Genomic DNA, 72,089 nt, shown 5'->3' on the forward strand with positions numbered 1-72,089 from the left:
ACATAGGTGTAGATTTTGGCAGGGACGCAGGGGACACGCCCCCCTCAATATGTAGATCATGTGTATTTGTCCCGTCAGTAAAAACATGCCGACACTTTTGACATTTTCACAATAAATGGATGGAGAAAAGTCACACACTGGTGCCCAAAATTCACCAGAATGCAGGAAGTTACGTGTCCGAAGCTTAAAATCGTCTGCCAGAGGATGACTGCACCCCTCAATCTCATGTCTCCCCGACACCCTCACTCCATAATGACAACTTTTATGTTTACACCTACTTTACTGAACTTAAAATGTGAACGGACAACTTGTACTTGTAATGGAGCATTTCTACACTGTGGTATTTCTACTTTTACTTGTGTATCTAAATCATTAATCCACCACTGCATATATATTCAGTAGCAGCTTTTTCCAACTCTGTATAATGTTTAAACTAATATTCAAACCCATCACTCTGCTCTTTAAAAGCTGCAAGATTCCATCAAGTGAAAATATTTCACAAAATGACAACTTACTCCTATTGTAGGGTCTCTTGTGTATTTTTTCACACAGCACTATCTCTCAGAAATCCTAAAATAGCTCTAATATTTGTGTTGTTATTGAAGTTTTGTTAATAAAAGCCCCACAAAGTCAACCTCTTTGGAGAGCTACTGACCTCAAACCAGGGCCGTAATCACCTACTTAACACTGGGGGGCCATGTTCAATTAGGGCCGAACGATTCGGAGAAAATCAAATGTCATGATATTTTTGACCAAATACTTTGATAGCAATATTGCGATGATATTGTAGGGTGGACTGTCCAGGTGTACCCCAGAAAGGCTCCTCCCCACGACCCTTACGCATAACAAATGAATGAATGAGGATCATCAGTAATGTGGATATAATGACAAAGTGGGTAAAGGCAAATAACAGAAAAGAACAGTTTGGTGAGATCAGAAAATTACATCACTCTACTGTGACACAGCCTTTAAAGCCAGGAAAAGACAACACTTACCATGTCACGATATCCAAAATCAAAATCTTTACTTTTTGTCACACAATATATATTTACAAAACCTTCATTATATGGTGTAATCATGCTTTATGTTGATTTATGTGACAAAACAAAGATTCAGCACTTTTCTAAATGTTGGCTTTTAATAAGATCATAAGAAATTAATATACAGAAAAATTAAAGGGAAATGTTGTTAACAACATGAGAAATTCTGATTGTGTTTTATTCTGAAATTGATCCAGTATGAATTACCTATTGCATACATATCAGTATGGATAAACTTTGCCATTTGCTGCTGAGTTAATGTAGCTGCATACATGCACTCCCACACAGAAGAACTCTGTTTCTCATCTTCCTGTCTTTCCCTCTCTCTGCCTCACACAGTCGCAGGCGGGCCTGCAGCCTACCAATGCGTTCAGTGAGGGGATTTGGCCGGGCTCTAATCAATCACTGACAGATTACCTCCAAAGCCACTTCCACAGCCATTAAAGCAGGACAAATGCAGAATTGCAACTGAACAAGTTGGAGTTTTTAAGCCAACACCAGGACTTCCTGGTTATTTGTCAAAGTCACTGCCACTGAGCCGCATGAGTGGCTGCGCGAGTGTGTGGGGCTCAGAGGCAAGCCGGCCAGGCATTCGCAGCGTGTGTGTGTGTGTGTGTGTGTGTGTGTGTGTGTGTGTGTGTGTGTGTGTGTCAGGGAGAATGAGGGAGAGAGCAAGAGACAGTAACAGAGTGAGTGAGTTATTGTTAGTGTACGTGTGTGTGTTTTAAGCTCTCAGGTGTGTGTGTGTGTGTGTGTGTGTGTGTGTGTGTGTGTGTGTGTGTGTGCACGCCGTCGGCTGCGTCGCTCTCGGCCCAGTGGAGCTTACAGTAAATCACATTCCCTTTATTGCCAAATTTAGCAGCTTATGCTCAATAGGCTCTGCTCAAATCTACGCCGTGTCCCATCAGGGCGTTAGTCTGGACTCATAAAAGTGGATTGGCCACACACACTCGCCTCTGAGCGCAGACGACTCATCCCCTCTTCTATTTTCCTACATTATTTCCCCTCTTCTTTATCTGAGCTACTGGAAACACTATCTGGGCTTTTCTAATCTCCCCCTTTTCTCCCTCTGGATTACCTGCTTTGAGATTCCCCACCATTGTCCCCCATTCACTGGGGCTTTGTTTATATCAGGGTATATTTGATAGAAGACACTAAGAAATTGGATATCATCATCTCCATAGCCTGTATTACCAAGGGAACATGCTCTATTCTAAACGTATTGCACAGTTTAGAAAGAATGGACATTTTATCCTATAAGCCTCCTTCTTTATCCAAATTGATTTTGACATTTTTACGTCTTTGCAGACATGGCGGGTTAAGTGCTGATAATTATTTGGAAGAGATGAATAAAAATATGAAATGTGTCTGGAAGAGGTGACATCAAAGCGGCGGGGTTTGTCGCATGTTTTTCCTCTAATACTGCGAATATGGAACATTTGCAGTAGAGGTTTGATTAGTGTGACATTCAATGGGTGCTTTGATTAGGTGCTGATTGTGGAGAAAAAAATGCCTTTTGTTTTTGCCTTGTATTAAAGAAAAATCCTTGTGAAGCAATTATAGCAGTGATTTAATAAATAACTCATGAGGAGTAGGATTAAATCTGGTTTATTTGTCCTGTTTTTATTTTATGGATGAGGGGGAAAAGCTGAAAAAGTGCACTGGTGAAGTGATGAGGGCCGACACTGAAGTCCGCAGGCACTGGAGTTGAAATTTAGCTGGTCATGTGACTATGACTCCCCCCCTTTGTGACCCCGGAGAGAGAAAGGAGGAAAAAAACACCCCATACCAACACAGGAGGTGGGATTGTATTTGTAGGTGTGTGTGTGGATGTGTCTTTGTGTGTAGATCCTTTTGTGCATTTAGGGTTGTGTGGGTGTCCGTGCAGTATATATATGTGTGTGTATGTGTATGTGTGTGTTTGTGTCTCCACCCCCCTCCTATTCAATTAAGAGCTTAAGCTCATTAGTGGCAGACTTACATCATTACCTCTCCAATGGCTAATGAGTTAAAATCTATTTAGATTTATGTTGCCGTTAAATCTCCTCCACCACACACACATATTTGTGTCATCACAAATCAGGAAATATGTCGTAAATCCAATCTGAACGTGTCCTGTGTAAGATTCTCCATATCGGTGTGCGCCTTTTATAGCAACACTGCATATTCAACACACTTGAATTATACCTTTGCCTCCAGTATGTAAATCAGAGAGGAGAAAGCTTGGTAATGCATCCGCACTCTATAACACACCACAAAGCCGTGTTTTCCTCACTTAAACATTAAAGACGCTAATTTAAGGCTTTGTCTAATTACTAACTAATAATTAGTGCTGCATAACAAAAAAAGGCTTCTTTACAAAGCTATTACACAGCGATTAGTCGAGTTTTCAATCAATTTTCATTACGCTAACAAATCCTTTAATGAATTGATGGAATTGTTAAAAAAAAAAAAAAAAAGACAATTAATTATAGACGATGGAGAGTGAAAGGTGGAGCTGTAGCTCTAGGTAATATAGAGCCTGCAGGAGTGTGTGTAATCTGCTGCAGCCGCTGCTCTAATAAACAAAGACTGGGGATAACAGCAGGTGGAGGAAGGAAACTATCCACTTCTCTTACACGTGCTGCTCAGTGGTGACTCCAGGGCCTCAGGTTTGAGTGGAGGGGGCGCGTGCACGTGTGTGAGTTGACCCCAAGCACCCACCTCCCCAACAATATTATCATCTCTTATTGGAGTTATTACAAAGAAGAGCTAACAAGCAATAATAATAAATGCAGTGTGCAAATTTGCAAATTCCAACTTCATTTTTGTTTTGTTTCGCACCTTGGATTTTCATTTTCTCTTACTTTAATGGTCTCCACAACCTCCACCCACACCTCCACCCACCAATTAAATAAAAAAGGAGAGAAAATAAAGAAGAACATGATGTGTATGCAGTGGAGTGTGTGTGGAGAGCATTTAAGTGAGAGAAAAACTAAAATCCAGAGTGCAGTACAAAAAAGAAGTTGTAATTTAGTTGTTTATTTGTGTTGATTTTCTAATTAATTTTTGTTCTTGTTTTTAACACAATAAATATAATTGTTGTCTTGGAGCAAGAGGTGTGGGGGCTCCAGGGGACACTTGCCTAAGGCGCTGCATGTCCTACATCTGGCCCTGGTGTGAGCCATGACTTCTCCTCCTCTTATTATATATTTACACCCTTTTATTAACCCCTTACATTTGACCACATTATTTTTTAGTTGCACGTGCACGCCATCAACTTGTGGGTGTGATTGGGAACAATGAACTGATAGTTATTCCATCTTTGATGTCTTGTTTAAATCTGGTCTCCCTGCTGATGCTTTGATAACTGGATAACTGGGACATTTTCATTCTAATTAGGGCTTCAATTGCTAATTCCATATTGCTGCTATAATTATCACGGGGAGACACGCGGACACTGCAGGCGCGTTTTGCAGTCAGATTTCGGGCAGACGGGGAGGCGGGTGTGCAGATTTGCCCCCATGTGCACTTCGGTGGGTTCCCAAACTGCGGCCAGGGGGCTTGTGGCGGGCCTCCGGTGCGCAGTGGATGGCCTGCACTCAGTAGGCTTTAGAGGTGAGTTTATCCTCACTGTAATCTGATTGGCTCACTAAACTACTTTGCGTCTGATATCATTTACAACAGATTAAATTCCAGTGATTACACACACACATAACTTAAATAAATGACTATTTTAACCAGTCCCACAAATGCTTTTAAAGTTACTGCACACTAGAAGAAGAGTCTCACCTTGAGTGTGTGAAATTCAAATCTACTGACTAGTTAAAGTGCAGCTCTCCTGCAGTGGCAGTCAGTCTTTTGGCTCCTGAACACTTCCCTGTTCATATCACGCTCCGTCTTTCTCACCATGTTGGACTGCCTTTCACCACTTTGCCACACAAACTAGACGCCCATAATAACCTTATGGGCAATAATTGGAATTGAGGATTTTTTTTTCTCCTCTCCCCCCCTCTTTATCCCTTTTCACGCATGCGCAGTGTGAAGCGTACTGGTCAGTCTGAGAAGCAGCTGTTCAGGGCTGGTGAAATTCCAACATGGCAGTGGCTGTGGTCAGTGTTTCCTGCGTTAACTTGGGATGGTTTCAGCTCGCACGCAACCCGGCTTAACCTCGGCACCCCGTTCGTCAGCAGCACCCCTCCCCGGGATCGATGCGACCCTAACCCCCCACGTGAGAGGTCGACCTGTCGCTAAAAAAACAGGTAAGAAGGATAGTCTGGGGATCCGCTGCGTCTGCAATTAGACGGAGTGGTCAGAGCAGACAGGCTCTCCGGGCAGCGCGGCTGTAGAGGAGGCGGCAGCAGTGTGCACGCTTATCTCGGGATCATGCATGTGCAGTTTCTCATTTGACAAGTTTCCCGAATTGCAAACGATACCTGCGCGCGATTTGCCCGTGCGTGTTTTTTTTCCCCCTTAAATGTGATTTGCAAGGAGCGCACCTGCGCCGCGGTGAAATCGCAAAGGCATGGACAGGCAGTCTGCACTATAGGTTGTGTGTTTGTGCGTGTGCGGCACTCACTAAACAGGGGAAATACACAACTTGCATGCACACGGAGGCTCCTCCAGGCTGTGTGAGGCGGCTGCGGCGGTGCGGTTACAACAAGTTGCCCTGTGCAAGCGTGCAGATCGTGGACACAATGTCACCGCTGCGTGTGTTTTTTAAAAGCTTGGACATTTTAGGGCGTTATCACCAGATTTAACTCCGGGCATCATTTCCAAACAATCCCCGAGCTGCACCAGTTGATTTCTCTCCACCTCCCCCTCCTCCCTCCTTCTCTCCCTCCCCACCTCTGCCTGTCATCCCGGGCTCCACTTTCTAATGAGATGCATGTAGGTTAGATGCCTCTCCTATTGAGTTGCTCGCTCCAGTGCTTGAAGGGCCCACCTTTCACACGGCTTGAAATCCGAGCAGTGCCGGACCGCAAAGAAAAAGAAAAAAAAGTGTCTGTCATGTTTTACCTTTTTGGTTGAAGGTGGATTTTTTTCTTCTTCTTCACAAATTAATTCCAATGCTCTCATCTCCTCTTCCTCTCCCTCTTCCTCTCACTGTTCCAGCACGAGATGATCAGCAGCAGCAGCGTCTATGGTAGGTGGATATTTCCATCAACTTATTTTTATTAATGCATCACAGGGTGTGTTGTTATTTATTCCTCTGAATCTGATCACACTGTGTTTACATATTCACACCTTCAGCTTGATTTAAAATTGTGCATTCATTTATTTTATTTTAGGATAAATCTTCAGAATTGTAGCAGTTTATTTTTCATCTTCATCTTTTGCTCATTTCACACTTTTTCAAACACCTAATATTTAAATGACACATGGCTCTACTTGGATTTCTTTAGCTGTTAAAATCAGCTCTTAAATATTGTTTTGAACGTTTTTTTAACAATCAAACCTGCAGATGAATAACACAGATATGAAGCAACACACATTCACACACACTCACACACACTTATTTTCTTTCAGATACAAAAAATATCAAAATGTATTAATCATTTAAAGGAACAATGGGTGTGATTGAAGTCACAAGGCCTCAATCACTGCAAAGCCATGATGCATATTTATAAACAGGATTTATTTATTAGCTACACCTCATTTCATACTTTATTGCAGTAAAGCTGAATTCACCTGTAATTATCAACACTATGGCGTGAGAGAATTGTGCATCAATACCAGGAGTAAGCAGCGTTAATGACACACAGGGAACTTCCTGCAAATATATACATGCAGAAGATGATTCAAATTTTTATGCATTTTAAAAACTGTTTGTGATGCTGCCGGAAACATGTTACACGTCCTTGTGGAACAATGGTGGATTGTTGGAAACAGAAAATAGCCATCCCACCCTGTTGCAAGTGAGAAACGGCAGCGGATAGTTTTCTAATGAATAATCCCGTTTCGAGACCACAATGTGCTTTCTGTACACAACGCCGGCTCCACTTCCGCGATTGCACATTCTTGGTTTTCGTAGCAGTTATTAGTGAGGACTCAACCTTTCACCTTTGATCTCTTTGCTCTCTCTCTCTCTCTCTCACACACACACACACACACTCTCACAGAGTTATTTACTCCACGTCGTGCTGCTTCCTCCTCTCCTGCTGATGCACTTGTGTGTGCTACACATGCGGCATTTACCACCTTGTAAATGTTTGCATCTCTGTGTTTATAGGTGTGTGTCCATATTGTCAAACCTTAATGAAAATACAGAATAATACAGCTTCTATTTGGAGCCCAGGTGATCTAAAATAACACATTACAGATACACAGGTGTGCACGTTTGCAACTGACACTTTAAATTACATATTTGCTGCAGCTTTGTCATCATAGTTTGATCATAATTAACTGTTTACACTCAGATTTGTGGTTTTATGGGAGCTGCTGTTGCTGTTTTTGTTACAGAATTAACTGGCATTCTAGAGGAACATAAAGGAAGTGATGGGGTGCATGACTTTTGAAATGTTTGTGTGTGTGTTAAAGCCGAGTAAACCCAGGCGCAGCAGTGCATGTGTCGGTTCTGTGTGTAATGTAAATAATGTAGATACTCAGCGGTTTGTTTATTCCTCTAAGTCTATTTGTTTGCTACAGTCCCCGGCTTAAGATCCGTCCCTCTGCATCCGCTGTCTGCGCGTGTTGCAGTGACAGTAGCAATAATCCCCCTCATTATACACATAACGTATCGCCTAACATCTCCGGCAGCCCCCCGATACAGCTAATAGGGACAGAGAGAGGGGAGATAATAGGAATAGAAGAAAAACTGCTTTACAAACAGGCAGCCCTTTACTCTGCCTTTATTTATCTAAATACTTTTCCCTCAAATGAATAGAGAGAGCTGGTGTGCTGCAAGGGTGGCTCAGCTACTCCCAGTGGGACCGTATAAATAAATTATCCTGACACTTTCTATCAGTCTGTAATGTTTACCATTAAAAGCTGTTTTACCGTCCCGGAGCCACCGGCGTGCGATCTAGCCCGCCCCGTGGGACTTGTGCCAGATGTAAGGCGATGTGGGGAAATATTGTGCTTTTTATACACACACAGACATTTGTTAGTCTCCTCGGCGTCCGTATCAGTGGATTTCTCCTGTCTGCACGTCCTGACAAAGGGCCTCTTCAAACGAGATCCAGCCAGGGTTGTCATCTTTTAGCAAATATGTTAAGTGTTATCTTTTGTGCTCTCGGCTCGCCGAGCGGAGCTGGACCCCATGGGAGCTCGGCGCATGCAAATAGAACAAATCCCTCTCGGACCTGTCTGTCTGTTTCACTCTCTCCATCTTTCCTTCTCTCTCCGTCTCATCTTTCTCCCCCCCTTCTCTCCTCCACGTTTGCTCGACAGTGCGTCAGCCTGTCTTGTCTCCTTGCTCTCTCATCTATTTCACTCTTTGTCCACTTATTTCCCCTCCTCTCTCCCTCTCTCTCTCTCCGTCTCCATCCCAGAAGACAGTGTTGGGGCTGTGTGTCAGCTAACTGTAGCGAAGGCTGTGTAAGTCTTTGTGTGTTTCCCTGTGTGCTCGCTGACAGCCCCTCCTCGCTGATCTTAAGTTCCTCTCCCAGAGACGGCAGGCAGCTGTCGGTAGCGCCGCTGCCCGAGACACCGTAGATGAGTGGACGCCAATTCCTTAAAATCCTTGACACCATGATCCACTCAGTCCTCCTCCTCTTCCTCTCCCCCTCCTCTCCTCCTTCAGTGTTGGTACACTGGCTGCATTTATTTTCTTTCAAACTGGGGTTTAGGGGTTTTTTTAGGGTTGGGGGGCATGGTTACTGTGACTGACAGTTGTCGGTTGGTGGATTTTTTTTTCCTCCGTGTTGCAATTGAACCCTTTTCTCAAACACACACATACACACACACACACTGTGCACCCTCACACACTCCAAATTATATTCATTCTGCCCTCACGTCTTTCTCCCAGTGCTGACTGGTTATTATCCAGTCAGAATCTGATGGGTGTACTTAAGGCGAGGGGGATCCACACAAGACTGACTCAGGGGTGGAATATTACTTACAGCTCACCTGTTACCTGCTGTAACCTGCCATGCTTAAGATAATGCAATCACAGTAACGTCTGATGGATGAATTCAGGCCAATGCTCAAGAAATTTTAAACGTATTTTAAATGATCTCATAGTTTTCAGGTCAAAAAAATGTATGAAAAGACATACATTTGGAAGTTTTTGTGTAAATAACAGCAGCTCCACAGTCAGTTCAAGTCCCAGTAACATCTGGGAACCTTTTGAGCCAAAAGAATCGAAACTGATCTAACATCACCAAATTTCCAGACTTTTCCCGCCTCTTATTTTCCACCCTCGGAAGAGAAATTCAGCTAAATTCATTTCCATGTTAATTCCGGCATTAAAAGCATTATCTCACTTTCTTTGAACTCCGAATCCCCCAAAATGTTTGAAGTTTCTTTGGTTTATGTAATGCGTCATTTTCACAGGTTTTAATCAAATCAAAGCTGTAGATTTTTTTCTCTCTCTCCCTCCTACCTTCTTTGCAATCCGCTGCCCCCTTTTCTGAATTTTAAGCAGACCCCCGCTCACCTCCCTTTACTCTTTACCAGCAATCTCCACCACCCATGGCCCGGATTCTCTGGCAGATATTAAAACATTCAGCATGTGGAAGCGTTAAATATGCTAAGGACTTATTAAAAAAGGGAAAAAAAAATCTAACTTCCACTTTGGAATATTCCGCACCATTAGACCTCAATAGACATGGCGGCATACAGCTTATCCTTTACATTGTGCCTTCAAATGAGAAGGCGCCGTTTCTAATTAGGTTATTGCCATGGAAGTCTTAAGTTAAATTGTGCATTGATATGCGGAGGAGCTCGCCACTCATTTGGCCTGACGATGGAGGACGCCGACGAGAGCCTTTTTTTCTTTTCTTTTTTTTTTTTTTTTCTCCACAAGGGCCAAAGAAAATGACAGCTAGGAGAGAGGAAGGATCTGACTGTAATCTCTCGCCGCTGCTGCTCTTCTCTCTGGCTCTGACTGGATGATCTGATTTTGGTAACAGCAAGCCTGGGCTAGATAGTGGCCGTCTGCTTGTCTCCCCCCCCCCCCCCCCCGACCCAACACCCCCTCACCCGCCACCCCCACCTCCACCTCCCGTCTGCAGCTCAGCTTGAACGTCTTGATTAGCGAGGCATCTTGCGCGAGCGGCAAGTAAGTCGGACACTTTTGTCTGCGAGGCGGCAAAGGTGTGCGTGCGCGTTAATGAACAATGGCTCATTGGGGGCGAGGGAGAATAAGTGTGTGTGTGTGTGTGTGTGTGTGTGTGTGTGTGTTTGAGCTTGGCAGGCTGCCAGGGGATGGACACAAAGGATGTTGAGTGGCTGGGCGTGTGGCACAGCATCACTGAGCTGCCTGTGGCCTCTGGGAGATGGACACAAACTGGGAGCGAGAGCAAAAACAACTGCTGTTGCTACATGGCTTCAGATTTTTTCTGCGGCGCCCATTGTGGGGCTGCAACTGGCAATTATAGTCATTATCGATTAGGCTGCCAATTCTGTTTCTGATTAATGGTTTGGTGTGTGTCATGTCAAAAAATAGGGGAAAAATAGCAATAACAGCTCCCTAAAGCCCAAAGTGACGTCTTCGCATGTCTCGTTTTGTCTCAACAAAACTCCTAAACCCAAATATTTTCTGCTTATTATCATATATCACATCAAGAAGAGGCAAATCCTCCCATATGAGAAGCTCCCTATTTTTGCGTGATAAGTAACTGTAAGGTTTAATCGACCCCTGAAATAGTCGCTGATTATTTTTGTCTAACTTGTATGTACATTACGAGGTTGTGCCTTGAATTACAGCCTTCGGATTTAATTGTATTATTGATTAATCTGCAGACAATTGATAATTTTCCACCCTAGAGTCCAAGGTGATGTCTTTAAATATCTTGTTTTGTTTAATCACCTGTCCAAAACCCAAATTTAGATAGAGCTAAGTTAATCATATACAGCAGAGAAAAGAAAAACCCAAATATATTCTGTTTGTGATCTAGTTATCCCATTTGAGAAGCTGGAACCTGAGAAATTTTCACCATTTTCGCTTGATGAATAACAGCAAGGATTAATTGATCACTGAAATAGTTGCTGATTATTTTGCTGTCCTTTGACTCATCGTTTCAGCTCTAGTAAAGTGCAAGTGGAGCTTTGAATTAGAGCCACAACTAAGGGTTTAATTCTATTATCAATAAATCTGTGGACAGTCGATAACTGTGCATCCCAGTTTCCCAGAATCTTGTGTTGTCTAACCACCTGTCCAAACCTTAAGTTTAGACAGAGCTGAGTTAACAACCACAAAAAAGCAGCTCATCTTTATGTAAGTGAAGCTGGCACCAGATAATTTTTTGTATTTGTGCTTGAAAAACGTCCTAAAAATGACTTAAAATCTGTTTGTGTACGCGGGCCTGCTTTGGAGGGATGGTGTTTGCATGCTTACCTGTAATCATGTGTGTGCACACTTGTACTGTGTGTGTGCGCACGGGCCAAGTTTCCCCACTGGAAGCAGACGAGAGCATTAGGATGTTGCTTGTATGACTCCGTTGGCAGGATGGACACATGTGGTAGATAGCTAATGATAGCATGCAGCGTATAATGAGATCCTACTCTCCGTCTGTCTCCCCTACCTGGCATCATGCATTAACCATACAAGAGGAAGAGGAGGCACGCATGGTATTGACTTTTGAGTGGGTGTCTGCTTGTCCGTTGTTGGTTTTGTTTAGCACTCAGAGGTCAGCATGGCTGCAAGCGCCGCACATTTATAACAAGTATTTTTTTTTTGTTTTATTTCCATGGCAGGGGCTCATTTTTTTTTTTTTTTTTGCAAGGCGAGGTTCTCTCCTCATCTGCACCTCTTGAGCTCTGTTAAATGGTTGTAAATTGATTTTGGAAGTGTTGCGACGTATACGCTTAACAAGCCAAATGGGTTCAGTTTGCGGGTTAGTTTGTGTGTTCAGAAGATTATTCTATTAATGTATTCCACACACTCATAATCCACAGTATGTTGTGTGAAGGAGGGAGGCGTTGGCAGTGGTCCATCTTCTTGCCCAGTAACATATATTTATCCTCTTCACTACACAATCCTCTAGGCTGCTCAAATCCCCCAGGGGGTCCCAATGACATGCTTACTAATGTGTGCTTTGGAAACGGAGTGCTATTGTATCCCCTAAATCTCACAAAGCACTGTATGATTTGCCCATTGTCGTTAAATCGCTTTGCTTGTGCCAAGTACTTGCATCTCACAGAGGCTTAATGCTTTGAGGGTTTCAGGGACAGCTTCGAGTTCCTCTTTTGTTGATTTCGGGGAAAAGTGCCAAGACTGCTGCGCTGAATATTGTTTTGAGTATGGAGGAGGGAGGGGAAGAAGGGCCATTGCCAAGCGACTCCATTGAGCCCCGTGAATGGGCCATTCATATTTAGGAGAATCACCCAGATGCCATATTGTTGGCTCAACAACGCTAAATATTCTCCAACAAGGATGGGATTGTAACAGGTTTTTGAATTGTGCGAGTGTGGAAAAGGACGTTGGGAAATTGGGGAAAAAACAGTTCAGCCTTCAGTCACTCTGAAAAAGGGCGGACAGAGGAGACCAGTGTGACATGATAGTGTTCCTACTTTGCTGTTTTAATTATGTTGGTTTTCATGCAAGGATAGAAGCATTCGTCAAAATGGTCTGCACAGTGTGTGCATTTTTCTTTTTTCCTCATGCGAGCGTCTCTGCATTGCTCTGCACAGTACAGTCTTGAAAGTGAAGTTAATTTTGCCACTCAAAGGAAGTTAAATCTTGCTAATATACAGCTTTTATAAAACAAATTTTAAACTGTTCTGTTAAACTGAGACTTCATAATACAATATGATCACAATGCTTAGGTCACAATAGAATATTACTGCGATTATAAATGTCAAATATGCGATACATTTTGATTTATTACCTTTTTTCAATGGCAAATTAAGGAAAACGCCATCTGTTTTTCTGTCCCTTGATCTCATTTCAGTCATTTTTATCCAGAAAAATGTTTCTAGTGGACTGAAAAAGCCACTGATTTTATTTTTCTAGTTGGCTACCAGAAGTTTAATTTATATTTGCAACATGAATAATTTCCATAATAAAATATCGATACTTGGCGTCCGTGTTTCAATACAATACTGTCAAGCAAAATATCATGATACTGTGCTGTATTGATTTTTCCCATCCCTACTTATATGTGTTTACAAATTCATCATAGTGTGACATTAACTCTTTGTTAAAAGTCTATAAAATGCTTATGAATGCTAAATAGGAGGAGTTAAAGTGGAGTATAGACTAATATTTGATGTATTTCTTTAAACAACCAGCCTCCAGTCCAACCAGTTTCAAATATGTATTTTAAGCCTGTACCACTAATTTTGAATTTGAATGATTTTAAAATGTGATAAAAATGACATTTAGAGATACTCATGCTAAATTAAGTAGTAACTTTAGAAGGGTACAGTCTAAAGTGCAAATAGAAAAAGGTTGAAAATATCACTTTCACCCTGAGCAGTTTGTGAAGCTCGTCATTGCCATTAGCCTGGCATGCTGGGTGCTATTACGTCCTCAGGACAGCAGGTACTGGTGGGATTGGATCCCAGACCAGGGTTGGACAGCATGTGGCTGCTGAGGTGCGCACACGGAGCTCTCCCAAGGTCCGGCCCCGCTGAACAACCTTGAAACTGGCGCTGTAAGCAGCAGTCAAAGGGTCTGAGACAGGACTTTGCAAAATGTCATTGTGGTCTTTTATGTCATGCATGCACTGAGTATTAATCACGGCTGGATCTGCGCCTGAGAGGCTGATCAAATTTATTGTTTGGCTGCACGGGACAGTAATGGGTGTTTAATTACTCAATAAAAGCCCTTTTATAGATTCCCAGGCCTCCTGTGTGTTGAGCAAATGGTATTGATCCGTCTCCGGGCTGCAACATGATAGCCTGTGAAGGAGAATTAGAGCCGTTAGCCTGCTAGCGCTTTCTCATTCATTAGCTGCATTAGCCAGAGGGGTGGTTAAGACGTAGCATCATTGTTAATACCAAAGTCTCAAAGGTTTTTGTGTCTGCCTTGTGTTGTAAAGCTCTGCGCACCTCATTTACACAAATATGGATTAGATGAGCAATGAATAACATTGACCGGTGCTGGAAAGTGTTTCAGTAACAATCTCCAGGAGAGTCGTTTTTCTTTTAAACATTTCCCTCTAACCACAGTATAATCTACGGGGCCTTCGCTGAGCTGTGAGCTGTATTAGTCGGGCTACCATCTAGACCGCATGTTTAATCCCACCTCTTCCCCACCTTCTAATCTGTAATCTGACGGCTCCTCCTCCTCATCCTCCTCAGAGGCCTAATTCTGGATCTCCGTCCTCCTGCTCACACTGCAGTCTGGAGAACAACTCTCCAAAGGAGGGAAAGGCTGAATGATAATGACAGCGAGCCTTACTGTGCCTCCCTATGGTTCCCCGTGCAGGCATACATGTTTGGTGTTCATGTCCAAGCCGCTGTATTTTTTTCTTTCTCTCTCTCTCTTTTTTTTGCCTAACTGCATCTGCCGTGCGTCCATTGTTCTTTTATGTTCAGAGCATATTGCTGCTTCTGTGAACCAGCCCCACTTCTCTTGATGCACGGCAAAACCACTGCAATATCTCCCTTGATGTGTCTATATCAAATGAATGTGGCCTATTACAGACGTGGTGGAGTCAGTTGGGTGGCTTTGTGGACGAAAAAGGGCCTGCGAGGGACCATAAAAGAGACATTGTCCAATATGGACCGTACAGTTCCTTTGTAGATAAATGGATTTTCATGCTTATCAAGTGGGACACTGACATGAGTGAAAACTGTGGAGAATGTGGAATTATTCTCACTCCTCGGCCGTACACATGGACAACTGTAGTTTCAAGTGTGTGTGTGGTCTTTATTGTCCTGCAGCAAGGTTTTTTATTTGGGTGTAACATTCAATTTGGAACAATGTGCACTGTTAATGCCACAAACTGTATCTCTCTTTGAAAATGTTACTCATGAAACTCCCCAGTCCACATTTTAACATCCTGAATATATACTGTATGTACATATTGTTAGTGTTAGGCGACTTTATGTCTCTCAAACATCAAATTAATCAGAACTGAGGACACAAATTTAGCTTTTAGGTGCATTTTTTTCTTACTTAATCAAATATGCCTGAAACTGATATAAATGATATTAATAGGTAATACTTTTCCATTACCGTATACAGTAAAATTAAAATAATGGAACTGAGTGCAAACAGAAACTTATTTTGTCAGTTTTAAGCACAGCTTATTTGGCTTCTAGGACTTAACAGTTAATTGTTTTTAGATATATACATATATAGAAAATTCAAATTTGATCTGCAAATTTATCATCATTATCAAGTTGAAGTCAGCAGCCGGTGATTTCCCCAGCTGTATGGATGTCTGTTGTAAATATACCCAGCTAACCCGATACATTGATCTTGATTTATATATGGATTCAGTGATAAACGATCCAGTATCATTGAAGCAAATTGAAAGCATCGATAAATAAACTCATCTTTAAGATACGCCTGTATTTTGAAATTCCTATGCTACGTTTGTGTCACCATTTCCATCCAAGCACACCTCCTTCCTAAACATTCAGATGTTGATAGCAGCATAGTGCAGGGCAGACAATGGTAAGCAGCCAAGAAATAGACAATGAGGATATTCACTGATATCGTCTCATATCGATCACAGGCTCCTGATGTAAAGTGAATCAAAATCGTATCGTGGCAGACTTTGTGATATCAGCAAATATCATATCATTGTCCAGACATTTGAGACAATATCATCATGATGAAACTTATGATTTGAACCGCTACTAACTAATAACATAAATATAGTTCTGAGGAAGTGTTTTTCGCCAGCAATCATTGTAGCCATTGTTTCAAGGTTAATTTCAGACCTTTAGCTAGCAGGTAGGTCAGCAGTTGTTGAGTGTAGATCATGAGATCATGGATGTATAAAGAGAAGAGGATACAGCGTTGAAGGCAGGGCCTCGTTCGTTCCTCTGAAAGTTGTTTAGTGGCGCATGAACCCCAAAGAATTCGACTTCCTGGGTACAAAATTACCTGGATTTTCCACATTGCTGGGGCCATAGGACAAGGCCAGTGGAGAGTTTTGCCATCTGAGTGGTCAGCTGCTGGTGTAGCCCTCCACTAACTTGAATTGGGATTAAATATTTTAATTATGTGGCTTTTCTTGACTTTCAGTGTTATTGTTATTTTGACACTTTCAGTGTTATTGGATAAAATGGATCAAATTCTGATCGTAAAATGAGTCATTTGTTGGGTTGTGAAGTATTTTGGGCCCAATGGCATCACATGACAGACCCAAAAGTTGTAATTCCACAGTTTGGCCACTATGCCAAAATTGGCTTAAAAGCCCAGCACTGTTCCTGGTGGCTTGGTGATGACAAGATTGAGTTTTGTCGAACTTAAAGTTCATCACATTGATTGTCTAATACGAGATCTCCAGGAATCAGAGCTGTGAAGTAGCTCGTAGGCATAGTGATGACAGCGCTGCACTTTAGCTTCTTAAGCTGACGGTAGTATCGATAGTCCGATATCAAAACATTTTCAGATGTAACCTACAAGACGTTTGTCATGTTTGCCAGAACTTAAATATAACGTCACTTTTTCCATATTATGTCATTATCAATTTGAAGTATTTTCCAAGGTATTGCATTAGTTTATCTCATTCTGTTAAATCGATAATCACAATTTAAGTCAGAAAATGAATTCAACTGAAATTGTTCAGCCCTATGAGTTTCTCCACAACCCAGATCTTTAGGCAAGTTTGTCCATTTTCCTTTAGGGGTGGGCTAAATATCAATATTATGTTGATATAGTGATATGAGACTAGATATTTTCCTATATTTTGGATATTGTAATATCATGAGTGTTGTCTTTTCCTGGTTTTAAAGGCTCATTGCAGTAAAGTGATGTAATTTTCTTAACTTGTTCTTGCTGTTCTATTATTTGTCTTAACCCATTCAGTCATTATATCCATGTTACTGATGATTATTTATCAAAAATCTCACTGCGTGAATATTTTGTGAAAGCCTCAATAATCTACAATATCATGGCAATATTGATATCAAAGTATGTGGTCAAAAATATCATGATCACGCAGCACCATTTTTAACATTCGGGTCACAGAATCGTGTAACATCACAACTCCACTGAAAGCCGCATCACTACCCAAACCCTTAGAGGAGCATATATCATTGAAAATATTCAATAAATGAGGCCTTCAGGCCACAACATGCAAGGTGAGAAGGAATCCCACGGACACAAACCGGCCCCCTTGTTTCATGTTCTAATCCTAGGGACACGTGTACATATATGCAAGCATGCCCACACAGACACGCATTAAACCCCGTTCACATTCCACTGCCTGTGGGGTGCGAATGAGAAGCGATGTCTACTCGATGCGGAGCCAGTGATCTAGGTAATCTGCCTGTGCTGTGGGACAGGTCTATTGGTCCACAAATCAATTGGCTTCATGTCCGTGCCATTAGGCTAACATGGCGCTGCTGAGGCGCTGAGAGCGGTAAACAGACTGTTTAATTCCCCTGGACACTGGCCAGGTGGACACTCCTCCTCCTGCTGCTTCCTCCTGATCCCTCCGTTTTATTTTTTTCTTCCTCCCCTCATTCTATCGTCCTCTTACATTGACTCCACTTCAGTCAATGTGGTTATTCTCACAGGACGAGTGCTTACAGGAATATTGCTTGGAGGGATTGTGTGTGTGTATGTGTGTGTAAAGAGATTTTGGCCAATGAACCCTTGCTGTGCTCTGTCCTCCAGTACTGTGTCTATACTGAGTAAGTGATCCCTTGGGATGCAGTACACACATCAGCATCCCTCCCAATCTCTCCCTCTATTTCTGTCTGTGTCTCTCTCCCTCTTTCTCTCTCTGTATGTGTTTCAGTCTTTGTTTCTCTCAGTGTATTTCTTTCCCATTCTGTCTCTGTCTCTCTTTATATATCCCCCCCCCCCCTCTTTTCGTTCTATCTCCAGACAGAGGCAGCAAACAAGTGCAGTAATATGAGGGGGCTGCATCAGAAACAAACACACACACTCATGATTAGAAAAATGCAGATTTATGCCCGGGCTGCAAGAAGTTTATCACTTCCTCTTTTGCACAGCTACACCAAATAAAACAACACCTCCGTCCTCTCGTTCCGCCGAGCTTTTGGTTTCCCTATATGGACGCGACTAATGACTTAGCTTGTATAACGTCAGCAATTTAATTTATCCACTTCACCGCTGCGCCGCGCGTCCTGTTTTGTGTGAGTCTTTGTGCTACAGTATGGTAATTGAGCCAGCGTGTCTTGACAGATGAGTGTTGTTGGCAGTATCACTGTTGTGTGTCTCATTTCCTGCACGCTGTTGCCGATTGACTTATAAGATAAGAGGCCCGTAGCCACGACTGAGAGCTTCGGCGCAGCTAACAACCTGATGAACAGCAGCGCTAAAGCCGTGATCCGTGGTGAAGCGGTGTTTGCTCTGGCACTCGCAGGGAAATGTGGGCCCAACGTGGGGTCATGTGTACAGAACGAACACAGAATCAATCTTAAATGTACATAAGCAGCGCTATTTCAAGTTGTGCTGGACAGCAAACCATTAGAAATGACACAGTATTGAAATCCTTGTTGTGGTTTCAGATTTGCCCGTAGGGCCAGAACGTTTTCCTGTTGCTAGGAGACGCTGAAACCCTCTGACACATCTGGTCAGCTGTTAGTACAAGTTGTTGACAAGGGTTGGAGCAGCATATTGTTTACAAAATGAAACCATCTATAGACCAGCGTCAGTTTTTAGTCATGCAGGTGCTGGAGGGCGGCTGTCTGAGTGCATGTCTTCAGAAACAGGCAGGCTTGGAGTTTGGAGTGTAAAAAGAAAAAGTCAAACACAGAAGGGTTCATTTCGCAGGAAATTATGGTCTCATGACAACTTTCCAAAAATGACAGTATCATGGCGCTGTGTTGTTGGCCCTTCATTCCTCGGCCTTGACTCAGATCTCTCTTGGGACCTCAGTGGTGGAATGACATTCCCCCTTCCAACAGGACAGCAGAGTCACTCCTTATCTTATGTCACAGCTCATCTCTTCAATAAATACTGCTCGTCCTTTTCTCACCGCTGAATCGCACCCTTTTCACTGTTCTCCCACCTCTCTACCTGATCATACTCCAGGAGATGTTTATCTCTCTGGCTCTTATACTTTTGTGTTGCACTTCTCTATCAATCACACCCATTTTCATCTTGATTTATGAGAATCTGATGTTCGTGCAGGGAAGCGTCAGAAATATCTGCACAGTCCTGTCCCCGGATCATCATTTGTCTTTTGGAGATACAGTACTGTGCTTTTTGTCCACATGACAAACAAGTAGAGATCCTGTGTTTGCCTCGGGGTTGGAGCTGCGCCCCACAGTAATGAAGCTATAATTATTTATTTAGTTAGGGTTTCTAACTGCGGCTGCTGTGAGAAACATTGCACCGAAAATATGTGAAAGAACATTAAGTTGCCAACACACACACATCCACACTATCAAGTCTGCCTCGCTCCAGATGAGGCAGAACTGTAGGGAAAATGCAGAATAGTGAATAGAGACATATTTCTTTTTCTCCACAGTGTCTGTGACTTTGAATAGGGATGCTAAAGAATACTCTCCTGGAAGGACGTGATGGTTACTGCTGATAATATTTATAAAGGGTGCTGTAGTACTACACTTGCATCTATCATACAAAAATCTTGTCAGTTTAAACACAAATCTGGGGAAGAACCGGAAGTAAATAAGTCACTATTACTGCGGTGGCGTCTCCCAGTACAGTACACACATATAGAAATGCAAGCTAATAAGTGTACAGTTTTCTACTTTCATCCTTTGTCTTCGATGCAACTTTACTTCTGACAACAATCTTGGAGGTCGGGGAAGAACCTGTGCTGTTTTCAGCTGCTCCAACACTAGTGGCAGACTTCAACTTTAGAAAAAAATTATGGTAAAACAAGTAACATCAGCAAAATTAACACCTCTTAGCTGGAAAACGTTAGTGGACGAAGACACAGATAGTCCCACAGAATAAATTAGCCTAACTCGGTCAACTAACTGTGGTGTTATTGAGAAATATAACATTAGTTGCTCTCACTAGGGAAACCTGATGACCACAAAGTAAACATCATTCGGTCAGCATTACAAACAGAAGAGGTACAATGGTGTGTGATGCTGTGGTTTAACAAGTGTTAGCTGGTGACTGGTTGTGGTTACTCATGTAGTGATGGCAGCTGTTGAAAACACGAGCAGAACATGTAGGTGTCCTCATAAAAGCCTTCAGTTTTACTTTCATCAATTTTAAACACGTATTCATCTGTGTTTATTGTCTACGCCAACCATAAGTTACTACAAGCTGACATGGACTCATTTGGCTGAAAGTCACCAGTTGACACGTTCACTTGTTAAACCCAAACACTGGCAGCCCTATGTGTACTTGGAGTGATACTTTTTTTAAACTATGGAAAATTTAACTGTTATTTGGTGGACAGCCCATAATGTTAATATTTCATGCCAAAGTTTGTCATCAGTTAGTAGAGTTAATCCAGAAAATTTACAACCTTTCCTACTTTCCCTGTCAGCAGGCAGCTGCAGACACTGAGTCAGTGGCGGAACACATAAAGCAGTCAATTTCAACACTGACTGGAAAATCAAGAAGAGCTGACAGTTTTGTCACCAGTATTGTAGTGTAAGCATTTGGATGAACTGAATTGGGGCCGGGGTCAAGACAAAAACTTCACTTTGGTGAAATGACGTCCGCTGGTTGCCTGGTCTCAGTGCTGATATCTGAGGATGTTAAACCAATCAAAAGACGAAGTTTAAAATGCTGCTCATCAGAGCTGAAATGACGAGTTGATTGCCGGATTAGTTCACTGACAGAAAATGAATCAGTAGCCATTTGAGCCGTTACCTCAAATAGTTACTGATTTCAGCCATTTTTTGAGGAAAAATGCCCAAAATTCTCAGCTTTCAGTCAACCTGGTGTGGATATTTGCTGTTATTTTGTGTCATATGACAGTTAATTAAGTATCATTCAGTTATGGGTTGTTTTGCTTTTTTTTTTTTTTTTTTTTACTACTTTCTGACCTTTTATTGACTCAACAATTAATAAAAAACGATAGGCATTCTTAGCTACTTTCTAAACACAGGCACTGTTAAAATAAACACATGAATAGGCCACTTACTCTCCAGATCAACATTGTATAAAAATACAATACTACCATAACTGAAATCAGTTCAATCTTGTATTGAACTAAACTCATAAAATAGATCATTTATTTTACATAATGTAAATATTTTGGTGGCGAATAACAAAAAATGAAGGCTCGATCAAAAACTCTTAAGTTTGAACAAATTAAAACTAACATGTAACTTGTCTTAATTAAATTAAAAGCACCCCATGTAGCCCAATGCTAAGCTAATGTTACTGTAATGCAGTTAAGACTTAAACAGTGAGCAAACAGCATTATACACAAATGTATCCATCCATGTTGCCAAATCCAAAATGCTTCCCCACATTAATACTCAGATAATTTGGTCTCATGATTATAGGTTTGGCTCTATCTTGTGTCAGCTAAGAGCACAATAGCGTACATGGGTAACAGTTTGTAGAGTGGGTCAGAGGAACAGTGACGTGGCCTGAAATTCCAAAGTCCTATTAGTCTGAAAAACGTCCCATTGGACCAAAAGCCCATTTCTCTGACAACCCATCACTCCATAAACAAACGCCAATGCTCTAAAGTCCTGTATCTCTGTAAATATACACTCCCTGCAGTTAGTTTGAGTTTCCCAGCGGGGTTAAAGTCAGCTGTCCCAAGTGTTTCTGCTGCCCGTTCCTGGCATTTCCCAGCGGCATTTGAGCCACAGTTCCCAGGTGCTTTTACAGAGCCTTTGTGACTTTTTCCAGCTACGTTTGAGTCACTGAAAGCAGGTGTGTCAAACTGAACCATCTCTGCTTTTCCAGTGACGTTTGTGCCGTCAAACCTGAGTTTTTTTAAGCTAAAATATAATCTTATCCAAACCATAACCATAACCAAACCAAAACCAAACCACACATTCACCACAGCCTTGTTGACAAATGTAACATATCTGTGGTTTACAGAAACCTACAATGCGAACATTTCTTTGGGTGATTGGGTTGTATAACCGCAGTAAGTGTGCATTTTCAGAGAAAAAGTATTTTGGAGCACTGGGTGTTTGCTTTGGGGATCACGGGCTGTTGGAGAAATATGTTTTTGGTCCAATGGGACATTTTTGAAACTAACAGGGCTTCGGAATTTTGAGCCGTCTGAACAATGGGCCGTTCCCTAAGGCACGGCCTGTTGTGCCTATACACAAAGATTTTTTTAACTTAAACACATGATTACATAACAGCAGATCCAAACAGGGACAGATGTTTTGTTTACAGTTTCAGGGTTTCCTCACAATATGTGGGCCTCCTGTCAGATGTAAATTTGTTTGTAACGATGAATATTGAATAAAAGTGAGAGCCCAGTTAGTAAGCTTCAGAAATGTTTTCAACAGAAGAGGTGGTGATGGTGTTTTATTTATAACACACACGTTATTATAGACAGGCTTTTGACATTCTGCCCATATATACAGCAGGCAGCAGAGTACAGAGCTTTGTTTACTTTATAAGTAAATACTGCATGTTTTTTTTATTACCTATTCGATCACAGCTGATAGAATCTTCCAGCGGCGGTTGTCATTTTAGCCTGTGAAATCAGCCGTCGGTGGATAAACCATGACGCCTGTGTTCGCTGTACAGAGCTTACAACCGTGTTCATCGCCTGTGAATGTGATTACAGCTATTGATCGATAGACAATGACACGATGCTGGTGGATGTCACCTGAGGAGAGAGCGTGCACATGAGTGAGATGGCGTGCATGTGTGTGGGTGAGTGAGAAAAACAGAAAGGAAACGTGTGTCCATATGTTGGTGTGAGTTGGTCCATATGCTGGCGTCCGCGCATGTACATCCATACTGTACGCCTGGCTGTGTTGTGCGCGTACGTGCATGCATGTTCAACCCAGATCCAGTGTGGTAATGTGAGATCAGACGTAGCCTGTTAGCCGGAGCCTTACATCTGCTGTCAGCCACTCGCTCTAACTCTGTTAAGGATGTTATTGATTGCTCATTATTACCCCGTTCCCTGAAAGATGAGCGTCCCCTATGATCACATTAAATCTCTCCTCTGTCCAATTCTCCTGAGATGCCTTCTGCTCATCGGTGCCCATCAAATTTCTCCTCCGAGATCTGATATCAAGCAGCCTGACGTTTTTTATTGCCTCTGGTTCTCTTTGCGTCGTGTTTGATTTACTCCAAATAACTGTCTCCTCCTTTTTAGTTTTTTTTTCTCTCCTTTTTTTTTTTTTTGAACAGACGCAGTTTAGCTAATTGATGTCTTTAGTCTGTGTAATGGAAATCAGCAAACACGGATGAGCAACATTTGAAATTATGATTTGTTTTCTTTTTATTAGTGCAAAGAGACGCTTCAGATTTTCATGTTAACTTTGTGATCCGTGTTTATTGACTTGATAGCAAACAAGAGGAGCTGACAAGAGAGTCATAATATGTACTTTATTTGTCAGAGTGGGGCTATTTTAGCTCTGTTCCACTTTATTTAAAAAGCACCTCATTGTGATAGGTTTGTCTTCAAACTAACATGTCAAACTCACAGTCTAATTGAAAAAAATACAAATTTGCTTTTAGAATTTGCTTACAAATTCAAACGCCTCCCAGAGCCTCCCCTGTAAAGTTGCGTGCCCTTTCTCTTGCCTCATGTTGTCATTTTCGCTGACGATAAGCAGTTGTTGAAGGTGTCACGCGTCCGCCAGCCCCTGTAAAGTTTGGAACTGTTGAAATCCAGCCCTCAGTGAGAGGCCATCTCATCGGCCCCCGCCGTCCCCATGAATAATGCAGAGCTATCGACTGTGTCAGTTGAGCGCGAGGAGACGCGGCGGCAGCCAGCTTGATATTCAGCTGCTGAAGCTGACTGGATGCCCTCACTTTGAGACAAACTGCTGGCAGACTGCTCTGACTTGAACAGACAGGACCTGAATCTGCTCATATGAGATGAACGCCATTGTGTTCTTGCTCAAGTATCCCTGGGAAGTTTCTGCCAGAGTGGGTTGAGGAGCAGATATGAGTGGGGGAAGACAAATGTGTGTGTTCACAAATCTTTATACACACGTTCACAAATATTTGTATTGTATACCACGCCACATCCTCAGCTGTCCCGTCTGTAAATGTGTTCTTATACCACTCTTTGTAAAGTGTGTGTACGTGCGTCCTCCAGCCGGCAGCCTGCAGAGAGCTCTAGTGAGAATCTCCTGCCCCCTCGACACGACCAGTTCAGTCTCAATGCCACCGATCGATGGGCGTATTGATCCGCTGTTTGACTGTTTAGACAACCTGTGTGAATTCCAGCATAATGCGAGCCACAGTGGATTTAAAGACGAGCGCAGGCTCCACGTGCACGCGCCGCTGTCATACCTGAGCGCTTGTTCCTCCTAACACCCCGGAGCTGCAGATACACAGCACACGTGAGCTCAGGTGGAGAATAAGCAGCTGTAGGACGAGCCTGACAGCCTGTTGAGGTGTCCTGATGACTCAGTGTGGGCTGGAGCTTGTAGCAGCTATCGCTACAGTTTGAATCCAACTGCATGACCTTAAGCGACACGTCCTCTATTCCCCTCTCACCTATCCTGTCAGTCACCACCACAGCCTGTATATTCTGCTGCCACACAGAGCCAAAGGTGTGGCATTAATATAAATGACGCCAAAGTTTGTTCCCAACTCATTGTTAGCACAGATTATTGTGTAATTAAATTACTTTTTTATACACATAAAACTATGACCTTTAACCTCTCCTCCTGATTATATTCAATGTGGATGTGATCGTGTGATTGTGAGGGACTTCTTCACATTTTCCCTATTTTTTCGGGACAGTGAGATTGCGTGAGTTGGCAGATCTTTCCAGAATCTATAGGAAGTGTGCAGGATTTGACACTTCAAACATGCACCGTGAAGGATCCTGCGAGTTCACAGGCTGGGGGTAGAGGTTATCCCAGCCAGGGCCTCCTCAGTAATCCACACACACACCGCGGGCATGCACGCATGCACGCACACACACCTTCGCACGTGCGCCACTCACGGCGGGCGTTAATCTCCACCAACTGCTGGTTAACTCTAATCTTGCTTGCTTGCCAAGTGTTTCGTGCACTGCAAAAATCCATCTTAACATAAAATCATGCTTTTATTTATTAGCCCTGGTGATGACATGACGGTTTAAAAATTTATTTTCTTATTTTCCTCTCTTATCTTCTCCGTTTTTTAGCACAATTCTTGACTTACTTTGAGGTAAAAACACGATTTTAAGACTGTTTAAAATCTGGAGAGTTGTCATCTTGTTAAAACAGACAGTTTTTGCAGTGTAGTTAGTATTTGGCACCGATTTGCCCTGCTGTTGTCAGAAGTAGCAAACTATGGAGCCGTGGTCCAGTCTACTGTCTGACTGAGTGCACCCCCCTCCCTCCCCCTCTCCAAACCACCCACACACACACACACACACACACTGAGACACACACACAGCCCAGTGCAGACAGACATAAATGCATCCACAGATGGTGACACTCTGGCAGTCACTCCTGGGCTGTCTGTCTACGTGCCAGCGATGATAACACACACACACACACACACACAGACATATGCACACTCATACACACAGCCTGGCGGCAACAAACACGGTGATGCATCATTGAGCATCGGCTGGTTTTTCTCTAACTGCTGAGGGGAAATCAGTGTGGTGTTAAGTAACCATTCATGTGGAGCCGAGACCACACACAAACAAACATCGCACCTACACTTCTTAAAATACATTTACCTCGGCAGAAAAATATAATATGATTGAATAACATGAAAGTTCTCTCGCAGACACGACTTGTATCTGGATATTATTGAAGCTTTTTCCACAAGTGGGATCATTGATATGTTAATACACTCCAGTATCACTATTTAATTCCCGTGACAAATATCTCTTGTGCGCTTTCAAACTCTTACTTGGATTGTGATATATTCATTTGTTGATGCATTGTTAATGTTTCCACTCTGGACCGGAGTATGCTGTGTAGGTAATCGCCCACTCTGGGGCTGCGGCGCCGCTGTTTGTGATGTGGATCTTCCTGAGGATTGTATTTGAATAATGAGGGAGGCTGGAGCGTTCTCTTGTGCAGAGTGTCTCGGAGCTGCTGCAGTAAATGACCTCTGAATAGTTGTTTTGGATTAGCCATCAAAGTCTTCTCTCGAAGTGGCCAATAGATAGGTACTTCCAGAAATGAGTCACTTGAAAATGATCATTGCCGCCGTTGCCGTATAAGATAATGGATAACCATTACACTCCATTTTCCCCAGCTCCTCACCCACACAACGCCTGCTCTTGAAATATGATGCATCCACTGTGCTTAGTGAGCACTTAATGTCCAAAAGCACCGTGTTTGTTGAGATTTACAACTGCGCCGGCAGGAGGGGGGTAGAAGAAAGAGTGCGTCGTCGGCGTATAATGTTGTTCACTCAATAATTATCTCATTTTATTTACGAAGACAGACAGCTTTAGACGAGGTTAGAGGCTTCCTCTCTATTATCTCCACCTGCCACCCCTCCACTGCAGCCCCACTCCCCTCCCCGCCTGGCCCTAAATGACGTCCTTCATGTCGAGGACTTTCCAAAGTTTCCATCGAGGAGGAAGGGGCGAGAGCGTCCTCAACACCGCTTGTATGGAAAGAGTGGGGGGAAAAAAAGTTACACCACAGCTTTCTTGCATTGGGAGCCAGATCGATGTCATTTCTAAAAGGATTAGGCCTCCTCTCAGAAATCTATTTTAATTACTGAACACACAGGTAAACAAAGTGGTGGTGGTTCACAGGTATGGATCCGGGCGTCAGAGAAGTATTGATAGTATGTGGCCCATGTTAACCTCGGGGGCACTCTGAGAGACCCCGCATCTCAGGTAGAAGCACATCAGCAGCAGCCTCGGAGCTGTTTGGAGGGAATGTAGATGTAGAGCTGCTCCTGCTGTCACCTGACAAACACTGCAGATGTGGACAGTGGAGCTTTAATTGACATCAGTGTGGGAGGATGTTAGTCTTACAACTTATTTACTTCTCTTACAAAGCAGGTAGAGTTGGTCCACAGGCGACTTTAGCTGGGCAGTTTATTGTCTTAAATGCTTTTTAAACATCAGTATTCAGTAAATTCATCAGTAAATCTGTAACATATAAATCTTAAAGTATACCTACCATATAAATCTTAAAGTTTTATATGTTGTTATTATCAGCTGTATTGAATTAATAAATTGTTCATCAATGCTTTGTAGATCAGGAGAATTGATTAATTAATATATTTACTTAACAAAGCCATAAGTAACAACATATAAACACTCAATGAAGAATGATTCATTAAGGGTTTATAAGCTGTTACTAAAGGCTTTACTGAGTTGATGAATTATATCTTAATGTTAAAACATCAGAAAAGGATTTATTAATGTGGTAAAGCCTTAAGTAACGAACCCTAAGTAATAGCCCTTAATAAAGCATTCTTATTAAGGCTTTATAAGCGGTTACTTATGGCTTTATTAAGTTGATTAATTATTTCTTAATGTATCAGTAAGAAGAATTAATCAAGTCTGCTAATTAAAGAATTCTAAGTTGTTACTAATGGCTTTATTAAGTTAACAGGTCATTTCTTAATGTTAATAGATCAGTAATAGGAATTAATGTAGTAAAGACTTCAGTAACTAACCCTTTACAGTCACCTTTAAGTATGCTTATTAAGGGTTAACAGGCTGTTGCTCATGACTCATCATAATTTCTTAATCTATCAGTAATAGGAATTAATAGACAACAATAAAGGGATTTATTTACAAAGGAAAGACTTTTGCAACCAGCCCTTAATAAATTAGTCTTGTTAAGGGTTTATAAGCTGTGCTAATGGCTTTGTCAAGATATTAAATTATTTCATGATGTGTCAGGTATTTAGATTTTAGCAACCAGCCCTTAATGATAACCCTTAATACATTATTCTTATTAAGAGTTTATAAGATGTTACCAAGGGCTTTATTAAGTCGATACATTATTTCTTAATGTATCAGTAATAAGAATTAATGGGCATTAATAAAGGATACATTAACAGTAAAGACGTGGGTAACTAACCCTTACTTAATTATGCTTATTAAGGGTTTATAACTTGTTACTAATGGCTTTATGAAGTCATAGTGACCTAATGAATAAATAATCAACTGCATATGTCATTAGCACAATATACTTAATAAAGTACATCTTCATTAGGGTTTTTCTAATGACTTTAAGGCAGTAAATTGTTGATAAATGATTATAGACCAGTATTGTGATTAATAAATGATTTATTAATGTAATTTAGCCAGAAGTAAGAACTTATAAAGCTTTAATTTGACATACTTTATTAAGGATTTACACTGTACATGTTACTGTCCTTATAGAGTTAATAAATTGATTATTAATGTTTAAAAATTGGTAATAAGAATTATTTACTTAATAAAACCATTACTAACATCTTATAAAGGTTTAATAAACAATGTATTAGTAGGGGTTTATCAGTTGTTACAAATGGCTGTATTAAGGTAATAGACTGTTAATGTTGTAAAGATAAAAAAATAAGATTTATTGGCTTGATAAAGACATTATTAATACTTTATAAACCCTTTATAAAGTATGTCATGGGTTGTACACTACATGTAGTGGCTAAGGGCTTCACTGAGTTAATAAATTGTTTGTTAATGCCATACAGATCAGCACTAAGGCATTCAGTTTAAGTGAGGTGTGTCTTTTCCTCCCACTGATGATATATCGGCAGGTTTTCCCCGGCACAGTGATGGTGTGAGTCTTTACAGATGTTTTGTTCCCCAGATAAGAATAATCTGTTTGCCTCAGCGGACCTGATGTTCCTCTGCATGTTTGTGTGTCCTGCATGTGTCTGTCTTCATTCATGCCTGCGTGTGTGACCGCGCGTGTGTGTGCGCAGGGCTGTCTTTGAGGAAGGAACCCCGCGTCGAGCCGGGTGATTAGGCACGCTGCGCTAGTCACAGGAAATGGAGTAGCTGACGGACAGGCCGAGTGCATTATAGATGAATGCCATGCGTTAGCGGCTCTGAGCCCCCGCCGAATATCTCTCAATTTCCTCTCTGAATGACAAAAGAAGCCACGCACAATTTCCTTGATCCGGAGCATTTGTTTAACTGCGCCCTACCCATTTAACCCACCCATTCAATAGTCTGTCTAGTAAAAGGAAATTTAGACAGTGTCAATTTATACAGCTCTAAGGAAGATCTGATACTGGCTGGCAGGGGTGGCGATAATATGTCTCTCGAATTTAGTCAGAGATTTACAGCAGTTAAGACTGATTTCTCCTGTGAGCTAAATTTAGAGGCGTCATTAAATATACCCTAATATTTTTAACATTTACATACCAGAATGAAGCCTATTTCTCAAAGCTGTATTTCTTTCTTTACTCCACAAAGGCATTTCAAAGTTTGATGGTCGGAGCAGCAAAAACTTATCACGAGGTCAAAGATCACGGATTACAATGAATATTTGATTTTTTTTAAAAATGCTGTCATTTGTCAAATATCCTTATATCGCAGCTCCGAGCTGTCATCTTTACAGCGATCTCTCTTCCCCCCCGTACTGTCTTTGAGTTAGTGACAGCTCATCTCTCCCGGTCACTGCTCGCCGTCTAGACTTTGAACTCGCTCTGTTTACTCCCTTATCTGTTGTTGTTGTTGTTGTTATTGTCGTTGCTCTGCGACAGACTAGTTGTCGTAATGGTAAGCCGTGGCTGGGCTTGAATTGCAGGCTTCAAAGACGTGGATTCAGGCTTGTTGGTTATTTTCAGAGGAAAAGTCTGGTTTGGAGAACAGTTGTGTTCAGTCTCACTGGGGATGGAAGAGAAATTTAGTTAAACACATGTCTTTTTTTTACTCATTTTTGACTCTATTCTAAACAAAGGAAGATTGATAATTATTTAATCTTTTAAATTTTTGTCACTTTTCCTGCAACTGTTGCTCTGAAGAGGAACGCAGGAAGAGTTTTGATTGTGGTTTGTGTGTGTGTGTGTGTGTGTGTGTGTGTGTGTGTGTGACACCAGCTCATGACTAATTTCATAATTAATTGCCTTTTGGAGGACCTAATCACATTATTTGACTCTCTACTGTAGGTTGTGTGCCAATACAGCGTAGCCCGTGGCTTAGTCACAGTGTGCTGGACTCATTAACAAGGTGGTCCGGAGGTTGTCAAACACACACAAGGCCTGCGCGCATGAGAATACACACACTCATAAAACAATAGCTACATGCGAGGGTTTTTTGTGCGCACACGTGCAGCGATTTAGAGGTTAAAAGATGCCCTCTGGTGTATTTGATAAGGATTTGAATAACTGGTTAGATTTCCCTGGTGGTGTGTGAAAACAGGTCTCTTTTGATGAAGTTATCGCTTGTCATGCGGCTCCTTCTCCTGCTCCGATGTCGGAGACAGATTTTTAAAAAAATATGACACGGTAGTTTGTTTTTGAAGGTCTTCAGTGTCTGTTTATGTTAGGGAGACAAAGCAGGGCACACATTTGTACGTCTTGTCTCAGGTTGTGTGTGTGGGCATGTCAGCGTCGACATGTGTGCCGGCATCTCTCTTCCACACATACACACATGGCTTAATTATGACGTTACCAAAATGGGCAGTTTGCTCTGACACCCCGCTTGCAGAATCACACAGCGGACGGACTTAAAAGAGCTCATTAGCTCTCTCTAAAGAGCTGTTTACTGCACATACACGCACGCACAGTAATAGGCAGCTCTGTTGATGCAGATGGACGCCGAGTGTAATGAGAATGATTAGGCTTCTCTATGTGGAGGCTGGAGGAGGAGAAGAAAAAAAAGAGCGCTGGCAGACTTCAGAAGGTGGAGAAGATTTCTGTTGGATGTTGTTTCAGCTGAGTGCATGATCTCTCTCTCCCTCCTTTCTCTTTCTCCCTGCAACACAAACACACACTTGCTTTTCTGCTCGCACACTTTGCTGCATGTGTCCATCCAAATGCTTTGCAAATTTCCCCCAGGCCTTAAAAGCCTTGAAAGATTGTGGAGAAAATCAAATAACGGATGTGCTTAAAGTTTGCAGCTCCATGGAGGTGCTATAACCAGGGAAAAAAAAAAACGAATGAATGGAAAGAATTCAGCTACTCTTTAGGAAAATGTGGACAACCCTTTTCACTGCGTGGCCTATACATGTAATCCTGTAACCCTGTCGAAGTCTATGGCAGCAAGAACACACTTATTTGAGTATTAAAGCTCGGTTAAATCGGCTCCACAGAATTCTTTTCATATTTTAAACAAGAAAAGGACCTTGGAAGTTTTTTTTTTTGAAAAGAATAGGTTGCATTCAGGGTAGTTTTTTTTTTAATTACCATCTAAAAATCCAGTATGATTGATATCTGTGTCGATTGTGTTTTTCTCTTTGACAATATATTCAAGGACTTTTCAATGACTTTTAAGGGCTTCCACTGTGAGAAAAGGAGTGTACTAAGTCTGGCTACCTTAAACATTTTCCCAGTCGACCCCGCCCATCCTGCACCACCACATTAAGTGACTTTGCTTTGCTCATTGCCCTTGGTTTACATCACATTGAATTAAAGGATACACACCAAACGATTCCAAAGTCAATCCTCCTCCATCCCTTTCATATGTTTTGGAAAAGGAGCAGCGAGTTCAAAGCGCTCAGTTCAAAGTATCTGTCCTCATTTGAATAACGTAGAGTAATCGCTATTACCTTATTTAAATAGTGCAAGTTATCATTTGGCCTTCATTTGCATTGCTGGGGTAATCACTGCGTCTCTGCATTAACCTCATTATAGAAGAGATGAAAGCCCTGATGGAGCCTGACACACTCTTTTATATATGTTATCTTTATTAATGATGGAATTAGAAAGATTCATGTTTCTTTAAATGGAGGACATATCGCAGTTTGATGGAGTGTCAAACTATGCGGAGGGAAGAGTGTGTGTGAGTCACAAGGCTTGTTTTATTTTGTGATTTTCTGCTCCCTTCCCCCTCCCCCCCATTTTCCTCTAGAGCCTACTTCCCCTCATCCTGGTCCATTCTCCGTCCTCACTTCTTTTTATCTCTGTCCATTTCTCTGTACGCCTCCCTGCACTGAAAAGTTGAACCAGAGCCTGGGACTTAAAATGAAGCCTAAACAGGCCAATTCATCATGACAGTGCAAACACATACATCCATCTTAATACGTTATATTATCTTCACTTGTTTACAATGCAGAGCAGGTTTCAAGAGATGCGTTAAATCAGCTGATTACTGTCTTTAAACAATCTTAAAGCAACATGTAGTCTCTGGCAGTCTCAGTCTCTGTTCATAACAACAGTCTTTTATTATGAGATTAAATGTCAAATTAGCTGGAATTTTTGCTCTCCCATAATGCTTTATTACCATACCACAGAGACAGTGCTATGGCAAATGTGTTAAAATACGTAATGTCATTTTCAAAAAGCTTGTCTCAAAAATAAACTTTTGACATTTTGACAATTTTAAATGAAAATTATAATTAGGGGAGACCGGGGGCAATTGTAACAATTATTGGTTTTGAAGTCATGACTCAAAGGCTTCTTAAACTATGTGGATAATATTTTATACAAATGACTTGTATCTATGTTCTTCTTGTTAACAGTTGAAAAGCAATGTTAGAATCACAATATTGATTGAAACACTGGAAGTCAAATGTTAGATCTGCGCCCACATGCAGGGGCGATAGTAACAGTGAATGGGGGCAAATGTAACAGCACGTGTAACACCTTCAAATAAATATCAAGGACCACAGTAAACTTCCAAGAATATAAATGTAGTTCAAACAATGTAGTATCCATTGAACAATTAGCCCTAGTGTAATTAAAACAGTATAATGAATCATATAATTATACAAATATAAATAGCCTACAAGTATGAGACATCAGTTTGTCTGTTGGCTGGCAGAGAGGGATTATCATATTCTCAGAATGCATCTTAGTTCGTACGATAGCATATGAAAATGCACATACAACGGTGTGTATATGACAAATTAGCTCCTCATGAATGACGTTATGTACTTAAAGTCACGGAGGTTATGTTCAGGCAAGTAAAGTTACTGTAGTCAGGTTTAAGAAAAGAAACATAGTGACGACGTACCTAAAAATGACTCAGAGTTGAAGCGGTTCTAAACACTGGTCTCTTGGGGAAAGTTCTGTGTTTTTTGACCCCACCACAACCCCAACGTTCCTCCTGAAGGGACTGCTTCCTTCTATATTCCCATAAACGTATTGGTCACATGGTCTCAGGCTTCCCAAATACATGGGTTATTCGCGACTTACTAACTCATGAAGACTTGGGATATGTACGAATTTTGTGCATTATTTTTTTGTAGTAAAACTTAAGAACACTGCACAGACCATGTGATTTTGACTGTTCGGTACCATTTCTGATTGGTGCAATTTGAAATGTTACAATTCCCCCCACCTCTCCTAAAAATTTATTATTAATCATACTATATTTATATTATTATTATTTATATTAAATTGATAAATTATGGTGATTTAATGGTAGCCATAACAAATGGATGACATTTACTGCTATTTGTTAAGCTAGGCTACTTCTACAATGACAATGTTAGCTTCTTTTTTCTCAGTAATGACTGGTTTAAGCTGCTAGCTCATTTAAATGGGGTAGCTAACTGAATTAATAAAATGTTACTCCGTCAAAATGTGATTTGTTTTCCAAATACAAATTACTGCTGAAGAAAAAAGTTAGTAAATGTTCCTTTTGCTAAGGCTAGCAGTTGCTAACTCACCAGCTAGGTTTAACCTGACATAGCTATTTTGCGTTAACTATCTCGTAAAATATCTGCTGCGTCACAAAGACAGCACTGAAGTGTAATAGCAGATCCAGAATATACCAATGCCTGGCAGTAACTGCAGTGTAAAGCCAGAATACAGCAATTAGACAGCCAGAGTAAAGGCCAAGGTGAAAGACTTTAATGGCATTGTTGTGATATCTTCATCATATATTTTTATCATTGAATGGAACATTATTTGATGCCCATTAAACCTCATGTGAAGGTAGATGTTTCTGCAGCAGAATCCAGAGTCACATTGTAGACTGACCCCATATCAACAAGGCAGTGTGTCTGCAAACCTAGAGACTGTGAAAAGACGTGCAGTGAAGGCATACATACTGATGTCTGAAAACATGGCTGAATCTGGCTGAGAGCCTTTGCCACGGGTCTCCCAATCTCTCCTTGGATACATATTATCTATTAATGAGCTAATGTAGAAATAATAGAGATTTCATGTGCGCTGCCAAACCAGCATTTTGCTCCTGGCTACAGATCAAACGTGTAGCTTGAGAATACAATCCTGAGAACTTTAAAAGCCCTTAAACATTGTTTGATTTACTCGGCTACCATGAGACAACAGTTCAATAACGATATTATTTTATTTATTGTTAGTTTTTGTTCATTCTGTGTTGGGATTACATGGTACTATTAGGGATAACAGAATGAGCAAAATGTGCCTTCCAGTTATAAGACAGTATTGGTGTATTGATGAAATGACAAACTACGTCCTCTTTTGTATCCTGAATTGATTTTATGTGTATTATTATGAAGTCACATCACAATATAATGGTGTATAGAAACCAGGCTGCTGTAGAAGGGTTGTTGTGAAACCTGTATTTGGCCTAAAGCCTCATTTTCTTTTATTTTGTCCAGTTTTCCTGACTTGTAATTTTCTCCTTGAAATACTGCCCTTTTATAGCACTGCTTCCACTTAATATATTCTCAATATTAAAGGAGCCTCCCAGCTAATACAAAACTTTCCTCCGCTCAGCTCTTTGTCTGAGGCGCTCCCTGCTCGGTACACTGGGAGGGTGACAGGCTTGCCAGCCCCTGCTAGACTCCCCTCGGCTAAAATGTTGTAAATTAACACAATTAGCAGATCGCCATTCTGCTAATTAGCCACTGGCGTCTGCCGAGAGATGGCTAGAGAGGAGAATCAGAGAGGAAATAGGAGTCTGGGGATTCCCCCCTCCCTCTCTGTGTTGTTACCAAACAAACACAGGGCCTCGGAAAAGAGAGCAAGAGAGTGTGAACGTGTATGTGTTTGTGCCTGCTTTTTTTCTGTGTGTGTGTGTCTCTGTGTTTGCAGTAAATGGATGGGAGGAAGGGAAGATTTGCTCCTCCATGAATGGATTTTATTGTGCATGCCTGCTTTACTCACACAAGCACAAAAACACACACATAAACCAATTCCGAGGCAGGCATTGCTCACCAGACCCCCAACTGTGGATCTCTACATGCAACCGCAGCCAGTCAATAAGTCGGAGGAAGCAGCCTAAATGACACCGATATTATCCTTTATTTGTGTGCACTAAGTCAAATCAAACGGGGTTCAATCTGCCGTGCGGCTGCTGTGATTACGCCGCGTCCAGCCTTTGATAGCGCCACGGCTTTGATAGTGAGACAACGATGGAGTCGCTGTGTGACTGTCAGTGTTTGCAGATGGCATTGGCTGGGATTAAAGGAAACAGTGGCTCTCCAGCCTCCTGAGGCAATAAAGGGGAGAGCCAGGTGAGTGTGTCTGAGATGAGATGGAGCAAGGAAGGAGGGAGGGGAGGAGGCAAAGCAAGCGCAGAGGGAGTAAATAAGAGGAGGGGTGGCCATGGAGAGAGAGAGAGAATGAAAAGGAGAGATATATATCGAAATAGATGGAGTCAGAATAAAAGGAGGTAAAGAGAAATAAAGAAGCAGGAGGAGAGGTGGAAAATGGACGACAAAAAAAAAAGCTAAGAGACTGAGAGGGAAGACAAGGCGGCAGGGAGGCATGAAGAAGAGAGGCAGACAGAAAGGTAAAGGGAACGGTGGAGAGAGAGGAGGTCAAGGTGGAGCTGTGCAGACAGGAACTAAGCTTGAGACACAATGTGTTGTAATTCATTGCTCGCTACAGCTCCTGTGTGCGTGCCTGTGTTTGTCCGTCTGGGTCAGTGGATGTAAGCTCGTGTGTGCGCACGTGCACGCCAGCACGCCTGAGTGCAGGCATAGATAGTTTTTTTTAAACGCCTGTGTGTCTGAGCACGAGGCTGTGCGTTTGTGTGTGTGTGTGTGTGTGTTCGATGAAAGCGCTGTGAGCAGAGGGGGGTGGTGTATGGGTGTGTGTGTGTTGCTTTGTGGTACTCGGCGAGGCGCATTTTCAAACCCATCTCCAGCCACCTCAGATGAGCCGGGGATTATAGAGTGACCCTCAATGCCTCTGTCTTATTGGTCTGGCCAGGGTGCATTAGGCTGCAGTAACCAGCTATCCCTCTGTACCGCACTATACCTGCCGACACACTCCCTGTCCTTCTTATGATCTGTAGAAATTAACCATGTATGTGTGGACACAGCCCCTCTCATGATATGTATCAGGAAGAAAAATAAATGAAAATAAAGAGCACCACAGCAAACAAGCCTCCAGATGAATACCACCTTTTTAATTGGCCTGCCTTCATCCCAGGCAATTTGAAGGTGTTGTCATTTTAATTATTGCTAAAATGATTTTAGCATGTCAGTGTGTTCACGTGCCGGTGTCTGTGTCTCCATTTCTCCCAGGCTTAAAGATGCAGTGGACCCCCGAGCACAGCCAGTGGGCCGAACAGCATTTCGACATCTCCTCCACCACGCGCTCGCCAGCCCACAAGGCTGAGGCCTACAGGGCGGTACCTGGGCACCTGCAGCGCTCAGCCACCTACCAGTACGCCTGGGCCAATGACGACATCTCCGCCCTCACCGCCTCCAACCTGCTCAAAAAGTACGCCGAGAAGTATTCCGGCATTCTGGAGATGCCGGGTTCCTATTCGGAGGCCCCGGGAGTGATGAATGGGCGGAAAGGTGAATCAGAGCCCTGGCAGGATGGCGTCTATCCCATGAGCTGCATCCCCGAGGGGGTTTCCGTCAGAAAGGGAGGGGTGGCGGCGGCCTCAGAGGTGGTGTCTGGCATGTGCAGCTCCCCGGGCCTGGCCTCTAGCACCCTGAGCGAGCCCAGCTACTCAAGCAGCAGCTGTGGGAGTCACACTGCCACCGCCCTCCACTCCTCCTCAATGCCCTCTCAGGAATATGGCCCTCCGTACAGCAGCTCCTACCTGCACAGTAGTTACAGCTCCCAGTCTGCCCCCGCCCCAGCACTTCCATCCCCGCTGCACAGCTCTGGGCTCCTGCAGCCACCCCCTCCACCACCCTCCCACCCCACTTTGGTCCCAGCTTACAACGGAGGCTCCCCCAACTTGTCTAGTTATAATTACCCCCCAGCAGGCTACCCAGCTCAGAGCTCGGTCGGGCCAGGATACAGCCCTGGGGGAGCGCCGCCTCCATCCTCATACCTCCCCTCAGGCATTGCTGCACCTACACCCCTTCCCCCCTCTTCTGCTTTACCTGGATACCCATACCAGAGCCACAACCTGACCCCAATCGCCCCCACCCCTCTCAACAGTAGCTCCTCCAACTCACTCAAGAGGAAAGCCTTCTACATGACAGGCCAAGGAGAGATAGACTCCGCTTATGGTAACTTCAGCTATGGCCAGGCTCGGAGCTCGGCTGAGAGCCCCATGTACAGGATAGCAGACAGCAGCAGCGCTAATGGAGGCTCCAACAGTGCCGGTGGTGGATTTGACAGAAGTGCTGAAAAGTCATCTTTACCTTTTAATCCTCAGAAGCAGTCCTCGATGTCCTCAGAGCAGCAGCAGAGGAAGTACAGCAGCCAGGCAACAGGTGGGCCGCTGACTCCACCGGCCTATGTCACCTCCACCCTGGGGGGTTCCCGCTCAGCAGATTCCCTCGCCAGCTTCACCTCCCCTTCCCTTAGCGAGCAAGGTGCTGATGATCATCGTCTCCACCTCTCCCATTCAGCACCAGGGCCTACCTCCTCCTCATCTACTTCCTCCTCCCGGCCTGCTGAAGAGCAGCTAAAAACCAGTGACCCTCACCTCCTAGACATGGTTACCTCTGAAATAGTTCAGCAGGGGCCCCCAGTCGATTGGAGTGACATTGCAGGACTAGAACTGGCCAAGGCAACCCTGAAGGAGGAGGTCCTGTGGCCCATTCTGCGCCCAGACATGTTCAGCAGTTTAGGACCAGCCCCACGTTGCGTGTTGCTGTTTGGCCCCAGAGGCAGTGGCAGGACGTTGCTAGGTCGCTGCCTGGCCAGCCAGTTGGGGGCGCCATTCCTCCAGCTCAACGGCTCTACGTTGGCCACCAAGTGGCTGGCAGAGGGAGAAAAAATTATCCGAGCATCCTTCCTGGTGGCACGCTGCCGGCAGCCTTCAGTACTGTTCATTAGTGAGGTGGACATGCTGCTGTCAGCCCACCTCAGCGAAGAGAGTCCCATCAACCGACTGAAGGGAGAGCTACTTGCCCAGTTGGACTCACTTCTCATGGGCTCAGGCGAGGACGGAGGCAACCAAGTGTTGGTGATTTGCTCCACAAGCAGACCCCAGGACATGGACGAAGGGCTGCGCAGGTACTTTGCTCGGAGGGTCCTCGTGCCCCTGCCGGATGGCGCAGCCCGACACCAGATCGTGAGCCAGCTCCTGGCTCAATCTCAGCACAAATATTGCTTGAGCGAGGAGGAGCTGGCGCTGCTGGTCCAGCGCACTGAGGGTTTCTCCGGACTGGACCTGGCCAGATTCTGCCAGGAGGCCCTCGTGGGTCTGTTACACGTCTCTGCACAGGGCATGGACATGTCGGGTATGATGCCCAGGGGACAGGTCAGGCCCCTCACCTACCAGGACTTTGAGAGTGTCTTTTGTAAATTCCAAGCCAGTATATCACAGAAAGAGATTGACACGTACACTGAGTGGAACAAAATGTTTGGCTGCAGCCAGTGAAATGATAGATTCCGCCCTTGAGAAAAAGAGGCATCCACAATTCCTCCCCTCAGGGCAGAAGCATTGTGCTGGAGGGAAAGGCACACAGAAGGCCAACACAAGCCCACTGAGTTCTCACAAGCAGGGTTTAGACGCACCGAGAGACCTAGTTTGATGAGACAACTGGCAGTTTTGCAGTTAATGAGCAAGATTTTTAATTTGAATGCTTGACACTACAGAAAGCCAGGCATTGTTTACACATTGCAAGCAAGTTGGCTTCAGAAGAGACACCCCAGTGTCTGTGTATATATCGTTATGTTCTTGTTCTTGAGATTTAGTTGGCTATCCAAGTGCCTGAAGTGGTGCTTTCTGATTTTCTTTCTTTGTTTATTTGCCTCACAATCTACATTCATGGCATGAGCTGATGATTATTAAGAGCTTTAAAACTTCAGCGGTGAGTCTGAAAAGCAGAGATTGACAGTTGCCATTGGTGGTGGTCAATCATTCTTTATTGTCTTGCTAAGAACAGTAATCCATCAGGGCGGCAGTAGTCTGGGCCCTGACTCATCTCTTCTGATCCTGTGTCTGCAAAACAAACGTAACAAACAAAACTCAGGAAAGCGTTTGTCAATTGTACAGTACCTCAAGATATCTTGACGAAAAGCACTAAGATCTGAGAGCAGAATCCGAGGCGTTTTGGCAGTTTATGTTTAGTGAAGCAGTGTTTGGTGTACCTCAACTGGCTTGGATACATAGCAAAGAGGTGACAATGAATGTACTAGATATGTTCTGGGATGGTGGAACATAATCAAGAGTGAGAGTAAAAATATTCTTTCTTTCTTTTTTTCTCCTCACAGCAGGTGCTTCAGTTACCTGCCTCAACTCGACCAATCCTGAAGCTTATTTCCATCGGTTTAAAAAAATTAAAATGAGGGTTGTAAGAGACTGGCAGGGGTTGGGGTGATGGGAGTTGTATATTTATTAAAACAACCATAATCAACATTGTTTATATTATGCGATCTAGGCTATATGGTTAGGCTGTATGGAGGCGCCATCAGTTTGTCAGCTAACTTCTGCGCAAAATATCAGCTCATTTGTCATACTGTTTAGTGAGGGGAGATTGTACTCTCTGATGTGGATGAACTTGACGCTAAAAACACCTCCAAAAAAGTGAAAGGAATTGTTGGACATTTTGGGAAATCATTTGCTCTCTTACCGAAAGTTAAATGAGAAGATCAAGCGGGTTTGCTTAGCTTGGCTTAAAAACTGAGCACAGGGAAACAGTTAGCATCTGTCGGACTATTTTTCTTGTTTAATTCGTATGAAAACTGAAGTGTTGAAACAAAAATTTGTGGTTTTACCTGTCTTTGTGACACTAACAGGCTATAGAGTGAGTTCGTTAGCTTAGTGGTGCGTGAAACCACAATTGTGGTTGTACGTGTAGAACGCTCTGTTTGTTCGAACAGCAGCGCTCTAAGTTCAGTGTCAAGCAGCACATTGGATTCACAAATGCACCCAACAATTTTTGGTTTTATACGCTACTAAGCTAATAGGCTATAGTCAGCAGCCTGGCAGCTTAGCAGCACTTAAACAGTTAGTGGTTTTACATGCATACAAGCTAAGGGGCTGCCGGCTGTTGCCTTGTATTGAAAGGACCGACACAAGAGTGGTATTGACCTTCTCATCTAACTCTGCAAGAAAGCAAATAAGCGTATGACCCAAAATGTCAGTTTATTCTTTCAAATCACAGCGATATCAAAGACAATTTACTGTATCTCATTCTATGAATTAAATGTTTGACTTAATGTCATTTGATCTAGTTTACTCCAGCTGGTTTCAGCCAGAAATGCTGTATTGGAAATAAGCAGCTCAACTGTTGCGTTCAAGGAAAAATCTGTTTTCATAACAGTACACTAGGATTAAGGGAGCTCATTCCAGATATCCTCCTAGTTTTTAAGTTGGATTTGATAGGTGTCACAACCTAGATATGGAAATATGGATTTTGCAAAGTTGCCTTGTCACTCACACTGTTTAGCTGTATTTGAACTGGATTAGCTGTAGGAGGGGATGCCACTTCTGTATTTTAAATTAGACAAGGTCATTCATCCAGTGCATTGCTATAATTTTTGTAAGTGTGCAAAGTAGAGAGGAAATAAGTGTTTTTGCTGGAGGTCTGAGGTCATTTCATAATAGCAATTGTGATTGATTGACATCTCTGTAAAGCAAATAGCATTATTATTGTAGAGGCCATGTTATTGTCCAACCAGTGGGGTATACATGGTGAGCAAAACTATTTTAATCAAACATGTTTGATCCAAAATGACTAACTAATGACTGCCCCAGACTAACTAATCCAATTCAAACATTTTTTTCTGTAACTGTATCGGTTTTATTTTTCACTATATTTAAACAGATGGCATCTTAATGCATTTGGATACATACTTCAGTTGACTGAAAAGCTTTGTAACATGAGTGAGGAATTGTGGCACTAGTCTTAAAGTCCTTCATCGCTGAAGGTTATCTGTTGCCCATTGTGTTGCATTGGAATGTATTTTTGTCTCTTCCTTGTCACCGTGTAAGAAGCTGTCCTTTAGCTCCACTGTTGTGACACAGGAGTACTTAAGATAGTTTAATGTACATGCACTAAAGCATTTTGTGTGTAATATTGTTTTGTTGAAATGTATGAATTTGCTTTGTCTGTCTGGTATTTATCCTGAAGAAGATTTCATTTATCTGAACTGATGATCAGTTTTACACTTTTACTGTACATCCTGCTTTTTTATTCTTCCTTTTATAATACCAGTGAAGTAGGAGCTATACTGTATGTTCAGGCCCACTCTGTGTTGCTATCTCTGGTCTCGGCACCATCAGTGCAGCACCTGATGTGGGGGGAAAAAAAAAGTTCTGCTGAGCGTCAGCAAAATTGACGGAAAGGAAAGACAGCCAGGCAGTGTGGCGGCAGCACAAGGGGAAAGCAGAGTGGTCCGTCAGAAAACCACCCTCAAAACAATCTGTACCAGAATTCCTTCTGTCAGCAAATCCTCTGGAGAGAGAGTCCCTTTAGACAGAAAAACCTACTAATGCACTTCAGAGCACACAACAACAGCACAGGCGTCCCCCCCCCCCCCCCCCCCCGTTCTCCACAGCAGATGAACAAACGACTTGAAACACACCGGTCAATGCTACGCTTGTTTGTTACGTGTTTTGTGGTCCTTCTTTTGTGTCTCGACCTTTTTTCTACATGGTGTTTAAATCTAGCTTTTTATTTTGAACCCTTTCTTTAAATGGACGCTAGAGTTCTTCTTTAAAGCATTTCTACCTCATGGCTACAAAACACACGTGGTATTTGATTTACGTCTTTCCAAATGTCAGACATTTGTGAAAAATGCATTGAAAAATTAAAAAAAAAAAAAGAAGTGAAGAGAATAACACCATGAAGTTTTGCGCAGTCTACCTCAGATGACTGTACTTAAAACATTTAGCTGATGGTGCAACCGCAGGCTGCAGCATAGCCTAGTGTGTGTGCGTGCGTGTGCGTGTGTGTGTGGGTGTGTGTGTGTGTGTCTCTGTCACTGTGTGTCAGATCGGAGCTATAGGCGAAACACACACACGCACCTGATAACACTGACGTCAAAAACACACTCACAAGCGATTTGTGAGGAAGGAACAGTTGGGGTCGACCTAAAGGTGACCTGGAAATGTATAATCCAATACATTTGCTTTAATCTTTTGTGAACTACTGTGGTTGTGCGCGTGTGAATGTGTATATACGTGGGCACACTCTTCTTTTTTTAATTTAGTGTGTTGAATTTTATAAATTGTTAGTATATATAACACACTTGCACAACTTTAAACCAGAGTGTAACGTGTTTCTGTTGTACATACCTATACATACAATACAAATGCACCACTTGTTTATATGTGTGAATATGTTGCCATACTTGCAGTCAATGTATTTTCATGTAATCTTAGGTACAAGCAGCAACAAACGATTCATTAAAGACATTTTCTTGGGAGATTATATCTTGTACATGTCTTTTTTTTATGTCACCGGTCACATTAAGGCTCAGAGGGATGAATAAAAAAAGATTAATTACAGAATTTATTTATCAGTAGAATGGAAAAATATATGTATTGTCCTGCCAAAAAATAGCCCAGCTGAAAAATCGTCTTAATGAGCCTTGAGTTAGTCACCCTTGTGTGCAATTATAAAATCATCCGTGTTGCGCAGGAAGCCGGCGCTGTCGCTCCTCTCATTAAAATGTAACAATTCATTTCTCTTGCTGTGGTAAGAGTGGCAAGACCAAAACATTAAAGCATTAATTATCTTTCTCCATCACAAAGAATTTGGATTATGTGAGTACTCTTAATGAAAATGATGTGCATTAGCCCACTGCATTTCCAAGGTATCATTATATAGCTGGCGGTGAGGTGTGGGAAGCTGCTGTATAGCCTCTATAATTATCTGTGAAAACTCAAACGCTTCACAAGAGGTTAGAGAGCACCGAGGGCTGCTGTTTTCTTTATTTTCTCACTTTGAAACATGCTATAGCCATGATCAGAAATAATCTATGGCACAAGTTTTTTTTTTCTTTTGTCCATCACATTTAAAGCTGATGTTTTCCTCTCAGACTTTGAGACAAGCAGCAAGAAGAGATTTGATCATTGCACCTTTTTTTTTTTTGCTCTGAGCTGTAAATACTGTAGCAGCAAGCTGGTCTGTAAATAACTTGTATTCATAAAGCTGCAGCAAGGCAGTGCCGGACCTAGCAGATTCAGCGCCCTGCACCCCCCAACCACACACACACACACACACACACACACACACACACCAAAAAATTGTCTTGTCAAATTAGAAATCAACACAACTCAACTTAGCTAATAAACAACAATAACAAAGAATAAAAGAGTAATGATTGTTCAAAAATGCTATTTTCTCCTTTTCGTTTCGACCAATTTCCCTTACTCTTATGTTCTCTGTATACATTTAACTCCCTTTCATCCATAAATGGGTACGTTTACATGCACACTAATATTTCCCTATTATTCCAAATATGACTTTGATGATTTTTTGAATTAGGCTTTTTTCTGAATGTGGCATTTTAGTGGTATTATTGTGGTTTTAATAGCATTATTCACGCAGGTATATCGCCCATTCGGAATATACATCTCACTCGAGGGTTTTACCGCACTTTGCGACACATGGCCTCTTGCAAGTTTATGGTCAGCTCTGAGCGTTGTTATTGAGATGTTGTACACCAACCAGCTCTCCAGCAGTTTGCAAGGCTGCTGTAGAAAAGCATGCCCAAAAGAAAAGACATCATTTTAGCAGACTGTTAGCATTAGATCTCTGGATTGTTTTTCCCCATATGTTCAATTATTTTCTAATTAGAATAAAAAATAGATAATCTTTAAAAGAGGGGTGGTGGGGTTGACACCCTCCAGTCACCTATAGGAAGATCCACCACTGCAGCAGGGAAGCAGGGTGAGTGATACAGGAAATATCATCAAAGGCAAGTTTTTATCCAAATCAGGATGAATCATGAAAAGTCTTTTAATTTTATTTGTAATTTAAAGGTCCACACACTCTCGGACAGCAGAAAGAACTGTGCACTTGATGAGGTCCGTATGAGTCAACGCCTGCATGTGCACCCCAAGGTTATCTACCACAACACCGCCGTGTCCTCTTCACTTTAAAGGGTCCTCGTTCCATAAGCTTTGCCTCACACCTCTGCTCACTCTTTGCACGACAATTAAAATATGCTAAGTGATCATTTTCCTTAAGTAGTCTTAAATGTGCAATCCATTCAAATATGAGAGGAAATTGCCCACAGCTCGCAAAAAAACCAGAGGTGGTTGAACAGGGGGGTAAAGCCGGAATAAATTATGCAAATAACACAAAGGACTTTACCACTTAAAAGCCTAATTTTCCTATAATCAGCACACTGTCGCCTAATATTTTTTTCCCACCTCTTATTAAAAGTGACTGTTCTTTTGCCGATCATCAGATGGCTCTATCTGTCACTGGTCTGTGAAATGACTGCAGCCTGCCAGACTAAATGCTAAAGCATTTTGCTGGAGCTTTTAGATGATGGTTACATTCCCACACAAGTAATTATGCGTCGGAGAGTCCAGAAATAAGGTTTAATTATACAGTAATCGCCTGTGATGGACACTAGGAAGTGGTGAGTACCGCCAGACTGCAATCCATCAATGACAAACCTCTGGCCAGTTTTAATTCCTCCTCATTTGCATCCTAACCTCCACACCAAGTTGCGCAAACGCTGTTAAATGTTAATAGGACCTGTCTCGCCACTCAAAATGAATGCTTAAGCCATTTTTTAGTCACTTTTCTCTCCCTCCTCCTCCCTCTATACACCACTCACTCCTCTCTCCCCCTTTCATCTCTTGTCCTCTCTTTATCTAGCTACCTCTATAACCCGCTCCCTTTCTTTTATTCCTTTCCAAAGCCATCGTCTTCACGCCATTCTCTCCTTTCCTGTCATCCTCCCTCCAATCTTTCACTCTGCGCCGCCCCTCCTCCCTCCCTCCCTCCCTCCCTCCTTGCAGGCCTCGCCGTGGAGGAGGCACAGAGCGGTCACTGATGCACTAATTGGGAGCAACACTTACAGTTTTATCTCCCCCCACCACTAATAGCGGTCCGCGCTGAAGCAACTCACCTTAGGAAGAGGAATGGATGGTTGAGTTGGAGGTAGGAGGTGGTGGTGGCGGTGGGGGTGCTGGAGGAGGCCTTGAATGAGAAATTCCTCCATGCAGTCCGCAGCGCAGACTCAGTGTGAGATTGGGCCCTCAAGCCATCATGGTTAATCCATATCCCGCAGGACCTCGGACTCAATTCCCTGCTTCATTAATTGAAAACGATGGCCTTTTTTTTGGTGTGAGTGAATAAAACAAGGAGCCATTTATGAAAAAAAAGCATTTTGTCTGGTTTTGTTCCTGAAGTAGCTGCAATCTCATTATGCCTCTGTGCTGCATTTCAAAATGTGCTATCATCTTTGTCTTGATTGTCTCCCAGCGTCGGGAGAGATAAATACACACGCCGCTTTGCTGTGCTGATGCCAGGACTGTTTTTCAGTGAATCATTTGAAGTCTTATCAGCCTTTATGGAAATAAAGCCTTTGCCTAATAAACTGTTCCACAGGCTTTGGGAGAGTAGCACATAAACACCTTTTTTCTCCCGACAACGCCATCATTAGCGCATCTTGTTCAATGCTTTACACATAATTGGAATCAACATCTATTGTTCGTGTTCTTGACCTTCCACTTGTTTTCCAGCAGACACTCAGAAACATTGTATTACTGCTGAGAGGGAATCTTAACTAGGAGAACACATGCTAAGTGCCTTTGCTTTGTTTTATCAGGGGCACATTGCTTCACTTTGAATATAACTTGAAAACCCATACCTTTCTGGTTTAATGATAAAAATCCCATTGTGTATTCTAACATACAATCCAAATTAATCACATTGTCTATTCTCTATCACATGCTGTTGACATCTGTCCATGCAGGACAATGGTGAGTGCAGTAGAATAGTCCATTACCTCAAATTCTTAAAATATTCTATCACATTTAACTGTTCTTAACTGTTACTTCAGTGATAGTAAAAAAGTGCAAAATCTACTCACTAATTTTTATATAATTTAGATACAGTTAATGACATGACTACTTGTATGTGAAAGGTATCGCACATAAGGAAAACCAGAGAAACATCACCAATGCTGCTGCTCCCCTCAGCTCTACGAGACAGTTTTTGTGCCTTTCAGCTCATTGTTTTGGTTTTCTGGTTTGCAACTTGAATGTTTTGATTCACTGTCACTGCTCTCAGCAATTCTTTCAGCCAAAGCAGGCAGATGTTTCCTGCAAAAGTGCTCTTAAAATCCAACTAAAGAACTGCATGTTTTAGTCAGGAGTTGGTCGAGACCAAAACAGAGATAAAAGGAGAGTCAATATTGGACTTACATCACTTGAGCACAAACATGACTCCAAATTAGGAGTGGGCGAATCAAAACTACTGATGCTACATCTCTTTTTGAAGATTGGTTCTAACGTTAATAGGATCAATACCAAGAAAGGATCCATCTCTCGCTTCTATATTGTACCCATTTGTATTTGATCAAAAAGTAAGGGTGCTTCCAGACCTAGAGTTGGCTTGCTTTGGTCCGAATCAGGGACTTACTGTATTTTGTTACAAAGTTGTCTAATTGCCGAGATTAGTTCATGCACTCACGGCAGCATTTGATTGATTGAAGAAATTTTACAAGCGGACCAGATAAAATGCCATGTGCGAGAAAGCTGCTCTTGATTGGTTAGAATTTCCATGTGGTTAAAAAATCCAGGAAGTAAACAAAACGATGAAGAAGAGTACACTTGCAAGATAAATGCGACACTTTCTAATGTCACAATGGAGGGACAACTACGCGGGTTGATTTTAGCGCTGGTCATCGTGTACTATATTGCTTGCATTGTCCTTTTTTAGGCAAACCATACAGTTTGAAATGTTTTGATGCATTGGATGTGCCGAATTCCCGTATTAAGGCAGTACAGGAGGAGGCGCACATTAATAATCCTCAAACAATGTGTAGTGTGACTGCAGTTGGTTCGGATCGAGGTTGGTTCACATTCTCCCCACAAACAAACCACACCAGAGTTCATGGTCCCTTGTGTGCCCCCCAAAATCTACACCTATGCATTCACATACATTGATGGCTGAGGCTACTGTACATGATGCCACCAGCTCATTATACATGCACCTATGATTGGGGTTCAGTATCTTGCCCAACAAAACTTGGACATGGACAAGATCGAACCACTGACCTTCCAATTGGTAGACAACCGCTCTCTCTTGAGCCTCAGCGGCCCCAACAATGTATTCACCTCATAAATCATGACATGCTGCTCTTCCCTACATAAAAGTGAGCCACTTACAATGATAAAAAGCATCAGTATTAATATTGGTGATTCTGGCCCTGTATTACTTCAGATCAAAACCAAATTTAGGGTATCACCCACCCCTGCTCCGAATAAATGATAATCTTATTCCATATTTGTAGGCAACTGTTGACTAATACATCATGCTGTATTTACAGCTACCCGTCCCCCCCCCACCCCCCCCACCCCAAGTGCCTGAACAATCAGTGGCCATAAGTGCCATTTACAGCATTTTACAGTCGTCAGTAATGGTCATAAAGTCAGTGAAGTGTCTGCCATGTGGATATATATTCATCACCATGAGCTACAAGTGAGGCTGTAGCAGTAAAACCTCTAAGTGCACTGAGCTGAGCAATAGTGTATTTAAATGCTCATGAATTCAACTTTTTATTTTTTAGATGAAGACTATTTTCCTCTTATTTCAAATATTACGTCGTCTCACCTCAAAGTATTAAAGGTAAAAGTTTTCATTATGCAGGCACAATGGCCCCTGTTACCGTAAAACTTCAATTAATGGCCTGGGCTATTATTTGCTTCAATCACTGAAATCAACAGGCCTATATTTGGAACAGGACTTTAATTCCTTTCACATAAAGCTGTTGCTCGGCAAAGATCACATAATACAATCAATTTTTTTTTATTTAAACCAGTATGAATATTACAACAGACAGAACATCAGCGAGAGAGTTAGTTACGGCACTCGAGGATTACAGCTTCTGGCGTACTGAAACAACACCACTTTATTCTATTAAAATATGTTCACAACTTGGATAAATTGTTAAGAAAAACCCATTTTGATTCTTTTTATTTGAGGACCCTTACAGACTAAAGAAATATGAATTACTTACAGAGTAATCGAGGAATGGACACATAATTTGAGGTAGCCAACAATCTGGTTTTATACATCTGAAGAACTTCTATTAAAAAAAATGAACTGCTTTGCAACCAGACCAGGCGGCTAACTGAGACAGACGTTTATTCAACCTGGTCTCACTCAGAAGTCGTCGAAATCCAACGCTTGGGCAGTGACTTGCGGTATCAGACACTGACCAAAAAAAGCCATCCTTTAATGTCGCCATGAGACCTGGCCAGTCGCCGATATAGTTTAACAGTGCTTGGCGGTGTCAGGGGGAAATGCTGCGGGACAAGAACGAAAGTTGTAGTAGGGTGGGTGGGAGTGGTGGTGGATGGGTCCAACAAACACCGACTTTCACCTGGGAGAGCAGTGTTCATGTTAGGTAAGATTATAAAGCCAAGCCCTGTTCTTTTTTTCTCAGCCTAACCATGTGCGTGAGTTGTTGAGGGGAAAAAAAGACATCAACCCTTTTCACCGCTAACTGAGCACTGATCCATTAGAATAATGAAATGTGACTGAAACTAAGCTGAGATTTGACAAAGCACTGAACTGGCTGAAGATGAAGATGTCATAGAAAATGAATTGTCTCTACCTTTTGCTGATGCATGGAGGTCCTGTGTGGTTTAAAAGAACATCTCCCATGCAAATGGAGGTCCTGATTATGCAAATATATTATTATGTTAATAGTGTTCATCTTTAATAATGCATGATGTTGGCATATTGATAATGCATTGCATTTATTGTCATGCAAATGATATGTTGGAGGCTTATTAATTGACACTTATCAGAGATTCTGAGTCACAACAGGGATAAGCTTTGATTTGGCAGAAAATAATAATTAATAATGTGACTGAATATCACATTGATTCATTCTTATCTAAAAGGTGTCAGTCACAATTCAAGATCAGAGATGTTCTTTAGGTTTAACAGCTGGCTGTTATCAATCCAGCCCTTCTCTTAAGAGGCTCCTGTGCAGCCATCGTTGAGATTCAAAGGCGCCAAAAATCTGATCCATTTGATCGCGCAGCCCCCTCGCTAACGGGGAGTCAGACGTGAGTCATCCTCACTCCGATGCCCACCTCCCTCGGCAGAAAAACTTAAAACGAGCCTTTTCCGGCGTCACAGGAGGGTACCTTCAGAAACACTCTCTTGCTTTTTTGTGTGTTGTCAGATTGGCGGCGCTTGTGGAGTGTTCACAGGCACTCGGGGATGGGCTGTCGTGTTAGCGGTGAGTGGCAGACCGACCGACTGACAGCCAGCGAGGTTGTCTCTGGAGGATTCCTACTGAGGAGGTGTCGCTGAGTGAACTATCAGGGACTGTGATGTGCATTAGGCTGTGCAAGAGACCTCTACAAAGACAAGTTTTTTTAGAGTGGGTGGGGTGTTTTTTTTATTATGAGAGATTCATTAGCTGTCTGCCTTTTTTCAGATCATTACTCATCAAAGCCTTTCATCTTCCTAGACAGTGATGGACAGGTTGGAATAACTGGATTCCTGCCTCTCTGATTGATTTTATAACAGCACATACTGTACATACACCATCATCTGATCATCATCTGATTTTTTTTTCTTTACTGCAAGGAAAATCCCTCACTGCTGTCTATTTTCTTCACCATATATCCTGTCGGAGGTGTAGTTTCCTATGAGATTTTCTCTCGGCTATAATGCCACATCGTGTATGACTGCCGATGGAGACATCCAATTAGTAGCCAGTCAGGCTGTGTTAGCTTAGTTAAGAACACACACCTACACACACACACACATCACACGTGTCGCATATGTACAAACACACACACCCACACAGAAGCAAGGGATGGATGCACACGGAAAATGCACACAACCACTTGCTGTTTCCACATGAGTACACTCAGTGGAGATGGGGGATGGGAGACCTGAGATGTAAGGGGAGAGCGGGGATCGTGGCGGCAGCGGCGGCGGCTGCAGCGATGGTGGTGGTGGTGGTGGTGGCAATCTCACCCAATCATGTGTGCTGGGAATGACTTCATTAGGAGGCCCTGTAGAAGTCTGGTGCCTGGGAATTGCGTTTGCGCCGGGGATTGGAGGGAGGAATGGAGTGGAGGCAGAAACAGGAATGAGTCCTGAATCCCTCTTTTATCTGGCGTGTGATGGAGAGATCCAAATCAACAGCTGTCAGTCAGGTGGGCCCCAGGGCGAAGGCCTCCGGCGGTGGGGGAGGATGGGGCTGAGGGTGGAAGTCTGATGGGGGATGGGGTTGGAGAGGACAGGGTCTGACGGATGGGGTGAGTGTCAACCCTGAGTTCCTCCACAGGTTTATCACACCATCACCTGGTTCACACAGGTTGGTGATTTGCATTTGCAGAAATCAGAACTATTGACAAAAGTGTGATCTGGGTGCATGTTTATCAAACTGGTTAATGAACAATAAAAGTGAAAGTCCTACACTTTTACTTCCATTTCTAAACTTAAAACTATCACTGATTTATCATATTTCTTTTGGCTTCAAATATTCGACTAGCCCGAGATGACAGCTGCACAGAAAGAGGTGAGCACACTCCTTCATGCTGAGGAATGGCTGTTGTTTTAGCCTACCACTTTGGTCTTTGGCCTATGCACTCCATGAGTTGATGCACACTTCCTTTTGTGCAGTGACATGGTTATCCATTATGTGCTGCATACTAATCATCATTAAGTCATTATTAACAAACTTTTGATCAATGTACCATTGAAACATTTTATATTACTTAAGGAAATAACATGTGACTTAAGATTTAAATCGAAGTGCAACTTTGGAATTGCCATTCAAACTTCCCAAGAGACACCAAAAGGTTTTCCCTACAGGGTTCATACTTGGTGGTTATGGTGCTTGAAGTGCTTGAATTTGGCAATCAGAGATGTAAGTACTGAAATACCTTGAAAATCAGACATGTTTTAACTTTGTCCCTGAGAAAAGGTACTTGAATAAAATTGAGAGATGAAAAGAATCATATATTATTTCATGAAATGTATTCAAAAATGTTTTAATCAAGGAAGCTGAGAGGGCCGTGCTTGTAATTATTTTCTAATATTGTACGAGCTGTAAGAGCTCAGAGGGCCAATGGGTTGGTAAATACCAGTAAATAGTCAGTGCCAGGATGTTTTACTAGCCTGCAAAACACTCACATGGGAGCAGCGTCAGCTGTTATTGTGAGTTTTGAGCTGGAATATGTCAGTAGATGAGCAGCTATGTGTGTCTGACTATGGAAAGGGGAGCTGTTGAATGAACTTGTGGAGTTTGTTGGTTGCAGTGGTGGCTGTTAGCAGCTAGCTCCACTTGTCAGCTGCTGAACCACAGCAGTGCGAGCAGCTGCCAGCCGCCACACTTCACATCTGTTGATCCGGCAGGACTCCACCCAGATCCAGAGTGTCTCGAAAGAGGTTTATGGTTTGATTTCTGTGAGGCTCAGTTATCTGTGAGTGTAGCTGTGCTGTGAGTAAACAGTCTGAACTCAGTTTTCTCTGACAGAGCTGAAGATCCAGTTTTGATCACAGACTCTGTAAGAGGACACAAGTTTAAACCGCCACACTAACATGTTGCAGATTAAGAAAGAATTCAGGCTGGAAAGGAGCGATGGTTGTGAGGAAAACAATTCCATTTTTGAAAATAAAAATGAATGCTTGAAAAAGTACTTGTGAGTCCTTGAATTTAAATTGACCCTTTATATACCAATCCTATTCTTAAGATTCAGTTTTTTTTCCCCAAAAATCTTTCTGGAGCTGTTTCACCACAACCTACAATTTACTGTTGTGTTTTTCAGCTGGGAGCAGTTTGTCCATTTCCTTTGAGCGTTGCACTGAGGAAAATTAGTGTCCATCAACAGCACACTAGGCAATCAACCGTACAGTATACAGTCTGCATACTGTCTGCTTTGAGTTAACTTCATTTTGTCACTTTTACTGTGTGAACACAGTGCATACTAAAAACATACATAATGCCTAGAATCAGTATGTATGAGTTTGCAACACTGTGATTGTATCTGATTGACTATTCCTCTTCTTAGTATACATGTGATTAATCATGTGATCATTTGCTCTTAAAAATAACCCTCACACTTTGTTGTAAGAAGAGGTAAGTCACTTGAATAATGTTTCTTATTCTTCATTTTTAACCAACTCTTTTAATCTTAAAGGTCCAATGTGTAGTGCCCGGCCACAAGAGGACGCAGAATTGGACTGAATTGCTGAAACTCAATATAACACTGTTATCTTATAATCTTCACATGTGGCATCAGCCTAAGCTTAGCTCAGTTTTAGCAAGAACATATTAGCAAGACAACAGCTACATCAAAACCATTTATTGATTTAGAATGTCTTTCGATGAACGGTTGCTTTTCCTGCAAAAGCAAATTCACACCCTGCTCTATTCTCACTCTGATTGGCTCATACCTGTTGCCGTCATTGGTTGGGTTGGTTAGATTTAGGCAAGAGGAGTGGGATTGGATAGAATTAGGGTAAAAATGTCAGGGTAAGCCGGTCAGAGGCAGAGTAGGGCGGGTTGTGCCTTCGCCATCCTAGAAGACACAAACTTGTGAATGGTAAGCCATCTAGCTTAGCCTAGCTTGCTTAGCTTGGTTGTATACTGACATCAGATTGTTTGAACTTAGTCTCACGCCGATCATGAGCAAGGACCTTGGCCATACGGGGTTAGTGATCCTGCTGGCTATCTTGGCCTGGTTGGCTTGGCTGTGCCTGGTCCCAGGTAGTTAACATATACGTAGCAACAGTAAACCTTGTTTTTACTTTCTGCAGACACTGTTTGGTCGACTGCATACTCATTACACAGCACAAGCAAGATGGGACCAAAGACTATTTTTCAAGTTACAGAGACAAAGACAAAAAAAATTGCTGAACTTTTTGTCAGGAGAAATCGCAGGTATCTCGAAACAACAATCATTAATACTGGACCTGACCTCTTTGTCCTCTCATGTTGGAGTAAGGGCAGACTGTACGCTACAGTGACTTACTATCGTCTCTCAAGGCACAAGTGATATTACGGGGCAGGGGCTAAGTGGTTAGCATGCTCATTTCAGTAGATGTCTCTTTCTGTTAATACAATTAGTTCATTTTTTTCAGTGTTGCATATTAAAATTCTTGCCATTCCTTTTAAGAGATACTTTGATGATTTTCAACCGGATCTGTGTTGAAAATCGTCAAAGTAAGTTGGCTCTTTGAAATACAACATATAAGTGTAAATATTAGAAGCCTGATGAGTATGGGCCTTAGACAGGCATTTTGGATGTAAGGCAAGTGATGAATAAGTGCCCTGAGCATACTTCTGTAATTCTGATTCTAAAAAATGAACATCAGTAACACTGACTGGCAATGGCAGTCAGACAAGGCCGTGCACATCTTAGATAGGAGAAGAGATATTCATTGACAGCAATTACCTTATTAAAAGTTACAGTTTTGACAAATGTATGTGATTTGACTGACTTTCTGATGCAAAAGAGAGTGCATGCTCTCTTTATACAAAGGTCCTAACTACCTTGTAACAAAAGGGAAAATACAGCGTTTTGACAACTAATAACTTAAGCAATGAAAACTAAAAACTTTAATCACTTGTACGGTTCCACAGATCGTGCAGATTCATTCATTTCCAAACCAGTTAACATAAAGTTATGGAAAAACAAGCTGCGTTTTGGCAAATCATGGGTTTGTTTACATCTCTATTTAAAATTGCAGACAGTGCAGATTTATTTAATAGATATATTCATATTACTTATTCATAGTTACTGTGTTTCCCAATTTTTCTAGGAGTGATCCTTCTACTGAAAGTCAGTGCAGGAATAACCAACTCTCCTACTCTGAGGTATACAGGACTGGTTTTCGTCCATCCAAATCACCTTCTTTCTTATGTTTGTTGTTATTTTACAGGATATCTAACAGCCTATATTCCTCATTACTGTATGAAAGCAGGACATTATGTAAATTGTATATTTCTTGTAGTCAAATCCCTGTAATAACCCAAAGGCCCCCTGCTATTGGCGACTTCTGCTCAGAGATAAGGTGGAGTAGAGTAGATGCAGAGAGAGAGAGGTGAGTATGTTTGAGCGCGGCGAAGGTCACTCCAGATTGAGAAGTTTGTCAAAATGTGATGACATCAGCAGTCTGTAAACTGTTATTGGCCCTCGCTGAGCGTCGGCCACGTCCAAACTGTCTGAAATTACACAAAAAAGGAGAAAACACACACACACACCCAAACTGACTGCCACCGCTCTGCCAGAAATGATTGCCTCCGAGGTTTCTTTTTTCTTCTCCCATCTCCCCTTGTTCACCCATGCCTTTCCTCCTCCTCCCCGCCTCACCACCACCAACAACAACACAACTCATATCCCCATCCCCCACTGTCTTTCTGCCTCGTTCTCACATGCTCGTACTGTAGAAGGCAGACTGCCAGATATGTGTAGGGAAGGAGGAACAGGCAGAGGAGGGGCAGAAGCTAGATCGGGATTTAATGACATTAAACATGGTTTTTATGCTCAATAAGAGGCCTATATTATGATTGATCCAAGACAGTCAACACTTAATCTAGACACAAATGGAATCGTCTGTCACTGAGTCTATTGAGTCATCAATATCCGCTGTAGTTATTTCTCTTTTTTCCCCTCCTGGATCGTTTACAGTGAGTAATCATCTGTCTGGTCGCTCGCGTCTCGGGGGTTTGATCGGATAGCGCTTTTGAACACCGGCGGAAACCTGCCTGACAATCCAACAAGCCACTCACTGAAGATTGAGAGGGCCCCATTATGTCGGCTGCCTGTGGCCATATCAGAAGGCTTTTCTTCTCCTTGCTCTCGCCTCTACATAACACACAGCGGTAAATAAATCACAGCTCCGACTCTGTTTATCGATCGGCCCCGCTGCGAGCTCCTTTTTTTTCCCCCCAGCGTCTGCTCGTTCTTCTCCGCAGGATGAATTGTTGCTCCGTGTATTGAGAAGGGCGAGATTGTCAAAACACCGAGGTGCCGTGTCAAAACAAAAAGGAGACTGAGAGAACGGGAATACGCTCCCGACTGTATGACCCACTGTGATGGTGCATAGTTAGCCTCGATTAGGCTCCATATTAATCGAAATAATTTCAATTAGTGGCAGCATTTGCGTTTGCTTTCCTGGAGGGGAGGCCTGTGTCCTGCTGGGACTACTCTATTGGTGCCATTGTTTCAGGCAAGATCAATTAGTTACAGAGAAGTAATTGAAGCCATTCTGAATACTTATTTAACTAAGACATGCATACAGCTCAATTAAGTGAAGCTGGGAAATTCAGGGTGATTTTCTGGAACATTCATTCCTAAAAGTGACTAAATCATTGATTGGGTAAAATGAGCCAATTGTGCTTTTAAAACTAAGTCAGTTAAATTCAAGGAGACTGATAATAGATTGGATCCTCCTGCTTGAGAAAATATTTCCACCCATATGGCAAAATAAATATTAAAAGATCACAAGTGAAATGAGTGGATCCATATCAGCTTGATCCATTTAAGATGTTAGGACTGTGTCTATATATTGTTTTACTCTCTTTTTGCTGGGTGCTTTACATTATGTTAAGCTCCCTTGTGTCTTCTCTCCTCTTGTGATCTGGAGATCGTTGCCTGCTTTGCCATCACGGATGATTTTCCAATCCTCAAGGAGAGTAGGAGCAAGGATAGAGGAGAGAGGAGGCTTCTGGAGGAGCTTAGAGAAAGGACTTTTACCAAGTGGTGTCACGCCTAAATGCCACACCTCCACATGTGCCATAGTAACAGAAGTCGCATAGGACTGGCACTATGGGACCAAGGATTTCTCATTTGGCAGCTTTGACTCCTACCCCCTTGCATGTCTTTCATATCCTCACTGGGAGGAGCTAAGACGCGAGGAAGACGTGCGAGTGAGGAAAGTGAGGAGACATGTTAGCATGATAAAAAGCACCCATTGTCTCTCACATTCTGCCTCTCTGTCCCCAAACCTGCCACCAGATGACCTCAGTCTTTTACACCTGCCTCAGTCACCTGACACCTGACTCACCTGTTTCTACTTTCCCTCGTTAGCCCTGCAGTATATAACCAGCCTGTTTCCACTTATTCCCTGCCAGATTGCTGAAGTTGTCATGTGCTTAGTACCTTTGCTTTCAAGCCACCAGAACCTGAACCTTACCCTGACTGACTCAAATATGGCAGCATTCTGAATTTGAAGACAGTGCTTGAAGAAATGAAAGAGGGAGACTGTGTTCACACAGACAAAAAAGTACGGCACTGGTTATGTAACTTGTCTAAAGGCTAAAATGTAACAAAGATGGCTTTTTAGAGAAAAGGCCTCACTCTCAAACACCACTCTGTTGTCAAAACTGGGCAATGCATTTTGCAGTCCAATAATCCAGCAGACTGATGAGTCTTCTTTAGTGAAACAATCTTGATTTTTGTGGTTCGAATCTTCCAGTTGAACTTAAATGCATATCATAAAGAAATTAAGCAACTTGATAGTTCTGAACTGGGACCCCCAGTAATTGGAGCAAGTTAGTGAATTAAGCTTGTGACATTTTAAGGTTTCAAAATTGGATAGTCCACACCTGCCATACATAGGTGATCAAATTTCATATTTTATGCTGCTCATCTTGCTTTTGTGTTATACTTGTAGATATTGATTAGTAAACCAAAAAAACTCTATTACAGATTTCAATTGTGTCTTATTTTTAATTTAAGTTGTATCCAATGCCACTCTCAGTGTCTGCCAATGCAGTTAGTAGTGTGCCCTTTATGTAGTGAGGCAGAAAACAGGGGTATGGAGGTCAGGGTGATGTTTGACCTTTGTATTAACCTTAACCTTAACCTTCAAGTGCTTACCGTAACCTTAACAGCCTAGTCGCTGGAAGAAAATGTTGGCATTGTACCTTTCTGCAAACAACAGATTTGTAACATTTGTACATTTTATACACATCATATCAGTGTTTAAGTGATGTAGCATATGAGCTGACTTTGTCATTGGGAGGTGGAGGGGACGCTGCAAGACACCTGCCAAGCTGCAGACCACTGTTGGAGACCGACAAACAACAAAAGAGGTTGTTTTTTAAGTGAGTCGTCAGAGTGTTTCTAGCAGACACTTACAGATCCTAACCATATCTTTATTTGTACTATAGATGACAAGCACTGATATAGCAGAAAGTAGGAATTACAGGGTCTTTCAGAATCTTAAAATATTGATATTCTTCCAGGAAACATGGCTGAGCCTAAATACAGTAGATTGGCTAAGGCATTTGAAAGGACTCAGATTTAATAAGTGGAGTCAATACCGGATTCATATTTGATAAAATGCTATCAAACCCCAGCTCTGGTAATGCTACAGTCCCTGTGCATCTGTGAAAGGGTTAAGTAAGGTGGGTTCCTGAGGCAGAAAACGTCCTATGACTAGCAATCAGCACTAATAAGATCCATCTTCTCTTAAAAGACTCAGTGAAAAGACCCTAAATCCATTCCGAACACATTCAAAGGGGAGATAGGAGAAGGAGCCATGTGCTGTGATGTTTTCATGTCCCTCTTCTCTCTCTATCTCTTTCTTTCCCCCTCCGCTTCATTATCATTCCCAGGTTATCCCAGCAGCCAAGTGAATCTGGAGCACAAATGAATTAAGGGAGAATTAAGGAGCCTGTGCAAAGTGAAGCCTTTCCAAATCTCGGCACAGATGAAAGGTGGACCTGCTCATACATGTGCACTCACACTCAAACACGTGCTCACTTGCGTCCACAACACTACCCACCCACCCGCACACACATAGACACACACAACCGATGTGTACTATGAAGCAGGTACGTGTCTGTAGATTTGTGGATGTCAGTGAGTGTTTGTTGGGAGTGTTTGTCCTCACCTTGCTTCTGGGCCTCGTGCCAAGCACAACTTCCTGCAGTCCTCGGCCAAGGCAACACAATGGCGCTTAACGTAGCCCACCACCCTCCCAGCATATTATATCAGCTGGGGAGAAAACTTGTTCAAAGAGAGGACAAAGAAGCATGCATTAAATTCTACAGAAACATATACAGGTACGGTATACACACACCTTTATGCACTGATGTTGAATATAGGAATTGAGCATAATGTGTTAAAATGCAAATGATATACTCTATAAGTGGAAGGCTGGAGATACTGTGTGCCTCATCCATGTGTGATATGGAGGACACAGCAGAGAAGTTTGACATTGAAATGGTTCAGTGGAATGTGAAAATGTGACTTTCCCTCCAATGACCTCAGCTTCATTCCCAGCTGATGCAGCTGATGCAAGTTTTCTACCATGAGCAAAGGTTTTCTAAACATATGTTTGAGTTGCCTGAACCCAACATGTCTAAACCAACTAGTTAAAGGTCCAGTGTGTAGGATTCAGGCAGATGTATTGGCAGAATTGGAATATTATATTTACAACTATGTTTTCATCAGTTTATAATCACCTGAAACTAATAATTGTTGTATTTTCATTACCTTAGAATATGCTGTTCATATCTACACAAGGGGAAAGGTACTCCTCCACAGTGTCCGCCATGTTGTTTCTACAGTAGTCTAAAACAGACAAACCAAACACTGGCTCTGCACAGGGCCATTCGAATTTCACATTGGCCACTGTAGTTCTCCTACATATTTGGCAAGCGCAAGAAATTTCAGTTTGTTGCAATCTGCAACCTCACCACTAGATACCACTAAATCCCACACACCAGACTTTTAAAACATGTTTAAAATGAGAGCTGTCCCTGTCTTTGTCCTCAGTATTCAGTTAGAATTTAATGACCTGATGAAGATTTTACATTCAACAAATTATATTATGATATTTTGGAAAGACAATATTTTCCTTAAAATTAAAGATATAAGGTAAATATATCTGCTCAAATGCACTTAAAGCTGCTATAATTTTTTTTTGATGCCAACAATAAATTAAATGACTGCATTGTGAACAATGCTGTTTTAGTTACAAATCTGCAGAGAATTATCAGTGGACTCTGCAGTTCCTCTCAGCTTTATGGAATTGTAACCTATGTTAAGATAACTTTAAACAAATAAAAGGCTAAACAAAAAATAAATATTATGGCCGGGCAATATGGAAAAAACATCACATATCAAAATGGTTTTGACCAAATGCCTCGATATCGATATTGCAGCGATATTGTAGGTTGAGCATTGCTTTCATGAAATATTTACACACTGAGATGTTTGATAATCAGTAATGACTAAGTAGGTAAAGGCAAATCGTGAACACCTATAACAGTCCGGTAAGTTCAGAAAATTACATGATTTAACATTAAAGCAGTAAAGCCTTTTAAACCTGGAGAAGAAATGGTGATATTATTACATCCAAAATTTAACACAATATCTAGTCTATTACTGTATAGTGGTAAAACACATTGTTGATGTTGCTGTTTAACTGTGTGTACTGTTCCTTTAAGAAGTGCAGCCGTAACAGCCAATCAGCCTAATTGTAGCGCCTGGTGCTGGTGACAGAGGAGAAACGGAAGAGTGCGCGAGGCAGAGGTCCAGAGCCGGTGAGAGGTAATAAAATGAAATAAAAGCAAAGAAATAAGTTTGAGGAATAAAAATGTTAATTTTTCAATTTTTGACCAGAGTCTACACTGCTGGTTTCTGGTTCTGTCTAACGTTAGGTTTTGAAGGAGGACTTGGTGAGTTGGAAACTATTTCCTGTGTCAGTTAGCATGCTATTTCCTTGTTTTTCAAGCTAAATGCGCAGCCGAAATTGCCTTTAGCTAAACTAAGATGGTGTAGGAAATTTAATATCTGGCATTTTGTGTTTTGTTTTCCTTGTGTAAAGTGAACTGAGAAACTACACGCAACAGGCATGGTCAAGTTTAGCCTCGTTGGTGAAGTGAGGTGAGCGGCGCCGCCATTTTAAGGATGCGGTTCAGGTACCATTAACCTGTGTTTTGGTGTTAGTCTCAAGTACTTCATGTTATTATGATATATGTAAGACTAAAACATTTGTATGTACATTTCACTCTCCCTTTATACAACAGGCCAGGTGTTAGTTCTGAGGATCGTTCGGTATTTGCACACCCAGAGCTGGAGAAGGAAGATGGCGAGCCACCACTAGGGGTCATACATCCCCAGGACCAACCTACACTCAAAGGATGAAGACACTGATAGTTTCACCTGAATCATGGTAGGACTAAACTTTAAATGTTATGTTACAGGCGCAGTGTCACTCATTTGGACTGGTAAGCAGCGGTGTAATGGAGGGAATACGCAGGTTTATGGGTGATACTCACCAGTTTTTCTGACCATTTACAGTATACTATCAGCCAAAAAGCTGTTCCACCCACCTTAACTACTGTTTGTAAAGGACTTAACTAAAGGACACACTGAGTCGTGAATTTTGAGTTTATTGATCACATATATTCATTGATCTACGAAATTTGGGGTTTTGAGTCTTGATTCAGGTTTAAATTGTGCTTTAAATGCTGAATTGCTACCACAAATAGGTAGCATTACTGTAAATTCACAACTTGTAAACTGGTTAAACGTATATGCTAGTACACTAAAGATGAGGTAGAACTAAACTCTTTAAATAGGCCTAACTAATACAAAAGGTGAACTTAAAACTAAGTAAACTCAAAGAGAAATGAGAATAACAGCTTAAAGGATGCTAAGCTAAAATTTTCTCTTGAACTCAAATAGATTTAAATCAAACTACAAGAAGATAAAATAGGGAAATAACTATTTTTCTGAGATTTGAGGTTTTATTCTGGATGGTTTAAGGGATTTTAATCCGTAATTCCTCTCCGTGTGTGTTAGATGTGTGATTTGGTACCAGTTTATGTGTATGTCTACTACAAATTTTTTCACATAAATCAGCTAGCATTTCAAACGTATCCCTTGGTCAAGCTGCCAATATCTGAACGTAAGAAGCTGCAGTAAGAGTATTTTGGGGTACTTTTATATTACTTTTCTATGAAAAATGACTCAAATCGATTAGTCGACTACTAAAATAGTATTATTTTAATAGTCGATTAGTCATCGATTAGTCGACTAATTGTGGAAGCACTACTGTACATACATAAACAGAAACAGAACAGCTGTATCACTCCATGTGGGATGTTTACGGCAGTATAACAGCAGTCAGCAAACAGTATTATTTTATTATATTATAACAGTAGTATTTTTTGTCAAAGCGTCACTTTAGTTGTGCATTGAAGAAAGCACCAACACCTTTGTTTAAAAGCCATGCACTAAACTGTAGTGTCAGGAAATCGATTGTTGCAGTATTTTTTATTGAAGAAATTAGAGTGGTGCATATGCTTTTTTGTTGATAACACTCTAATGTCTGTATATTAGAACACGTAGCTAGAGCTGGTAAGTCGCTGGGTTAGCGTAGCATAAAGACTGGAAACAATACATGATTTATTTTTCCTCTCTGTTTGACTTCTTGTTACTTTTAAAACATAGCATACTGTATTTGTAGTGATCCATAATGAAATAAACAGATTAATTGCACTTGCATACCATCTGACTCTTGCACAGGTCCCTTTTCCTTGCAGTATTATAGCCAAAATGCTTCCATACCCAAGCTTTTAAACCAATTGGATAGTATTCATCTGTGGTTGCACATGCTAATCTTTTGTGGGATAGTGCATACTGTAATATTTAACTGGGAATAGTATACATTTAGCCTACTACATACTATTGAATAGTAAATAGTTGCCAGCCTTTTTATCTTAAAACGTTAAGTGCATTAATTGATTGATTTGTATGAACCTTACAGTCTCCTACCTGTATGGAAATAGTAAAATGAAAGGAGGCAGAGTGCTTCACTGTGTTGTGGAGAGCAGCCTCTCCACTGCGCATTAGCTCTGGGAAAAACCAAGACGCTGAGCAGCCTGGGCGCAGGATTTTTGAGATGAAACAGACTGAGTATGTAGTTATTTTATTCACTACAGAGTTGGTTTAAGTTGTTTAATGCTGCAGCGTGTGTTTGGTTAGCAGGTCTGGTTTGTTTACATTACTGCTTATCGCTGCTCTGCTCCACTAACGTTAATCTCTGGTTGATGGTGTCGAAAGTATTACATATATATTTCACATTGGTCTTACAAATGTAATTCTTTGACGTAAAATTAAAACAAGCTCGCAATTGCTGTCTTTGTGAATTACAAGTAAATTCTAGGATCACGACACATCTTAAGAATCAATCATTTCGCCCACCCCTAGTTCTGTTGTAGCCAGCAGATATCTGGGCCAAGACTTCTTCTTCTCTGTGCCGCTCATTTCAGTGAACCTCTTTACAGATATATACATATTGCACATCTTTTTAAAAAGCTAAATCATCATCAGATGATAGCCCATGGGCTCTGAGATTGCCGGTATGTTCCGCCTCCTCCGCTCTCCATATGAACTGTTTACCTGTTGCTCAAACATAATTGGTCAATACTGCTTGGACTACAAACGAAAACCAGAAAGCTTGTACCAGTGCCTTCAGATACTGCATACATGTGCAGTGTAAGTGCAAGCGTAGAAATAACAAGTTATGGTTTTACGCCAAGCTACTGCAATGGCCTGCTGGCTGTTGCTTCATATTTAGCTTACAGATATGAGAGTGGTATCGATTTTCTCATCTTACTCTTGGCAAGCATGTATATTGCAGAAAACATTGAGATATTGCTTTAAAAGGGTTGCTACTGAGAAGCTTCTTTCAATGTAGATATATTTACTTCTCCTGCTTTGCTACTGACAATTAAATAAGTATCACATAACTATTTTTCATGGTGGAGAAATTCAATCCTGTTTGCTCCCTGGATCTCAGAGCTTTTGCTCAGTTTGCATGTCACACACAGTGCCTCCCTTGCTGTTTAATAGTTTCACCACTAGAATACATGTGACGCCCGGTTGTCAGGAGACCCAGCCTAAGCAGCCACCTCTCTCACATCTTTACCCCGCTCAGTAGGAATCAAAGGCAGGGAGAACAGAGACAGGGATGAGGGAGGAAAGGGTCTCCGCGGTGGCTTTTAAAGCTTCACTATTTAGAATTTAAAGAGCTGAATAGGAGAAGTAGTTTCCCTCTTGTTTTTCCTTTCACACTCTTGTCTCTGCCCTGACATGCTGTAGTGTCTGTTTTTCTACACACAACAGTGGCTACACTTCAAGCCTCCAGCTTCCCTTTGTTTTGATTTAATATAATCTGTTTGGATTCTGTGTTATTTCTCCAGTCATTATCATCTCATCTCCTAATCATACAATTGTCTGTGGAAGGTCTGGAAAAGCTTTTTCATTGATTCAGCAGGGATGTGGATTGATCCAGCTCAATTTGCATGGGAATCCATTCCATTTGAGCCGAGAGATCATAATCGATCAGATGGGATAAAGCCTGTATCTGGCCTGCTTGCCTTTCAAAGGTTAAGGTGAAAATTAATTTGCTTGTTTGTTAGTTACATTTCAATCCTGTAATTAAGTCTTGCAAATGATTAAAATGTAAAACAATGGAGCAATGAATGTGACTTTGATTGCTTGTTTGTTTTATTCAATAACATGATCTGTTGGCCTGATGACCGTGCTTACAGAATCTTAATGAAGGTGTTGGCCTAGAGAAACCCATCCTGCAAAATTGTCTTTTGTTTAATGATGTTTTGATGTTACTTTTCTCAAAGATGATATATTTTTTTAACAATGCAGCACTAGCAAACAACTGCAACCAAGCGCCAAATTTTACAAGAAAAGTTCCTTCTGAATGAGACATTTTGAATACAGGAGATGCATTTTTAGTGAGAAAGAAAGTGTTGTCAGTCAAAAATCCCCAGATTAACCAAGGCTCAAATGTGAATTTCAGGACTTTTTAATCCCCAAAAATGAAACAGAAACTGACTGCGTACATTTAAATCAAGTTTTTTAGATTTAAGCACAGGGATGACATTGAAAAAGACCAAGTCTTTGCTGCTTACCTGAAAATGAATGAATGAATTTAGTGTACGCATATGAGAGTGGTATCAATCGTCATTTTTCTCTGCAAAGAAAATAGTTGATTTCTCAAAATGTTGGTCAAAGGCTTTGATTTTTTTTTTATATATCTCTCCAGTAACAGACGCTCTGAGAGACAAGGGGGAACAAAATTTGTTGAGATATTATCTCCTACTCTCTGCAAAGAATATAGCAGATTTCTCAAAACGTCGATCATGGGGCTTCAAGCCACATAAGGTAAAAGGAGCTATTACCTCCTTTGTACAAAGAACTTAGATTTGCCAAATTAGTAGATGCATTTTGATTTTGGCCAAAATGGCCTGCAATTTTATTTTGCCTTGCCGTTCAGGACTTTTGTAGTACGGTGTCTTTTTGTCCTTTTTTCCTGGCAAACCTCAATCACAACATTTGCCCATATTTTGCATGCATCAACCGTCACTTTTGCCGGTTAAAACAGCAATCTTCGCTGATGGCAGATTGTCAGCTGTAGTTAATTAAAATAAACTCACTAAATAACTTACCTGGAACATTCAAAGCTGCTAGTGCATTTTTCCAAGCAGGCAGGAATATTTCATCAGCTCGTTCTCAAATATGGGGGTGAAACCGAGAGGCTGAGGAGGTGTTTGTGGTATCGACTGCTGGACAAACACCACACGTATGCGAGGAAGTTCTCTACTTTGTGGATGTGCATCTGTGCATGTGTGTGTGTGTGTGTGTTTGCGCACAAGCTCGAAGCCTTCTGGACAGGGCCGAGGGTGAAGGGGAGTGCTAACACACTCTCCTTGTCAGCGGCAAGGGTAATTACTCCTGGCTGAAATTACTCAACATTTGTTTATAAGCTCCCCTGAGCACACTGTAAATAGATTGTCTGCTCAAGTCCAATGCCATTGAAGCCCTGCTGTCCCCAGAAAACATACACACACACACACACACACACACACACACACACACACACACACACACACAGGTTTTATGTTCACTTCAATGCCATCTTTACCTCAATGCACATATTGATCCACAATCTTTATGTGTTTTCCTTACTTTAATGACTTAGTTATGTTAAAGACCTTGGCATAGCTAAATGTTGTTGCACTCCTGTCGTGTCAAGTCACTTTATTTATCCTCTCATCGGAATGTTTCAGTCCTTGGCTAGAGCCCTTGATATTTTCACTCCTCATACAACTTTGCATGTGAATCCATTAATCCAGTATTGATCTCTGCTTTGCCGCCTTTTTCACGGCTACACTCTCCACTTTCCTTATCTCTCCCATCTCTGCATCCCTCCCACTTTCTGTACCAACAATAGGCGAGATCTTTTTAGCATGCATATGAAGAGAGGAGGGGGAAAAAAATGAAAGCACTTCAAGTCAAGGTCCATCCATGTAGTTATTGTATGAGATGGTTCCTGTCAAAGATGACAGTTTGAAACACTTGACCCACAAAAATGAATTCTTGGCCAGGGCCAAGTGACAGCCTAAAGTAATTCATTCTTTTGAAATGTTTAGGGAGATGGAGAGAGAAGTGAGGAGAAGGGCAGTGACATGGAGAGCGATAGAGCAAGACAGAGAGATGGAGAAGAAGGGCAGGAAAGAAGACGATAGAGACACAGAGAGAAAGAGAATTAAAGTGGCAATAGCAAAAACATGATGATGGGAGAAAAAAATAAATCAAATTTTCCGTTAGCATAAGCTTACGCTTGCTAGCTACAGCTGATAAATTCTCATTGTCATTTGTTACTTCAGCCGACAAAATCCACTGTCAGGGAATTTTGATGGTTAATCTGCCACCATTATTATTGTAAAGTGCATATGTGCTGTGCATTAACAGAAAGCTTGACATTGAGAGCACAGACATGTAGATGTAGACACTGCATTGGCTGTGTCAACCCATTGCAGCTAAACATTCATGTCACTGTCATATTGCAGGACTAGCCTTCAAACAAATGCATGTTACAGGGGAATTGAAATTTCCTAGATAAAAAGCACTATAACGTTTACAGTCTGCAACTGGTTTCATTGAGTGGTTTTAATATTCATGGTTTTCTGATCTACGTGTAATACAGTAGAATAAAAAGTTTCAATGCATCTTATTAATTTAATTTACAATGTGAAGCTTTAACACTTGTCTTTAACCATTTCATCATGTATTTAGCTAGACTCACAAGCCAGTCTTTAGATGCTTTGCTGAACTAAAGACTGATGTCTTTCTCCCTGATTTTGTGTTTAGATGGGCGGATACAATTTCAGAGTTTAAAAAAACTCCCTACGTTGCAGAACCAATAGTAAATCTGCAGGGCGGTCCTTAGGTGGCTTGCTGAACTCTTGTGCTTGTAATCATAGTCCGACTGTGTTAAAAGTTTTAAACAAAGTCGCTGTAAGTCCTTCATTTCCACAATCTTGTGGACTGAGCACACTTTTGATAAAAGGGAGTTAAATCTCTCGGCATCCATTTTCAAGCTCTTTGTGTGTTTATTTCCTTGCAGATGAGAAAAGGGGGAGTGCACATTTCCGGGAGGGTGTGTCCTTTTAAAAAATGCAAGAGGCGTTGCTTTGTTGCCGACCATTTTCTCCGGTGTGTTAAACACACTTTAGAAAGGAGTGTCCCCAGACTATCAGAAGGCGGAGGTCTCTGATTATCTGGTGGCGAGACTAGTATTTAGCCATCATGTCCATGTTTAACAACCTTTCACATGGTTATTAACATATAACATGTTAGCTGTAAAGGTTAAAAAGTCCAACGTGATCTCATCCCTACTTGTCATATTTTGACACTGGGGCAGAAGTCTTTTGCTTAGTATACTGACGCAGAATGGGTTGACAGTTAGGTTTAGGCAACAAAACTACTTGGTTAGGGTTAGGGCAAGATTGTGGTTGACATTAGTCACATTCGTTGACTTGTGACTAAGAAGGGGTCGGCAACAAAAATACTTGTTAGTGGTCAGGAAAAGAAAGTGGTTGACTCACGTAGCTATCGACTGACATGACCAAATAACTCAATATAGACTTGACACATGAGAGACAAACACCGGTCTTCTGGGTCAAAGTCCTGTACTTCGTGGACCCATCCACATGCCCTGAGTTGACTTTCTTACTCTTTATACTTCTTCTGTTGCTCTGACTGTCTAATAATCACACGGTTGGGTTTATTGGATTTGGTTGATAGCCTGGTGAATCTCGTACAAATGCTAAAGGATGCATTGCACATCCTTATCTTATGTTTAGGGGCCACTAACCAAGCGGCAGTTTTTGATGCCATGGGATTTCAATAACTTGTGAGTTATACCATTAGCTTAATATTTTTAGCGACAGCTAATAGATTCTTATTTCAGCATTTGTCATTTCAGCAGACAAAATCCAAAACTGTCAGCTAAAAATAAGGGGCTGTGTTTGTTTAGTTGTGTCTGAAATCAAAGATCTATTGTTCAAAAATTACCAAGAAGTTTGATGTCCCATCTCTATTATTGTAAACTGCATACGTGCTAGGCGAGACCGAAAATTTGAAAAAAGTTTTGCACAAAGGAAAGAGTGAGACAAATAAATTAAAAGACATGAAAGCATGTTTTTGATTTACTTCAACATTCACAAACTTTTTGGCATTACATTTGGCAATCATGCATGTATTTAAGAGCCATTTACCAGGTTCTTGAGTTAAAACAAGTCAACAAGTCAGCCAGACACTGAGTTTTCAAACAACTCAGAGAGTTTTTGCATTACCTTACACTTGCTAGCTACCATTTAAAGAATCTAATTGCGGCATTTGTCATTTCAGTTGACAAAATCCACAGCTGTCGACTAGAAATGCGAGGCTGCTATTGTCTACTTACGTCTGAAATCAAGGACTCATTGTTCAAATATTACTCAGAATTATTATATGCATCAAATGTCAATCACCGCTATCATTGTAAACTGCATTTGTGCTGTGTGAGAATAGATAGCTTGACACTGAGAGAGAGAAAGGCAGAGACATAGAATAAAATGGAAAGAAATAAATAGAGAATAGAGCAAGAGTTAAAGGTAAATAGTGATGCAAGGAGGAGAGAATGAGATAAATAAATGAAAAGAATTCAAAGTATCTTTTTGATTTAGCTCCAAAGTGGAAAACAACTTTAGCCTTCATCTTTTAGCATTTGGCAATCGTGTGCTTTAAAGAACCTTTTACCAGGTTGTTGAATTAAAACATGTCTGTTTAAATCATTAAAATCAGGCAGATACTGAGTTGTCAAACACTGATAGAGTTTTCGCACAAGCTCACATTTGCTAACTGCAATCCAATCCAATACCGTCAACTAAAAATGAGAAGCTGCTAATGATCTACTTATGTTTGCAATCAAGGACTCATAGTTAAGAAATTACTGTGAGAATGGAAAGCTTGACATTGAGAGTGATAGAGCAATGCAGAGATAGAAAGCAAAGGAAAGAAGATGGGAAACAAAGACAGCAAGAGTTAAAGACAGTGGCAACAGCAAAAAAAAAAAAAAAGATGAAAGACGGAAGTAATAAGATAAATAAATTAAAAGAAATCAAGGCATCTTATTAATCTACAAGAGCTCCAAGGTGGAAAATGTGATTCTGTTTACGATAAGTGATTTGTTAATGATGATTTTGATTGTATTTTTCTGTACACAAACCTCCCAACATATGTTGTTGTTATTGCAAGCTGCCATCCGGGCTAATTTGTCTTAATTACACTGAGTGTGTTTGCTGCCTACTACCGCCGTCCACTGAGAGAGACAGACACGTTAGATAGAGTGGAGGGCGGGGAGCGCAACATCTGTCTGCTGAAGAGTTGAAACACACACACACACACACAACACACAACACACACACACACACACACACACACACACACACAGGCTTTACATTTCAGAAACACATGGTCGCATATGAACACACTCATACTCACACAGGCATATACAGTGCAATACAAACACACACACACATACACACCTCTCTAATAAAACCTTGGTCCAGCCACCTCACCACCATCCCTTAGCCCTTACCTCCCATGTCCTGCTAATGGCGGCCACCACAGAGGTGACTGTGTGCAAATAGGGCCGTAGCGCCGATGGCCATCCATCACAAGGCCCCGGAGCAACATTACACCACTCTAATGGCCCACTCTGGCCTTCCTTATGATATTAATCCACCGCCTCACAGCACTGATTTCATTTGTAAAGTGGTGGGGGGAGACAAACTGTTCGTTTTTTTTTCCACGGGGTGCTAACGGACGGAGTCGCTGTGATGCAGATGCCGCTCGCTCACAAAAACACAAATACGCAAGCTCGCACACATGCTGTATATGTGCCCTGCTGCTCACCTTGGTCTCCAGCATGCACAGGTACACACATACATATACAGGGGCATAAAAATACATCAGCAGATGCACACACACTCGCTGACTTTGTCCACACTCTTTTCCTGCAGCCCCCTCAACTTGCCATTACAGGGAGTCTAATTATATAAAGTAACTACAACATGCTGCATACATCTCAAACTATCTCAGCAAGGTAGCAAAAGAAAATTATTGGTATGTGAGAGGCTGCAGGCTGAAAGTATCAAGAAAACAACAATTAAATTGCTCAGCGTACCTTAGAGACTGCAGGATGCATCAATCCTCAAACACATTTTTACTTTGAACATCTTAAAGATGTTTGCTAGTAGACTCATGCCGGCAGTTGCTTGGAGGACACTGTAACCTGCGCTTAACACTTTATATTTCTGCTGCTTCTGTTCCTCTGCAAGGTAGACCACTGCAGCAAAATATAAGGGCGTTTAACAAAAGCTATCCTTCTCTGTGTGCACATTTATCACCTGAGCGGCAGAATAGCTGACGCATTCTGAACCCGAACAGCTTTTTGTGTTGTCATCCTTTAGCTGTCTTTCACTCAAATTTAGGCGCCTTGCTTCAGAAATTATGAATGTAAGTCTGCTACAAATCTGGGGTTTAATGAGCCGTCAATTATGTAACCTGGCTTCATGGAGATGATTTTTGAGCCTTTTATACTCACCAATATTTAAATATGCTCAAAATGTCCTCCCCACTATATTGATAAAAAATCTAAAGACAAAAATTGCTGTTTACAAAAGCCAACCATGCATGGCTGTCCAAAATAATCATTGGCAAGTGTATTATTACTAACAGTCTGAGTATTACAGTGAACTGCAGTTCTGAGTCTGGTTTGTCCAAGTGATATTGCTGTACCCTCTCAGAAGCTGTTGCTTTACTGCTGTGGGTAGGTACAAATAATGTCAAGCACTGTACTGTCTCTGTATTTCATTACTTTACTTTTAACTAGAATGTAATATGAGCATTACATAGGCAATATTACTGTTGACCTATAGTTTTTGTAAAGTATTAGTTTGTCATTAAAATGTCTTAACGCAGTTATGTTCCAAACACACAAAAAAAATATTGTGATGGTGGATTTCCACTCTAAATGCAACCATAAATCACAAGCCAAAAAAACCAACAAACTTTACTTTCAAGTTATTTTTTCATTTCATTTAATTTTTTCCATTCCAATGGACACAGAATGTGAACTCGAGTTACCATCTAATAGTAAAAAGGATAATAAATGGTTCTAACAGATTTTTTCTAATCAAAAAACATGAGTTTATTTATTTCTCATGAATCATTAACTCATATCAGTAAATTAAAGCAACACTTACCTTTCTGGAAATTTTACGCTTTTCTTTGTCTAGGTTAAACTGCTATTAATAAGCTGATGGCACACTAAAATGTAAGTGAATTCCACCAGAGATGAAAACACATAATTATACCATTCTCATATGGTTCTAAGAAATCACTGCATTCAGACCGAATGCAATGATTGGTAGCGTAACATCCCCCCCCCACACCCTCCACCCCTGAGTCTGTGAGACAACAAATATGCTAGTAACAGGGACGCTTGTGGATATAAACTAGGAACAAGGATGCTTGTGGATATAAACTAGTAACCTGAGATGACCATGGTTTCGCCTGGAGCTGTCCCGAAGGGATGATGCCGGCAGCGCTGTGACAGGACGCGGAAGCGGGGGAAGCGCAGAGGGGTTAGCTCTATGCTAACAGCTAACCCCATCAAACCAGCTGTTCCCAGCAGCCCTCTGGTGAACGTCCGCTCGCTGGACACTAGGGCTGCCACGATTAGTCGACTAATTGATGACTAGTCGACTCTCAAAATAATCGGTGACTATTTTGGTAGTCGATTAATCGGTTTGAGTCATTTTTCATAGAAAAG

The 72,089-nt window shown here is 41.7% G+C and overlaps 1 protein-coding gene across 1 annotated transcript; it reads left to right on the top strand.

Annotated features, from left to right (window-relative positions):
- Positions 1-4,986: 4,986 nt before the first annotated feature.
- Positions 4,987-43,145, top strand: LOC117249721 (fidgetin-like). Its single transcript, XM_033615412.2, has 3 exons — positions 4,987-5,281; positions 6,135-6,165; positions 36,876-43,145. The coding sequence occupies exons 2-3, from the start codon at positions 6,141-6,143 to the stop codon at positions 39,143-39,145; spliced, it is 2,295 nt and encodes a 764-aa protein (XP_033471303.1). The 5' UTR covers positions 4,987-5,281; positions 6,135-6,140; the 3' UTR covers positions 39,146-43,145.
- Positions 43,146-72,089: the final 28,944 nt, after the last annotated feature.

This window comes from Epinephelus lanceolatus, chromosome 24, assembly GCF_041903045.1.
Source record: "Epinephelus lanceolatus isolate andai-2023 chromosome 24, ASM4190304v1, whole genome shotgun sequence".
NCBI classification, from domain to species: Eukaryota; Metazoa; Chordata; class Actinopteri; order Perciformes; family Serranidae; genus Epinephelus; species Epinephelus lanceolatus.

Excerpts from the sequence above, each read along its gene's own strand:
- LOC117249721 (XM_033615412.2), top strand. The coding sequence starts at position 6,141 with ATGATCAGCAGCAGCAGCGTCTATG. Across the intron at positions 6,166-36,875 it reads CAGCAGCAGCAGCGTCTATG|GCTTAAAGATGCAGTGGACC; the intron begins GTAGGTGGATAT and ends CATTTCTCCCAG.